The 61,098-nt window shown below is 44.7% G+C and overlaps 4 protein-coding genes across 11 annotated transcripts; 2 read left to right on the top strand and 2 right to left on the bottom strand.

Moving 5' to 3' along the window:
- Positions 1–641: 641 nt before the first annotated feature.
- Positions 642–18,556, bottom strand: cwc27 (CWC27 spliceosome associated cyclophilin). The gene is made up of 14 exons (XM_011604724.2): positions 18,329–18,556; positions 17,956–18,052; positions 17,546–17,658; positions 17,323–17,466; positions 17,071–17,169; positions 16,881–16,978; positions 16,605–16,674; positions 16,428–16,504; positions 16,316–16,349; positions 16,060–16,229; positions 8,680–8,783; positions 4,007–4,110; positions 3,819–3,925; positions 642–1,148 (listed from the first exon to the last, which is right to left on the bottom strand). Exons 1-14 carry the CDS (start codon positions 18,368–18,370, stop codon positions 986–988), a joined length of 1,422 nt encoding a protein of 473 aa, XP_011603026.1. The 5' UTR covers positions 18,371–18,556; the 3' UTR covers positions 642–985.
- Positions 18,557–19,107: 551 nt separating this feature from the next.
- Positions 19,108–22,653, top strand: ppwd1 (peptidylprolyl isomerase domain and WD repeat containing 1). Its single transcript, XM_029837342.1, has 11 exons — positions 19,108–19,277; positions 19,402–19,504; positions 19,645–19,748; positions 19,916–20,036; positions 20,119–20,566; positions 20,643–20,833; positions 21,133–21,322; positions 21,397–21,578; positions 21,664–21,745; positions 21,824–22,006; positions 22,216–22,653. The coding sequence occupies exons 1-11, from the start codon at positions 19,148–19,150 to the stop codon at positions 22,357–22,359; spliced, it is 1,878 nt and encodes a 625-aa protein (XP_029693202.1). The 5' UTR covers positions 19,108–19,147; the 3' UTR covers positions 22,360–22,653.
- Positions 22,425–26,611, bottom strand: trim23 (tripartite motif containing 23). Of its 3 annotated transcripts, none has more exons than XM_011604720.2 (11): positions 26,429–26,611; positions 25,737–25,899; positions 25,495–25,616; positions 25,135–25,413; positions 24,821–25,003; positions 24,521–24,736; positions 24,309–24,443; positions 24,104–24,233; positions 23,918–24,028; positions 23,680–23,804; positions 22,425–23,603 (listed from the first exon to the last, which is right to left on the bottom strand). In XM_011604720.2, the coding sequence occupies exons 1-11, from the start codon at positions 26,519–26,521 to the stop codon at positions 23,424–23,426; spliced, it is 1,737 nt and encodes a 578-aa protein (XP_011603022.1). In that variant the 5' UTR covers positions 26,522–26,611; the 3' UTR covers positions 22,425–23,423. The 3 variants fall into 3 exon arrangements, with proteins under 3 accessions (XP_011603022.1, XP_003965442.1, XP_029693203.1); XM_003965393.3 differs by having other exon boundaries at positions 26,423–26,608; XM_029837343.1 differs by lacking the exons at positions 25,495–25,616; positions 25,737–25,899; positions 26,429–26,611 and having other exon boundaries at positions 25,135–25,218; positions 25,290–25,397.
- On the top strand, positions 25,838–29,167 carry mzt2b (mitotic spindle organizing protein 2B). 6 transcript variants are annotated; one of them, XM_029837346.1, is made up of 5 exons: positions 25,838–25,948; positions 27,003–27,191; positions 27,312–27,475; positions 27,915–28,052; positions 28,496–29,167. In XM_029837346.1, exons 2-5 carry the CDS (start codon positions 27,019–27,021, stop codon positions 28,642–28,644), a joined length of 624 nt encoding a protein of 207 aa, XP_029693206.1. In that variant the 5' UTR covers positions 25,838–25,948; positions 27,003–27,018; the 3' UTR covers positions 28,645–29,167. The 6 variants fall into 6 exon arrangements, with proteins under 6 accessions (XP_029693206.1, XP_029693208.1, XP_029693205.1 ...); XM_029837348.1 differs by having other exon boundaries at positions 25,924–25,942; XM_029837345.1 differs by lacking the exon at positions 25,838–25,948 and adding an exon at positions 26,776–26,889.
- Positions 29,168–61,098: the final 31,931 nt, after the last annotated feature.

Here is a 61,098-nt window from a genome sequence, read left to right as displayed (position 1 = left end):
GACTGCTCCAGCAGTGACCTGGGCAACCCAGACGGCCAGATACCGCTCAGCACGGTTGGTCTGTCACTGCTTTCTGCCACATCATTAAGCAAATACTTCATCATTTAGGGAAATACATTTCTTCACTTTCTTGCCAAGAGCCAGAGCAGACTGACACCAGTATGATGAGAGGGTAACAAAATGGCGACAGAGGGTGTATCAGGGGCTCAAGAATGAGCAGAAAACTGTTTTACGTGGATGAAACCAACAGATGATTACCAACAGACCGATTAGCGAGCTTTAGAGTGACGGGTAGGGGAAGTTTCTTGTGTCCTGCTGTCTGCATTAATGCTGAGATAAGCTGAGCATCCCCTGGCACATTCAGCCTGCATTATCTAATAATATTTACGCTTCTGACGTCTCCTTTAATTTGGTGGAGAACGTGTTTGCGAGGAGCCTCCAGAAGGAAGAATCAGTGATTTAAGGATGAAGCAAACTATTCATTCACCTCCTGTTGTCTGTAATTATTCTAATACCACTTGTATGCTATCGTATTGGTGATGAATGTGTCTAGAAACTGAAGACGTTGTGTCTGAGGTCACTTCTCGTTATCTACCAGCTACAATTTCATCTACTCGTGTTCAGGATGAAGCCAAAAATCATTACTGTTGCTAAATGTGTTTATTTTGCTCAAACTGAAGCTCCAGACAAATGACAAAATAAGGAAAGGCAAAGAAAAGTTAGCAAGCCTCCATGACCGCGGTTGAACCGTGAATCACCTAATCGTGAGGACAAACGGATCACAGTCCGTTTGGAGATGTTTCAAACAGAGAGGCCTCTTCATCGCACATCGCAGGGATCGTACACTTGAGTCTTCGAACCAGATGTTCGAGCCGGGAGACCAATTAAAGGGCGTTTGGAAGCGATGGAAAAGCGGACAGGCAGAATGCTGTGTGACCAGTCTCTTTGGGTCAGATGGATGGGCCTGACCTTTGACCGCACGACCTCACCTCTTGGCCTTCTTCTCCTTCAAGATCTTCTTGCTCTCCTCTCGCCTCCGCTTGTTGACAGGGTTGCGCGGGTCATAGATCTCGAAGGTGTCCTCGTCATGCACGTTGGCGTCCTTGACTTTTCTGGATTGCTCGTCAAACTGCAGAACGTGGCCCATCCTAAATCAGACAAAGACAGGGGGCGAAGCGAGTTCAAAGGATGGCGGCGAGAGCAGCTATTAAATCACAGCTCTGTTTCGTTAGGGTTCAAGAACAAAATCAAAAAGGGACCAAACCTCCACCAGGATGACAAAGTTCTTTTCATACTTCTCACCTGTTACCAATGAACCTGTTTACCTGTGGAATGTTTCCAACTGGGATTTATGGAGCGTTCCATAAAGACCATGTGCAATTTTTCCATTCCTTTGCTGCCCCAATGAACTCATCTGTGTGGCAGTATTGATGGAAGCAACAGCCAGGTCTTCATGCATTTTAAAGCCTGCTATCAAACGATTACCTTCTACAGATTTTCTATTACTTCAGCTGCTGACAGGAGGTAATAATGGAGCTTTAGGGCAGCCCTAATTATTCCTCAGTATGGCATCAGGGGAAAAAATGAAAATCTACTGTAAACTGTCAGCAGCCGGATTTATGATCGGCAAAGACAACACAGACATTAGCTCAGCCGCTAGCACATTAATACGACTTAAACTCAAGTGATGAGCACTGGAAACATGGCCGCTGACGTCACGAACCATTTTGATTTACCTGTAGGGAATATCGACATAACGTGACAATAACGTTGGATTATTTTTCAGGAGCTTTTCCAAGGCTTTTAGGACACTTTTATGGTTATTAGACTGCAAAAAGAAACTACAGGAAATTAGAGGGAGGGGTGTGACCTGGAATGGTCGTCTCAGCATGAAATCAACCCGGGGACCTTGCGACTAGACCAGGACAGCCCGGTGTTGAACTCGAATGATGATCTTTTAATGCCATTGATGAGCAGCAGTGCACAGCAGCCTGCATTGTGTAGGTCTGGCTGTGCATTTTGTGTCCACACACACCGCCGAGTGTTTGAAATTCCTGCATCAGTGGTATAGTCTCTGGTGAACCTTGTTAAATAGTTTGCATTTGATGACTTGTCTGCTGCGTGTTGCACGTGGCGTGTGTCTGGCTGCGTCTGGGTGTGTTGCTGGTAACTGCGTTGAATTTGAAAGCTGCAGGAGTTATGACAGCGCTTCTAGAATGTCGTGGCTAGACACCGGGCAGGCTCCTGCAGCGTGAGCAGGGCTCCTCCGATAATTTGTCTAACAGCCTCGGTGTTGACAGACAACCTCAGAACTGCGCACCGCTATGGTGCATTTCAGGCTTATCAAGAACGCTGCGGGATTATAACATGCTGTCTTTAACTCATTTTCCTTTTGGATGGGGCGAAGGGATACCAGGCAGACTCTGCATTGAAAGTGTGGAGGTTCTGTGTGTTGGCTGAGACCGTGACGAGGGGGGGATAGGAGGGGGGAGGAAGAGGGGAGCAGAATTTTGTAGACGCAGACACAGATGGAATAGTTTACCTCCTCTGGCCCAGACTTGACTTTGAAAGTCTGACCTGTTGTAACCCGTGGTTCTGTTCGCAGCACTCCTAGAGTGGCACACGCTTCCCGCTGGCGTTCTCCTTTGGCTGCTTTGCTACTGTCCCTCTCCCCCCCTCCCCATCGCACACCACTGCGGGCGGCACTGAGACGTCTACAGTCAGGAGAGGCTCCAGGGGTAAGCCGAGGCCTCCCTAAAATTCATTAGGCCACCCCTCTGACACACAGACTGCACATCAAGAGGGCTCCTCAAGACTAATAGCAACTACAGATTTTGTTATTTTAAATCTCACACAGACACTTTGCTCATATTAAAACACATGGTATTCATTTCAATCCCCGGCTCTTAGTTAGGCTTCAAGATCTACGGTGAAAACACAGCGTCAGGGCTGATTTCCTGATGGCCGGTCCGGTGGCTACGCGTGCGTTGAGACACACACACGCGCGCACACACACACATTTACGACTTGAACTTTTGCACACATTTATCCGGACCTGAAGTCAGCTTTGGATCTGCTTAAACTTTGGTTTCATCGTTCAAACTACATTGAGTTTTATTTATCTGAATGGCTCGATTAGGCTGCTGCTTTATAATAAATAATTCAATTTGCGGTGATGACTGTGAGGGCATCAATAAGAATAACACTCCAGTAACGATCCAGCCGAGGCCAATGAAAAAAAAGCCCCGCTGTGCATTTTTTTCCCCTTGTTGGCCTGTCATGCTCGTCCGTAAAAAACACAACTGGGCCAAAGTGTTTTTTTAAACTCTGGGGAGCTCTCAGGACTGCAGTCTGCTCACATGCTGCTGCAAATATTCAAAAGAAAGTGGTGTCATTAGTCTAAAGTTTAGGACGAACGTTCCCATGGCAGCTACTACATTCAGTCTTGCGCTGTTTTCCTTTTCTTGCGCTGACAGCGCTGTGGTGGAAATGAAAAAGATGTCTGGCGTTTCTTCGTTTAATGCGAGATGAATGGAGCTGACACGGACTCCTGGTGGACGGGGGGGCTTTTAAAATTCATTTGTGGTGGCCTGTTATTGCAAAATTAGTTACCTGTGCTTGCTGAGACAAGACAAAGGAATGTTTACATCATAATGCACTCCTAAAGCACTGCGGGAAGTATGATGTCGCGTAAGGTAAGAAGCCTCTGAGCATTATGTCGTTGGCACTAAATGTGCAGTTTTCTGGTTTGTGTCGTTCTTCCGCAGCCGTGACGCAGATGAGGTTTTGTGCAGTAGAGCCTTGCCAGCCTTGCTCACCATCCTTTGTCATCGTCTTCTTCGTCGTCGTCCTCCACAGCTTCCTCCGGTGCGTCAGCGATGGCTGAAGTCAGTTTTGTCTTGAAACTGTTGAGGAGAGCCAGAGTCTGCCAAAGAGGACAGAAATGATTGACACGACGTAACAAAACCCCAACAGCCTCCTGACATGACGTGTTGCGTTATTTCACCTGCTGTTCTCTGTTTGACCCTTTCTGTTTTTGTTTTCGGAGACCGTCGTACTGCTTTCGGCCCTCCAGATACTCCGCCACGGCCTCGCTGGATGGCTTTTTCTCTAGAGGAGAATCACTGTATGTTATTTAAGTCTATGAAAGCGGGCAGGATGGATGAAGATGAGAGGAGATTGAGGTGATGAAGCTCCCGTGCGTGACCTGTCGCCATGAGGAGAGAGGGGAACCGATTGCCTTCAATCTGCTGTCAACCTTCTGAGAGATGTTCAGAGAATTCTGATTCTCACCTTCCTTGGTGAGAAAGTTAAAAAACAACAACCCAACTTTAAAATTGATGTCTGACAGGCAAGAAAAAGCTTCTCCTATCGGGAACAGAGAACATATATCTTCAGAAAATACTTTAATCTATTCCTGAAACACTTAGATTGCACAGCTTTACTGTATTATCTTTTGATTTACCACTTTCTCCAATTATAAATTCAATAACAAAGGGAATTAAGTGGTTTAGTATATAAAACTGTGCACTGCGGTAACTACAAATTAAGGCTTCTGTGAATTATGACAGGCTGAGAGAGTAAAGTTGCAGGACTGACGCCAGTGCTGGGAATAATTTTCCACCTCTGCAGCGTGTGTGATGTAGCCTCTCATCATGAATGAACGGGGAGACAATCAGTGTGCTGACACGGGTGTCTCAGGCAGTTAATGCTTGTGTAAATCTCCCAGCTCAGACTGTGCTCGGCCTGTGAAGTCACAGAATGGCAGACGGTGAGCACAGTCTGCTGGCTGCTGCGACGCTGCCTTTCCACAACAGACCGTGATGTCACGTACAAACATACGGCGAGCCACGCCGCAACATCGCGCCGCTGGGCCAGCCAGGCCCCCTCCTGACTGGACACTGTGTCCCACCTTCACCTGCACCAAATGTATGATGCAACTGAGAAAACTGTTTCATCTTTCTTTGAAACCTTTGTCTTAGCAACCCTGCTAAGTTGTGCCGCTTATTTCTTCAATGCTGGGCGTTACATATGTTAAACTCAGCTATTATACGTCCGCCACACAGGACAGGAAAGCAATGCAAATTCAAGCACTTGCTTCACAAATCCAAAAAGTCTGAAGGTTTTCCTGCTGTGCCTGACTGCACGACCCTGGGGTATATTCACAACGTGCAGTTACAGATGTCATCTGGGCTGGAAATGGCCTGGCATCCTCTGGAAGAAGCCAGGGCTCAACCTGCTGACATGACCCTGGAGTAGCTGCACAAATAGCCACAAAACGCAAAAATGCTCACAGGATTGTGTTTTAGGGGGATATATATTAATCTGAGGACATGAAGAGACACCGGAAACAAAATTTATTCTATTCTGCAGCAAAGCAGCTGTTTCAGTCTCTGTGATTGACAATGCTTAAACCCTTTAGTTTCTATTCTACTGTTTATTTTATAATCCTAAGAGGTCCCCCAACCGTGATCTAAATTAAGGACAAAGCAGAATGGCACAGAAAAAAGTTGGGGATGTCTTCTCTCCTGCCGAAGGGGAAAAAATCCCCCCCCCTTTTGATTTATGGGACCAACAAGTGATCACCTTCCACCCCTGGATCCCCCCTCCTGCTCTACCTCCCTTCTCCAACCTATGACATGCTGGATGCTGACTGATGATGCCCTGAGGTCCTACATGGAGATCACACAACACCTTCTCCAGCTGTTGTCACTAACTACTATCTTTGAGTTTGATGCCCTTTCTAACTACATTCCTCCTCTCTCCTGTCACCGGGGCTCAGGGGTCTACAAATCAAGCCGCTGATGTTGTAGCAACAGAAGGCTGTTGTGGACGACTAATGCCTCTAATACAGGAGAAAAAGCTCCTCCTTTTTTTGTTAATCAACTGCTTCTCAAAGGAAAGTCAAACAGCGAGCAGCTTCCTGGCTGCATGTCTGCACAACCTTTAGACTCAGTTATAGTAAAATAGAAAAACGAAGAAGATTCCTTTTAAAAATCAATACAATTTTTGTGACTTTCTGTGCAGAAATGATTAAAATGCCAATTAAATCACAAACTCAATGTCCAAACTGTCTTCAGCCACGGAGACCTTGGCAGTACCTCCAGCCGGCCTCCCAACCGCAGACAACATGTAGCCGCGCCAGCTCGCGACCTTTATATCCGCTTCTTCACCTGCATGAATGTCCGGGAGACTCGGCCCGGCCAGCTGATGTGGCATCGCAACCAAAGAATTTCTACACAAACTGTCAGAGGTTGTCTCAGGTACGCTGATCTGAGCCCTGGTCTTCCTCACGGAGGCCTTGAATTCACTGCAGGGTCAGCAAATGCTTATTTTTATAGAAATTTGACATTTCAGATGGATTTTATAGGTCCTTGTAATGAATGGGTCTGGTAGGCAAGGTACAAAAATAATTTTCTTAGACCAAAAATCATTCTAGACAGACATTTTTGGCACTTTCCCCTCAAATGTCACTTGTAAACATTTGATCTATAATGATAAATTGTCATTACTTTGCACCTCAGAGCAAATTATTTAGTCTCTGAGGAGGAAAGTCAGAATAAATCAAACAATCCGGGCGTTATTCTACCAGTATAGAATCACATTTACACATCCCTAATTGTGTCTACTGAATATCTGTGCTTAGTATTTTCAACTTCATTCATCCGAGTATCCTGTAATAAACATATCTTGCTTAAAAATCGCTCAATGTCAGAGCTTTCTAATCCTCATCGTCGTGGGTAATTGAGGTTTCAAATATCGAGCTGGACCAACTATATGCAAAAGGAGACGGCAAGAAAAACCGCAGAGGCTTAACCTGTATAATATCTAAATAGGATAAAGAGAGCTGCCACATCATTTAGGCTGGCGTTTGAATGGACAGTGGTTTCAGAACGGCTCTTATTTTTGGCTCTGGTACCAAACATTTGTGCCAAGACAGTAAAAGCCAGACTGCAGGACCACGCTGCGATTCGTGTGATGAAACCTCAAGTGATGCCTTTCTTCACTTCAAAAAAGGTAAAAGAGATATATATAATGAGCGACTGGTGCATGCTGAAGCAACGCTTTTGGTTTTTGAATCAAATTAAATGTAGGTTGTGCTTAGGGGGCGGTGGAGAGTCCAGTCGCATCTGCAGAATTAAGACAACCTAAGACGCCAATTCCATCTAAGACGCCTGCATTAATTAAGAGCAGCAGACAGCAGGCTGTTGCTATCATTCTGTATGGTATATGTCAATATACACAAACTTCACAGCCAAATTCTGACTCCTCCTGTGTGCTATTTAAAGAAACGGAAGCCGTGGAGCGTGTGCAAAGAATGGGATGGGATCCATAAAGAGTCAAACTTGGCTCCAGAAATCAGTCAGTGGATGTACCATTTATATACAGAGTACCAGGTGTGCTAACTTTAAAGCCTGCTAACGGTTTAAAGACCTGAGCCGACGTTTATAGATGCTGTTGGTGTGTCAGGAAACACCGGTTATCCTCATTCAACCAGGAGGATGATTTAGGTTTTAAGTGATGGTGAACTGACTCTGTGTGTGACTTCAGTGGGATAAGATAAAACAAATCCTCGCCACAGTCTTCCTCTGTGGCTAAGCTCCGCTTGAAGATTTACAGCGTTCGAGCAGACATCCGTCTCCCCTGCAGTGGCCGCTGGCCCATGACATCTAAGAATTCTATTTAATAGAATTAACTTGTGCTTCCAACATGGAAACGTAATGAGGAACTCTTAAAAGAAACTCCTGCCCCCGGGTAAGCTGCCAGAGACACACAAAACAAAGGTTCCTGGCAGAGTTTAAATAGCTGGGAAGATAATGGAGGAGCTTAGGCTAGATTCCACTCAGAGTAACAATGCCGGGCTGTTACTGACTCAACACTCCAGTTAATAACCGGGTCTTTAAAGAGAAGGCCTTTTTCTGCTTAGTATGTTTATAGAAACAGCAGATATCACTAAGAGCAGGACATTAAACCCGACTCACCGACAGAATGAGCTAATCTGACTATTAAAGCACAATGTAATGATTGTATTGAATGCGTTTTCAAGAAAAGTCTTGAACCAATCAGCAACAATGTCCAGAGAGAGCTCAGGGTCTGTGCTTAAGAACACAAACCTGTGTTTTTTTTTTTAGAGATTTAGAAAAGAGATTCTAATCAAAAAAAAAAAAAAAAAAAATCCCAGGATATTCTTGTATTCTTTGGCTGATTCCTTCATCCCACAAACTATTGTCCTTTGTTACAAACACCCAAACAAACACAAGCTTACCTCCGGACCAAAGTGGTTAGGGTCATTAAAAAACTGAAAGACATTGTGACACACGGAGAACCAACTTGACAAGCTCTGGGGGCAATTTGTCTTTCTACAGAAAGAGTGCAAACAAACACAACGGGACTGATGTGCAGCAATGGCAGCCGCTCAAGTATCTGCACTCCCACGACTCTCTGTGAGCTTCAATCGAAAAATGCAGAGCCTCGAGGGGCTAAAGAAACAGACTGCAACTTAATGTCACAGACACACACAGACACACACAGACACACACCACCTTTTGTTCTCACTGAAGTCTCCATAATCTCCCTCAAATGTCATTAAGATGCACCTCAGTGTGGTCACACACGGTGCAGAACCAGCAGCTCAGATACCAACAGCACACACTTCCATCGGTTTATCTGTGCACGTACCCTCTTTGACTGGGTCTTCAGCTGGTTTTGAACTTTCTTCCTTCCGTTGCTTTATCGCCTGGAGTTCTTTCTTCAGCTGTCGCACCTCTTTCCGCAATTCGTCGCTGTGAAATGAGAAATTAGGGTGAGCGATTTAAGCCCTGCATATGTAACCAAAAGGGAGTAAAGATGGAGGACAGAGCAACAGGTTTACAGGTAAATCTGAAGAAATAAGGACCAGAAAATAGCTTAAGCAGGCTCCAAACCTGCCATCAACTGTTTTAAGTTGTTACGCCACTCAAAATGTAATAGTCCTGGTTAATTATGTGGTTTATAAAACATAAAAAGCTGTGTGTCAGAGCGAAGAATGCACGTTAAAGGTTTGTAGCGCTCTAATAAATTTGATGGAGTCATAATAAAGTAATTGCCCTCATCTCCAGGCTCCTGGACAGCACCAGAATGAGCGTCGTGCTTCAGCGGAGTTAAGTCCGCTGAGAGAACAAAGTCTGAATCGACGCGGCATTACCTGTATTAGCGATATTTAGAAGAAATCGTGCATGAAAAATTATGATTTGGTAATTGCCCATAATAGAACAAAGTTTCGGGATGCTAGCCTTGTATTGAACTGGTTGGTTCAGAGTTGTTGGTTCAGTGCGGGAACTCAAACAAGCATGGCGTCCTCTGCTGGTTATCAAGTGAAATTGCAGATCAACGAGAAAGACGCCCCCCCCCCCATATCATTACAAAATTCTCTAAAACAAATTTGAAATAAGATGATAAAATTCTGATTTGCAAGTCATGACCAAAATTGATCAATGATGGTCAACAAGTATAAAGAGAATATGTCCCAAATTAAGCCGTCAGTCACCCTTGGTAGATCTGAGGTCAAGCGATATAGTAAAGCTGCCCAGTTGTTGCAAAAGAGGGTCACACATCTTTTTTGGATTTTGTCACAACACATCTGAGGTCATCAGATTAATTTCTGAGCAAGAATAAAGACCATGTGTTATTTCATGCTGTGTGCAATAAACTACTATATAAACATCCTGTGACACACGATACACCGCTGCAAAATGCTGGTGAAGTCATGAAAACAGTTATTCTTTCCACAAGGCATGATAATAAACATTGCAGGTACCACTCGTGTCCAGTGAGTGACTGCTAAAGGAGAAAATGGTGTCTGTAAATCAAGGTCTCATCCTCGGTCCTAAGTGGTCCAAGGCCTAACTCATGCTTGGTAATTGGTCATCTGTGCACTGGCCAACTTTGCTGGTCATTACTCCTTGACTGAGATTAAAGCCAGTTGTGAAAATATGATAAATTAGCAATTTTTTTTTTTTAAATGCCAGGCAGTTTTTAAAGACATGTACAGCAGGTAAAAACAACTGAAGCTCCTCCAGAACAAACAATGGCGGCCAAAAAAACAAGCCGTTTTTCCCATCCTATGGGGCATTCCACAAATGATGACACAATCTGCAACGTGCAGTGGTTGACATATTCATATTCTGAAGACATTTCAATGCCGGAAGAGGAGGACAGGACAACCAGCATGGTTAGAACTGCAAAATGCCCATGATTGATCATTTTTGGCTAAGCTGCTAACAGCAGCGACAGACACCATCCATTAGCATAAACTTCAGAAAGTAAGGCTCAACTCAGGATCCAAGCAGAAGAGCCAGAGGACACCACTGGGATAAGGGGAGGTCTGGTCCAATGCTTGAACCTTTGGCCAGGTTTAACGTACAGTATCCATCAGATATTTAAAAAAGAAAATCCTAATGAGTCCCCTTTAAGAGCTGTATTGATGTCACATTTCTCCCTTGTTAGTCTCCCTGCTGCTCCTGAGGACACACATGAGGAATCAGTCAGACACACAGTTGTTAGTACTTTTTCTTTAAAAAAATTTAAAAAAAAAAATGGTTTGGCTGAATCCAAACCAAGCAGCCAAGAGCGAAACTTGTTGGCAGCGTTGGACTTTGCTCGCAGAGGGAAGTCTGTTCAGCTCCGTCTAGGAGCAACGGCAACACAGCACTTTTTACAATACACACTCAGTGTTCCTAGTCAGTGTGTTGATGCAAAGCTGGGTAAAACTGACCTAATAATTTACTACTCGTGCCACAATTCTTAATCTTACATCAGGTAAAATGTTTGGTCACACAGAAATAAGGGGTTAAAATCAAAAAACACACAGATGGTGATTATTTAATTATGTCACTAACTGGCCCAAATGAAGAAAATTAGCCTTTACTTGTTAAATTCTGATTTCTTTTCTCATCCAGAGCTCATACAAGTCAAGGAAGTGAAGAGTTAACAGAAATTCCATGATGCTTGCAGAGGCAGCTACGCAACTGTTCCAGCTTTCTCAAAAGAGCTGAAGCCTTCAAGCTGTTCTCCAAGTTTCTCCAGCTGATAATATATTTTTACAGCATTTACGTCTCGGTCGGTTTGCATTTTAAATAGTCAAACAAACAGGTCATCTCTCTGGATTAGTTATGAAAATCAGCAGAATAAAACTGTAAAGTTCATGTGCAGGAAAGTGAAACCTCCCCGTGACTCTGGTCTCTCACTAAATGTGCTGTCAACATAAACTCCTGCATTTCCATGTGTAATATTGACAATAACCAGTTGGATGTGATAATATTTGGTGATGCTACCCATGCCTTGTTTGGCCACATTTTAATATCATATTTATATATTAAGTTAGCCAGTATGTTTGCAGCTTTATATTTCATGTATTTCATGACTGTGATAATAAATAGTAAACAGTGCAATAATGGGCATCAAGAGCCGGATTCATTTACGCAGCAGCTGGGTCAAATACACAGCGAACTGCACCATACATCCACTGATCAAAAGCAAGGAACATTTTGACCTGACTGATCATTTTCTTCCTGCCTCGACGTGCAAATGTGCTGGAAAACAAGACACGTATCCAAGGCGACAGCCAAACAATTGGCTCTGCCGCCACGGTGCCATAAAAAAAAGGGGGGCCGGAACGGACAGTGAAAGTCCCAATAACACCTGCTTAGACACAACGTGTGCCTCAAAAATACAACAATCCCACTATGATTAATAAGTACAAAAACTGCCAAGTAAGCTCCAATTCCCCACTGTGTACTTGCTCTGACTTGTGTTGTGTGGGACAGCTAGGTTTCCCACAATGCCTCTCACCTTAGCCAGTGACGGCAGCAGCAACGGCAGCCAGCTCCAAGTACGTACTTTAGGTCACACGTGCGTACTAAGAAATGAGAAACAGCCATACTTTTCTACTCTCATAGGCTGTCCGTTCCAGTGCGACCTGAGATTTCAGCTCACAGGCTGGTGATTACTCCAACGTTACGGTGTCTAGTATCTAATGAGCGCCTTCAACTTCTATCCATAATTTCTAGAAATTACACCTTTAAAAGGCAACATGCTGGGCACGACCAGCGGGAATGTGAGAATTCTTTTTATGAATCCCTCTCAGTCTTAGTGGCCTGAGTCCACTTGGGGGCTGCCAGCTACTGTCACTCTTGCAGAAAAATATAAAAAAGTGAAACCCAGAGGGCTGCAGATGATTAACTTTTCATAAAGAAAGCATATGACACGACTGGCAGGACACCAAGAACTCTCATGATTCAGAAGTTTTAATACTCTGGTGTCTAGCAAGAGTCTGAGGCTCACACAAGAATTTGACAACTTTAAAAATAGCCCAGTGACTGTATGGCCCTTATACATTTGATTGATTTCCAAACTGGCTTTTTACATATTTTTTTTAAAATATATTTTCTTTCTTAAATTTGATGTTAACACGTGCAACAGGGCCATAATTGGCCACGATATTTTTGTGAATTTAACAAAAACACTAACATTTAACATGTTCACTCTTCTTGAAGTGCAGCATTGGGATGGCAGCAGAAGGGTCTCCCTGCTGTGGGAGACTCAAACACGTCTAATGACTGAGCAAGTGATGTGGATGAATGTGCTAGAAAAACAAAATGGCTGGGCAATCTCCCCTTAGGGGGTGTTCCACGGTTTGGTCCAAAGCCAAGAAGAACTATGAGCTGGAGTGGAGGAGTCTACCCCCCACACAGGAATCTGCATGGCTCTGCAAGCTGCTCTTCATCTTGACCAAAACTCCCCTTAAGCAGCAACTTCTCTGCCTTCCCCCCCGACGGGGTCTTTTTTGTCTCTGGATGCGTCGCTTGTCCGGAGCCGTTTCCAGTCACCAGGTGCCCCATACGGAGCGGATGTGCTACGGAGGGCTGGTGATGTGCGAACCTGGCGGTTCCAAAACATACACAATCCCGCTGCCAAAAACGGGATTATCTCAAAGGGTCTTCTACAACAAAAGCGGGGCAGAATGCTTTTTTGATCCCTGCGACCTTTCCTTGTGACGGCGTCAGGTTATGACCGATGACAAGAGACAGGTGCAGCCAATTAATGCGGAGTGACGCGGCGTCCGGGGGACGCTAACTGGGTCAGGACGAGTGGACCATGTCCAATTTGGGTTAGATCTTCAACTGTCCACAGTGCTGAGAGGAACACTGTTTAAAGAGGAAAACATCCAACCAGGAGGTTTCAAACGAGCCAAATTTGTTGCTTTTCTTGTTTCTTTTTGGGAGAAAACCCAAACATTTAAAGGCATCAGCTGGAGGTCCCCAACGTTGTAATAAAAACAATGAGACTAGAAAACTATCAGCAGTATAACAGCTCAGCAGGACCACTAACCGAGACAAATCACACGCAAGATTTGCATTCCCTCCAGAGCCGATGTGTATGATGAGTGACAACACCTCAACAGAACCAGAACCAGTTATTCTGATGCCAGATACCACAGGACGCCCTCGGGGAGCTCGCGGCGCCCTGTCCTTTGACATCAGAGGTGGTATAATACCGTGTTGATTAAACATAAATATCTGTCAGCCACTGAAAACAGGAAACGCGACATTGCATGCGTCGGTCTGCGCCCAGTGATGGCAGAGCGGGCCGGGCCCTGCTGGCACCAGGAGCTCACTCTGTCCCACAGCCATATGGAAGCATTTTTCTTCCTTCAGTCATGCTCCTTCAGGTTTAACAAAAGCGGCGGCGACCACATACACTGCTTTTGGGACTTCATTCAGTGTGTTTTATAAAGCAGGACCCAGAATGTGGCCCACTTCAGACACAGGAGAGGCCCACTTGAAAAACATCCCAGCAGTTTTAAACAAACTACATAAGTAGCGTACATCTTCCCTATAGTCACTTTTGCTTTCTGGAGATGTTAGCAAGCAAATTCCTCGTAGGTCCAAAGATTTTGTAATCCTGGAATGTTGCAGTGGAAGATTGTCTAGCTGTTGGCGAGCAGAATGAGACAGTTTTGACCTGTAAAAACTCTTTCAGTTTAAGGAGAGTCCCAATATCACTGTTGTCTCAGGAGCATTGATTTTTCAGGAGGGGAAAGAGGCTCTTGGAAATAAAATTTCAACCAAATGAAGTGCAACAACATTGAAAACGACCTTCTATTCACACATATGAAACTCATAATGCTAAAAGCGCATGAAGGGATTGTGAAAACCATCTTTGCTTTTGTAATCTATTTTAGAACAACTATTTTACACGAAGTAATTTTATATTAGCACATACAAAATCAAATTTTCAAGTAAGAGTTCAATTCAAAGATCGCTTGAGGACATAACAGGTATCATCTCCCTCACCTTCAAGCACCTACTAGAGTAGAGCTGAGACATGAATCTGGGTTAATTACATTTGCAACGCAAATAATTTCTATAATGAGGATGAGATGAGACAACAGAAGCTCAGAGAGAGGCATGAGTGTGTCAACACTCTCAGTTGGATGGTGTTTTAGACAAGCAGGTCTTTGTGAACCTCAGAGCGACGAGGCCTGGAAATTTCCATTTTCTAGCAGGTTTACAAAAAGTTACATTTCTTGCTACGTGACTGTTTCGCACTCTCGGAACAGGCGGTTTGTGGAGCTGTGATGCAAGTGACATACATGCAGACAGAAGGATCCCGCTGAGCTGTAAAATACCACAAAAAGTCATTTTCCATCAACTCAAAAATGTTAATTTCTGACAAAGGACCCATAATTCCCTTGTACAAATCAACGCGCGCGAGTGTCAAAAGCATTTAAATGAGATAATTGTCTATTTCAAGAACGATCTTCGTGGATTTCTAACCTTAAAAACGACAGACCGACACCCTGTTCCTGAGTGACTAGACGCCAGCTGGTGTTCTTGCCTGTGCACACAGCAGCTGAAAGCTGAAAGCAGAGCGACAGTGGGAGAGAGAGCGGAGCTCACGCTGCAACAATGCCCCCTTTGTCCCGGGCTAACACTGTACCTACCAGCCTGCCCTTTGATTTCCTGCCAAGACAAACCACCATTGGGTTACAGTTCTTGTAGCAAAACAATCTGCGCTTGTGTTTAATATACTACAGTCTGCCTGCGCCGGGTTGGCTGTCAGTCAGAACTCTCTCACACACTAAACGGTCTGGGGGCCCGCTACTTATTGCATTAGTGTTAATGAGAGAAGGGTATGTTGATTATGAACGCTGAGGGCTACATGAGGATGTGGAGGAGATGCAACTGGCCCAGGCAGCTGCAAAGATAAACCACCCTCTCAATTCTGCTCAGGTTATTGTAACGCTAATGTTGTTGCACCTTTATTTCAGTCACAGGCAGGCATTTGCTTTCTACTTCATCTGGGTCGTGCGGACTCAGAGTGCCAACATTCCTGTTTCAAATAGCACAGGTCCACTGATGTTGGTCCAGTATGTTGCTACTGAGATATGCACGAGTTTGAGGTGTGTGCATGCAGAAACAGAGCTGGGCAATGCGTGGATGCAAATGAGGATCTATATTCACGTTATCGAGAGCTGTAAAGAGCTGCAATTATTCAGATCATTTTTGAGGGTTGGATAATCATAGGCCAACCTGGACATTTAGAAATACACGTTAATGCTTTTGTTGCAGATCTTATGCACAAAGTTTTTCTAAAATAAGATGCTTTCAGAAAAAAAAATCCAAGTTAAATGAGACATAAAAAACAACATTGATCTTTTCATCTGTCCCTCTTTTTTAAAAGCTTGACAGCTCGTAGTTGCCACCGACTTTTACTACAAACTAATCCTTTTCTGCTGTTGACTGTAATGGATGATGTGATGGGTGTCTTGCTACAACTGTCTAGACATCATGTCCATCATATGTTGTGGTCAGATTTGAACAAATCTTTTTGCATGCAAACGCGTGTGTGGTCTCTTCATATGTTCTGTGGATCAGCAGCTCCCCCATCAGGTTGTAATGCGATATTACAACTGGGAAAATACGACTTACGGATTCCAGCAGTTAAAACATGACAGCAAAATAACCCCATCCACCTGCGGGATGTCATTTACATTTCTAAGTAGAAAACCAATCGTACCTGCGGCTGATCTTCTTCTCTCGCTCCTCTTCACCGCGTTCTGTTGATTTCTCTGTTTTTTCTTTCTGTAATTTTTTGCTAATGAGGTCTCTCATCTTCTCCCTGCTCTCAGAGTCATACTCTTCATCTGCATCGCCCTCTTCAATGTCACCATCAGAGTCGTCATCTCCCTGGCGAGAACATGTTCAAATTTATGATCGCTGCCAAAGACGGAGCACAGATAAGGGAAATAATGTTTGGATTTTGCCCTCCATACCTCAGCTGTATCTCCTGATTTCTTCCCTTTCTTCCTGTTAAAGCAGAATTATGTTTTTTTTGTTACAACAAGACAAGAGCACTGCATGTAGGCCAAAGTGTTTAAAACGTACTTCACAGCTGGAACGGAGGACAGTCTGGGATCATCCTTCAGAAGGTCGTGACTACTTTTGCTTTTTCCCTTTAGTGTCTTAAGGCACACACAGATTACAGAGGGCAAGAATATAGAGGTAAGATTTTTAAGTGATTTTCCACTTAAAAAGAACAATAAACTGCATTTACTTTATTACCTCACTGACTTGATTCGTCATCTCCTCATCCTCTTCAGCTTCCTCTCCAAACGATAAAAGACTGAAGTTCCTACATAAATAATATGGTGTTCACACTAAAGCTCTGAAAACAATACTCAAACTTAACTTAGCTAATAGCGTTGCTGCAAAAAAGACTAAAACTATATGTTCAATTTGCTATAGAAATGAACACAAAAACATTAAACTAAACACCGGTCTGCACTGCAACTCTAAAAACCTTTCTTAGATTTCAGGTGAAAGATTCTAAACACTCACTTTGTGGCTTTTGACTGAGATTTCTTATCTTCTTCCTTATCCTTTTTGGGTTTCTTTAAATCCCGAGGGATTATGTCATCAAAAGGGGAATGAAGCACCTGGAGGCAAAAAAAAAAAAAAAAAAGATTTTCTTTTTTATATTTAAAGATGAAACATCTGCTAAACAAGTTTATAAAGACAAAGCAAATACCTCAGCGGTCCTTAGTTTGTGAGGTTTTAGGGGCCTTTCATCACCGTCACATTGGACTTCTGCTAATCTAAGTAGATTGTAAACTGTGTCACCTGTGACCTGAGAAGAAACAGGAAAAACAAAAAGAAAAGCACTGAAAAAGAAACCAAACTGCAGCTTCAGGATCATAAACAAGAACTTCACATTGTCAATGATGTTCGGTGTCCGATATTTGGTTTGCAGTTAGCTTGATTACACATTTGGAATACTGACCTTTCCAAATATGGTGTGTTTATTGTTGAGCTCATCTGCACGTCCCAGGGTGAAGAAAAACTGACTCCCATTGTCATGTGGACCAGCATTTGCCATGGCAACCAAACCCCTTCTAATGAAACGCAATCTGGTGTGAAATTCATCCTGGAAATTTGAACAAAACATCAGATTTATGTCAACGTTACATTTGTTAAACATAATGGCAAAAAATTACAACTCTGACCCTGAATGGCCGCCCATAGATGGACTCTCCTCCTGTTCCTGTTCCTGTTGGATCTCCTCCCTGAATGATGAAATCTTGCACCACTCGGTGAAATATTGTGCCATTATAGTAACCTAAAGAGAAATTCCATACATACAGAGTTTATAAGACAAAATAGAGCTCTGCATATGTGCAATTTCAAACAATTTGTGCAGTTTTCAACTACTTCTCTAAAACTTTTAGGAACTTACTACATTAAAATAAAAATAAATTAATATTCAACAGAAGGAAACCAACTATTCATTGATAGTAAATTCGGTGATCATAAAGCCTTGAATATCAATGTAGTTTAATAAAATACTGTGTTGCAATTGCCTCTGCCTGTAGCTTTAGAAGGAAAACTCATAAAACTGGAAAAGGCAGAGATTTACCTTCCATGCACAGTTGCACAAAATTCCTGCATGCTTTAGGAGCCTCCTTGGACCACAACTCAATATCAATATCACCTGCTGTTGTCTTTAAAAGGACCTAAGAAAACATTACACATCGGTACATGAATTAAACAATTTACACATTATATTTGACAATATGAGTAAAATGCTTTGCAAGTCTCATGTCTCAAATTAATACATGCATTTAAATGTAACGTCAGGGTGTTTGATTAATGGACGAAAAATCAGCGAACTTTTAATGATAAAAACAACACCGAACTTCTAAAGATAGTGCTATGTTATTAGCTGTGTAATAACTATAAACCCTCTTTTGATTTTAAGCGACAAATAGGCGAAAAAGAATCCCGCTCACCTTTCCATTTGTTGGCGGCTCTTGGATATATATATTGCTCATTTTGAAAACGAGAAAATATATTTATGTTATACAAAGGAAACTGAGTGTATTCCTTTGACTGTCTCTGTCGAAATTATGATTCAGTTTTTGTAGGGTAGCTTATTAAATGTTGCGAGTATTAAAAATACAACACTTTTCCCTGTACAGCCATCTTTGTTATACATGTGAGTGTACTGTTTACTTCCGAGTATGTGGGGGAGCACGACATTTTAAACATATGTTTTAAACAACGTTTGGAATATAAAATAATATGAACCACGAATTTAAAATGTACACGTATAATAAATTAAATTCTGGTGACTGACGAACTCCAAGTGCCGTAACAAGAAAACAGAAAATGTCAAGAGTTCTTTCTTAAACCCCGAATGTAAACTTTTGGTTTGGCTCGTGTTACATAATAACAATCCGTCCAAAACGACGACATAGGTTCCACCCAGTTTTAATGGCAAAAACTAGAATTCAGGTACGCGCAAATAAAACATAGATGAAGTTATTGACATGTTTAGACACAGAAGAAATTCTATTTGACATTTTGGGGTCCGTATGTGTTATCTTGCAAGTAAATGTCTCAAAGGGTATTTCTAGAATCGTATGAAATATATTTTAAAGAGACAATAAAGTGACATAATATTTTAAAAAATATATATTCTGCCTCTATTACGGTATAAAGAGTTTGTATACGCACGCTGCCCTACACAGACAGCGCTTAAAATAAATTTAGGAAAGTCAGGTGCCGTACGGAAGTACCATAATTCAGAACGGACTACGTTACAAGCAATGGCGGCAGCAGAAAGTGTGGAACTTAAGCGAAAAGCAGACAATAACGCCGATGGGGACGGGGATGCAGAAGAGGATGAATGGGTTGGTCCAATGCCGAGCGAAGCCACTAAGACCAAGAAAAGGAAAGGTTTGTTTGGGCATTTTAATACCACCGCCATATTTACTTAATCGGTAGCTTCAGCTACACAATGCTAATCATGCTAACGAAACTAAACTTGGACCTTCTGTGTTTTTGTTTTGTTTCTTTTTAGTGCTCGAATTTGAACGTGTGTATCTGGACAATCTCCCGTCAGCTGCAATGTATGAACGAAGCTACATGCACAGAGATGTTATTACGCACATAGTATGCACCAAGTAAGTTATAATGCCCCTGAAGGCTCTGCGATGAACAATGCAACATCTTGTCAATGACATGAATACGTTTCAACATATTGAGCTGTCTAACTCTTCTCAAGGTTCATTCTTCTTTTTTAAAAATGGAATTTCTTTTTCAGGACAGACTTTGTTATTACAGCCAGCCAAGATGGACATTTAAAGTTTTGGAAGAAAAACGAGCATGAAGGAATAGAGTTTGTGAAACATTTTCGAAGCCATTTGGGTATTAATTGACTTCTTCACTGTGGATAGAAACTTAGTACAATTGCACACAACAGTCCTTAATCGACCAATAGCATGAACATGATGATGACATCATGGTATACACAATGCAACGTGCAGTATTGTTTCAGTGTGTAATCACACTTTCTGGTCTTGTTTATTGTGCAGGTGTATTAGAAAGCATTGCAGTCAGCTCTGAAGGGGCCCTCTTCTGCTCTGTTGGTGATGACCAGGCTATGAAAGTATTTGATGTTGTCAACTTTGACATGATCAACATGTTGAAATTGGGGTAAGTGTAAATTACACATTAATCACATTGTAGCTTCAATGTGTAACCATGAAGTTGAAATGTTGAATGTTGGTCTCTACAGTTTTCATCCAGGCAAGTGTGAGTGGATCTCCAATCCTAGAGATGCCATTTCCACTGTGGCCTGTTCAGAAAAATCAACAGGGAAGATTTTTGTCTATGATGGAAGAGGAAACGGTCAGCCCCTGCACATCTTTGAGAAGATGCACGCCGCCCCATTATCCCAAATTCGCCTGAATCCTCAATTTCGAGTCATCGTCTCTGCTGACAAAGCAGGAATGCTGGAGTACTGGACCGGCCTGCCGAGCGAATTCAAGTTCCCCAAGAACGTCCATTGGGAATACAAAACGGACACAGACTTGTATGAATTCGCCAAACACAAAACCTATCCCACCAGTCTTGCATTTTCCCCTGACGGGAAGAAAATGGCCACCATTGCCTGTGACAGGAAAGTCCGAATCTTCCGCTTCCTTACAGGAAAACTCATGAGAGTTTTCGATGAATCCCTTACAGTAAGTGATCACGCATTATTGATCTACACCTTTAAGCATGTAAATAATGTATTGGCTTAATTGCTTTGCGTGTCAGATGTTTACAGAGCTGCAGCAGATGAGGCAGCAGCTGCCTGACATGGAGTTTGGAAGGAGAATGGCTGCAGAGAGAGAACTGGAGAAGGTGGATGGTATCCGGCTCGTCAATATCATCTTTGATGAAACTGGTCACTTTGTGCTTTATGGGACCATGCTGGGCATCAAGGTCATCAATGTGGAAACCAACAAGTATGTTCCTGTAAACTAGAGATAGGTTGGGGCTCCATAATATTCAGTGGTTATAGGAAATCAACAGTTTAACACTAACTAGTCCATATTAGAAATGCTATAATATACACTGATATATATACGCATCAGTATCCTGATCAACTCTATGCACATGAGATACGTTGGGCTGTGTGAGGCAAATTGTGGTCACACCAGATAATGACTGGTTTTCTGCGTCTAGGGTTAAGAAGTGGCGCAAAGCTGCTAACGGCTCCATAAAATAGACAGTCAAATATCAAAATTCGGATCTTTCTCTCCAGATGTGTGCGGATTCTTGGGAAACTGGAGAACATTCGTGTGGTCCAGTTGAGCCTGTTCCAGGGGGTCGCCAAGACCGTGCAAGTGGCGCCTACAGTAGAAATGAAGGCATCTGACAACCCTGCCTTGAAGAACGTGGAGCCTGACCCGACTATATTCTGCACCGCCTTTAAGAAGAATCGCTTCTACATGGTGAGAGAACAACGAGATTCACCTCCCTTCAGTGTTTGTTCTGCAGTTGTGAACTCTTTGTTTTGACTCCCAAGTTTACCAAAAGAGAACCCGAGGATACCAAGAGCGCCGATTCAGACAGAGACATCTTTAACGAGAAGCCCTCAAAGGAAGAGGTGATGGCGGCCACGCAGGCCGAGGGCCCTAAGAGGGTGTCAGACAGCGCCATCATCCACACCACCATGGGAGACATACACATCAAACTCTTCCCTGTAGAGTGAGTGTTAGAGCACATTCGTGCTGTCAGAAAGACTTCAGTTACACTTTCCAGGACTTTTAACTTGTCTCTCTTGTCCTCATAGATGTCCCAAAACTGTGGAGAACTTCTGTGTGCACAGCAGGAACGGCTACTACAATAACCACATATTCCACAGAGTCATCAAAGTACGGCTGATAAACCTGATCTGAGTAGATCCCTGCAGACATCCCCTCATTGATGCTTCTGTGTTCCGCTGCACGTAGGGCTTCATGATCCAGACGGGAGACCCCACAGGCACGGGCATGGGTGGGGAGAGCATCTGGGGAGGAGAGTTCGAGGATGAGTTCCAACCAACACTGAGGCACGACCGCCCCTACACGCTCAGTATGGCCAATGGAGGCCCCGCCTCCAACGGCTCGCAGTTTTTCATCACTGTTGTGCCCACTGTAAGCTATACATCTGACCATCATTCAGTCTGAAAAGTGTTGACATTCCCTCTCTTTTTGCTACATTATGCTAAGCTATTTCGTAACTCCTGGCTAGCAACTGGCAGTGACTTTACCGTTGCTTTGTTCGTCTGAGAGATGTCAGGTATGAGTCAGTATCTAGCAACCTTATATTTATTAACATTTATCCTCTGTGTCTCCTCTCACAGCCTTGGCTGGACAACAAGCACACCGTGTTTGGAAGATGCACGAAAGGAATGGAAACGGTCCAGAGGATCTCCAACTCCAAAGTCCACCCAAAGACTGACAAACCTTACGAAGACATCAACATCATCAGTATTACCATTAAGTGATACCTTTGTTTAGCGGAAGGGTTTATTAATGTGAGAATCTATTAGATGGAGGCGACCAAACCAGACAAGGTCGGTTAGTTTATTTTTTTACAGCGTCACAATCCAAGTCATTTACAAAAGCAACAACGTAAATCCACTGGTAACAAATGTTCAGATGCGCCTTGTGCTTTCAACAGATGGACATGTGTGCGTATATGTAAAGGCTTTTCACACGTGCATTTGTGTTTTTATACATAGTATAAACATTACATAGCAATGAATAAAGGATGAAATCAATCAGGAACGATAGAAACACCACAGCCGTCCACTTTGATGCTTTCACATTTGAGCCTAAAAGGCTGTTGATCGTGGGAGCAGCTTCACTCAGGACCTAAAGAACCCCGAAGGACTCCACCCCAGATGTTCTGTTTAACTGTTCATCTGCTTCCTGGTGAAAAGTAACGAGGCAGCAAATAAAGTGTTTTTTTTCTAAAAACAAAAAAAAAGCCAGTGGAAGTTGCACCTCGCACCAACATTAACGTCTATGTTCCTGCTCATAAATTCAGTAGACTGCTTGTTCTGTAACGGAAAACAATTTCACAGCAACATTCTTTCCCAAACTAGCACAGAGGCAGCAAATGATTAAAAACACAATTCATGACCCCTCGGAAGGGCATCTGTCGAGGCCCGGCCGGGAATATCGCAATATTTGTCCAGATGTTCAAAGCCACTGGATTTCACCGATAACAATCATTCCTGTCCCATCTCGCTAACCTGCACATACACTGGAATTAGCATATGGTTACATCTCAGGATTAGTTCTGACTGTACACACCAGGGGTTAATAAATTACAGGATCTGTACAGGAGTGGCTGGATGTCTCGAGGTGGCGAGGGAACGGGAAGAGTAACAGACTACGTCAACTTCTGAGGGGAAACACTTGTAGCAGAGTCAAAACGTAGTGGCGAGAAGTCAGCTGCCTTAAAATGGAGCAGAGAGCGTTCGTCTTTAGCCGGGTGTGACCTGGAGGTGAGGAGGGTCAACTTGAAGCCGCACTCTGAGGGGAGAGAAGCGGGAGGGTGGGATTAGGCCACATCCAGGACCCCTGCTGCCACCAGCTGCCTTGAGAGCCAGTCCAGCCCCTCGTGGAGTCCCATCCCGCTGCGGGCGTCGCAGCCCTGGATGTGCCAGCTCCTCCCGCAGCACAGCTTGTGCAGGCTCAGCAGCTCCGTCATCTCCTCCACCGACACGACGCCGGGGACATCCTGCAAACGTGCACACACAGGGACGACGCCAGTCAAAACAAGAGGCCAAACGAGTGTGTGCTTATCGCCACGGTACCTGTTTGTTGGCGAAGATGAGCAGCAGCGCGTCTCGCAGCTCCTTCTCCGTCAGTAGTTTGGCGAGCTCGCTGTGGGCCTCCATGAGTCTGTCCCGGTGACAGCTGTCGATCACAAACACCACCGCTGGACACACAACACGATGACGGTAAAAAACAGCCCGGGGAAGTGACCAGGTGACATCGCAGGCTTGGTCAAACCCAGAATTGAGCATAAAAGAACATTTTCCCAGATGATACCTTGAGTGTTCAGGTAGTAGTGTTTCCAGAGAGGCCTGAGCTTGTGTTTTCCACCCACGTCCCAGATGGTGAACTTTAAGTTCTTGTATTCCACCGTCTCCACATTAAAGCCTTCAGAGATGAAACGCAGGATCTAATCAGAGGTTTGCAGAGGAGACGCGGAGACCTGCCGATCGGCGCTCTTACCGATCGTCGGGATCGGCTGCATGAACTCGTCCTGTTTGAGCTTGAAGAGGATGGTGGTTTTTCCGGCTCCATCCAGACCCAGAGTCACAACGCGGATCTCCATCTTCGGACCTATGTGGACCCGGTTGTCCTGGAACAGAGAAGAGTCGACATTGATGGACTCTGAACCTGCAAGGCGAGGATGTGAGGGGGGGACGGCGCCCACCTTGGTGAAGGTGACGGGGATGCCGGCGTCCAGCTGAATGTGGTCGGCCAGCTCCGTGAACTGGTGCTGCTGCTTCTGGAGCGTCTCCAATAAGCAGCTGATCTCCTGCTTGGCCAGCACAACTCTGCAGTCGTCCTGCGACGGGAACCCGGCGTTACAGATACGAACGCTTCCGTCGAGGGAGCATTTCGAACGCGCATCGAGTTTCCTACCTGTTGAAGGGTTTTTTCACAGTGCAGGCAGGCGGTGGACACCTGAGACAGCAGGATGGTCATGTCCTCCTGCTGCTGCCTCAGCCAGATCAGCCTCTCCCTGACGTGGGCGTCCACCACGCTCAGCGCCATCTCCTCCTGCCGACACAGCGTCTCGTGGAGGTCTGCGAAGTAAGCCCGGACGCAGGAGCGCGCGCTCTCCGCTGTGCCGGGGACCTGCGGCGAGGCAAGGATCAACCGTTACTGTCAGGAGAAGAGCGAAGAAGGTGCACGTTTCCGATCCAAAAAAAAAGGTCTCACGTGTTCTGTGTGCGCCATGCCGACGCCGTCCTCCACTATCTGCTCCCCGCCCTCTATCTGCTGAACGATTCCCACCAACTTCCGAGAGTACTCCGACACCTCGTCTGTGAAGGTGCGGATGCAGTGTGCCATGTCCAGGATGGACGCGCGGATCTGGTTTGCTTCGGTTTCCAGAAGAGCATGCTGGAAATAAAAACACCGACGAGCACGTCAAGGCAGGAAATTCAGCGAAAAGCTCCAAATCGAGGGCATTTATCGAAACCATACTGACAGCGTAACGTTAGATAACTTGGAAGGAAGTGTGACGGCTCTACCTTATGCCCTTGATGTTTGCCGTACTCCTTACACACGCAGCACATGAGGGCCCCCGACTGACAGGCTTCCTCCAGGCACACAAACTCAATGGCGTGGACCTGGTGCTGCGGGCACAGGGTCTTCTCGTGAGGCTTGTCCGCCAGCGGCACCCGGCGGTGCTTGGCCAGCGTGCGGGTGGAGTGGGTGAGCTGGGAGCACTCGGCACACAGGTGAGTGGCACACACGGTGCAGTACATGGAGGCCGTGTGGCTCTCGTCCTCATCGCAGCGAATGATGCGCTGCACGGAGGGGAAAAGGTGAGTGGAAGCGACACCGGGAACGGGACCGGGTTGGTGCTGCGGAAATCGAGGGCGACTCACCTCTCCCATGCCTTTCAGGGTGTCGTCTGCCATTCCTGACTGATTGCTCGCTCCATTTTGGAGTCGCTCAAGAAGCTCTAAAAGCGCAAAGTTCTTCTTCAAACCCCAAACTCCAGAATCCCCTGGAGCGACGTGAAGAAACGGGAGTTTTAACACAAACATTGAGTCCCTCTTAATACGTAAAAGGGAAGGATTTACACGTGTTGCTGCAGTAACAGTAACATAAACACCATCTGACTTACCCAGCTCAGTGACCTGTCTGTCGAAGGGGCAGCGGACCGCTCGGCCATGGAGGGGCAGCCGGGTGAGACAGTCATGGCACACCGTGTGACCACACAGCAGAAGACGGGGGACCTTGTCCCCTTGCAGGGAGAAGACATCCTCGCAGACACCACACTCCAACACCTGGAAAAGAACACACGGCGTGATGGGGTAAAACTCGATCGAGGTGAACGTGAGTTTTACGCAAGTGGATAATCTGAACTCGAGAGGCGTCATTTAGCCCCTATCGAATGCTATGATGACAGACGCAGATGTACTCGAAAATACGAGCAATGCAGTGAGGGAAAAGGAGCTCACGATACTGGGCTACACCAGCACGAAGCCGCTGCAGTCTGCCGCGGCTTGTGCCAACTAGCTAAAGAAATCTCCTAGCATTTAGCACTGTAGAAGCAAACGGCCGTTGATTTGCACAGAACTATCGACATTAATCGCAATGTAAGTGCGCAATAAGCATTGCCTGGCACAACTTTCGCTAGCAGCTAATCCACATTCTAATCTCAGTGTCTGGCATCCAGTGGCACCAGCACCAACGCCAACGCAGCAGCCATCAACCCCAAAATGCGAAGACACTACAGCTCGAGGCACCCAGTAAAAACTAATCAAAATTACAGTCAATATTTGCGGTCCATTTTGGTAGTGCAATAACCTTAACCGTGTGGGCATTAGCTCCTCTCCCGTGTCGGATACAGGGCTCCATCACAGCTACAGCGACCTGCTTGTTTATTCCAGCTGCAGCAGCGGCCATTCTTGGACGACTGCGCAGAGGACTGAGTTAACGTTGATTTTATTCAAGATAACAATCCCTCAAGTATTTCCGGTTTCGGTCTGTCAGCGTTTTTATGGTAATAGTTATCTTTAGCGAAACGTTTTATTGTTTGTCCGTGTTTTTCCTCATTGCTCAAAATACATTTATTTATATAAGCCATGCATTGATTCAGATCAATACACGCAGCCGCATAAATCGAGAAATACAGAATAATATAATTTTAAGTTCGCAGCGCATGCGCGATGACACCGGGGGGGTCACATGATGACGCATATTTTGCGCGACTCGTCTGCCCCAAACAAGTGTTTACCGTTTTTACAGTAACAATCCCAACAAATAATTTAGCTGTGCGTACCTGTAGGTTTTATTCATTCGCTGCTTACATCGCCCATCTTTTGTAACATCCCATTTATTTTTGTCTTCGTTTCGATTGAGTTTTTAATTGTTTTCATTCCCGCAGACCGATTCTGTCAGCGATGTCTCAGCCAACACAACGCGCAGCCTCGGCCCCTGGATCTCCTGCGCTTGTGGTCACCAGTATCGTCCAGAAATACGCCATGAAAAAGAAGAAAATTCTCAGTGCAGAAGATGCCGAGCTGTTTGAATTGACACAGGCTGCGGGGATCAACATGGACCAGGAAGTGTTTAAGTTAGTACCATAACAGAGCCATACACTGAACAAAGCAGCATCTGTAATCTACAATCAGAGCTTGATTTCAGGACTGATATTCATTTCCCTTTCTCATTTGTCTCATCTCATCCCGACCAGGATCATTGTGGACCTGCTGAAGATGAATGTGGCTCCCCAGGCAGTCTTCCAGACCCTCAAGGCCATGTGTGCAGGCCAGAGGATTGTTGAAACTTTGGGCAGCACTGAGTCTTCAGCTGCCTCCCAGTCGACCAGTGTCGCCGCTGCACCCACAGAGCCAAAAGGTCAGTGAACGCAGCACGCTCATGTATGGTATATATCATATAGACCTAAGAGGTGAAGCAAAACCTGGATGACTGCGTTGGTTGATGGTTTATTTGTCACATATTAGCAAAGCTCAACCATGATTAGAAATTAGAATATAAATAAAACTGTAACAATAGATAAAACCACTAGAATGTACTTCAATTTCCTCCCCCATTTGTTGGTGATTTTCTCACTTCTTTCTCGTGCATGTACAGTATATATTAATTCCTTTCCTTAAGCACTACTGTCTGCAGATAATTGGCTCGTTTTTGCAGACACCCTTCACCACCCGCCTCTTAAGATTTTTTTTTTCTCGACACGTTGGAAGTACAGCAAATGTTTGGATCTGAGCTTCACGCTGTCATCAGTCTTCTGTTTCTTTTCTGTCCTCTTTTAAATTCTACTCTTCCACTTAAGAAGAGGAGCCTTTGGTCTCTGGAAAGAGCCCTAAGCTTCCCACAGCTCCCCCCACCTCATCTGGCCCCAGAGCCACAAGGGTCAACACTAAGATTGTGGTCTACGGCCCCCAAGACACTAACACTCCTCACTCTCAAGGTTCCCTTTGGTGCACTTTGTCCTACACCTGTCTCCATCTGCCCCCCTGCCTGCTTTATCCATTGCCTCATATTTTAAAGAATTGAAACTTGTGAGCGGCGACCTGCATGAATGCGTGCATGTTAAACAAATATCTCAACCATTTAAAAAAAAACCAACCTTGAATCATTAAATAATGCTGTGTTATCCCGCAAAAATTATTTCAATTCCTTCGAGGATGGTTATGGGATGTCTATTTCACACATTGCAATAATTTTCAAATTATTTTCTAATACTAAAGAGAAGATCGTAGACATCCTGTCGTTCCATCCTTTCCTCGCCACCACTTGGTTCCATGTTCGTAAGGTTTGCCATGTCTGCACCAGGCTTGTAAAGCACAGCTCTAGTAGCTCGAACCTTGCTTCGTGGACTGATTTCTTTTCCTTCTCTTGCCTGTGTGCCAGCGGTGCGCAGTAAAACAGGAGCGGCCCACGGTGAGAAGAGCAGGGAGACCTCCAGTCAGCGAGTGCAGCGGCAGCCCAGCGCCACCAGGGGGCAGAAGAATAAGAGCTCCGGGAGCAGCAGCTCCTCTTCCCAGATAAACTCCTCATAGAACTCCATTCAGTGTTTGCCATTTGTAAATATTTTCTCTTTATGCCTTTATTTTAAGTTTGGTTTAGTTTACAAACATGTAAAAAAAACAACTTTGGAATGACTTAAAGTTCCTCAAAATAACCACATGAAGACACTCCATAAAGTAATTAATAATTACAAATTCTATTCTAAATGGTAGCTCAGGATTTATAGACAATTACTGCTAGACTGTAATTTCTAAAATGACTTCTCTCAGTGACTTTAAACCCTGCTGTGAGCTCTAAAACACCCGTGAGGTGCACTGGGTCAAGTCAACACACAGAGGTTGTATAGAAAACTGTTGAACATCAGCCAGACAATAAATGCTAAAACCACGTGTGGGTACGTTTTCTGTTCCGATGTAACAGCAAAAAGTTTTGTGTTCTGTGTTTATATCGCAGACAAACACAAAAAAACTTGTTTTACTCCTGAAAAGTGAATTTAATGTGCAATCTTTTTATACAATTTGTCTTAAATAAATTACTGAATAAAACTATTGAATATTTTTCATTTGGGGAGGTTTTTTTCTCAGATTTCTGACTGGTTATTTTCTAAGAATATGCAGATCTCTGTGCAATATTTATAGAGGTTTTTTTTTTTTTTTTTTTTTGGTAAATCAACAGTATTGGATTTTCAGTCATTTTCACCACACAAAAAGAATATCGAGCTTCTACTTCCAGTCTCACGGTAACGGCTAAAGATGGTACAATGGCAGAAGAAAATTATTTTGTGCGGGTCTCACGATGGTGATGCTCGGGTCTGTCTTTGTGTGCTGCTGAAGTAGAACAGCTGTCCTGTGTGGTTCAATGCTGGGTAGATAATACGGGTAGAACCTTGAGGAATCCCTGGCCAGTGTGTTATGGAGAGGACTGTAAAGTGTCACTTTCGAAGATGCTCACTTGATCTGCCTGCAACGGTCTAATGAAGGACATTTCACCCGTCTTCACTGATTGCAGGGGACATTGTTGGGATTCGGAGGCGGAATTGTCGGAATTTGCCGGCGCTTCTGACCCGGCTGATGGTTCTCCTGCAGCATCACATGGGGGCAGTAGCAGCGCACGCTGTCGTTCAGCCACATTTCTGCCTTTCCTTAAAGGCAACGCTTCTTCGTCAATGAGTGAGGCCGAAATCGCACGCTGCATTCTTTTTTTGTGCATTCGGAACAAAGCCGCCTCTGGTTCACCACCAGCGTGGCACAGACGCAAACACGGGCGGAGTGTGGAGGCACACGTGTGTGTGTGTGTGTGTGTGTGTGTGTGTGTCTGAGGCAGTCTGCAGGGCTTTATGTAGCCGCGGGCTCTTTTATGTGGCCGTTTGTCCTGTTTATGTGCTCCTGCCTCTCCTCTGTGCTCTGCACTGATGGCAGTGTGCCTGTAATTGATGGCACCTTATTGCTGTGGTGTAGCAGGTTTAATGGGGCTTGACAGAGCAAGGGGAAGCAGCATGCAACCAGGGAGGGAACTTAACCCTTTCGCACACAGACCCACCCGCTCTCCATCCACATCCCCGTGGCTTTCTGCACCCTCCCCCTTTGCATGAAATACAAATGAGAATACAAACAGACCCTCTGTGATTAGCTTGTTTATGATTCCCACTGTTATCAGTGGTCATGGTAATGGCATTTTGCTTCATGATCAAGGAAGCCCAGACACCCCTCTGACTCCTCTGCTGAAAATAAACACTCACCAGCTGTTTGCACTCCCTCTCTCTTCTCTTGCTCTCTCTCTCTCGCTCTCTCTTCCCACTGCTTTGCTCGGAGGAACCTAAATGTGTTTGACAAAGGTAAACGACGGGGAAATTATTTCCACGCGCTTGGAAGCTGCGGTTCCACGGGCGACCTATAGGGGTCAGTGTGGGTCCAAGCTCCGGCTGGAGACCTTCCACCACCTTTGGTTTCCATAGGCATCCGCTCAAACATTTTAGGATGTGTTTATTTTGTCATGAGGGGATTTCAAAGCTAGTGCAGACTCCTCCATTAACTAGAGAACGTTATCCTTCACCCCCCCCCCCCCCCCCCCCCCCCCCCCACACACACACACACAGAGGCAGAGGAGGCCGTGCACGTGCGCACTGTATGCACCATTAATCAATGGAGACGATAAAATGATGCTATTGTGTGCAAGGAAAGGGGAATGGCACATTGAATAATGAGCTAGTCAAAGCTGTTGGCAAATCATTAATGCAAGGTGTTGGTCTAAACCTGGTTCTCACACTCTCTCTGTGCAAGCTGTTCCCAGGTGACAAAAAACAGGGAAGAGGCACTATTTTAAGAGCCAATATCATACCTTTCCTCCCCACCACCCACATTTCTTATTCCCTCCTGATTCTCTTAATCTGCAAGAGCCCTTGATGGAGGTGTGGCGGAATATCATCCTGTTTTCTTCCCTTTCTCCTGAGTATTATTCTGCACTCATGCCGTCTTCATTTCCCTCTGCATTCACAGGCCGGGTTCCCTCACTTGTTGTCTCTCTACATCCTCGATCCCCCCACAACAGCCCTTCCCACTCCATCATCACACCTCCCTTCTCCACTCCCTGCCATCAGCCTCCTAGCCAGGCCGGCTGCAGATTGGCTATTTCCTGCACGCGCTCAGTAGAGCCCTTATCAGGGGTAGAGTGCTGATTGTTGGTCTGTCTCTCAGGCTGACTGACAGTTCGGCCTGTGCAGCTGAAATGCCTGATTTGGTCAATGTTTGTCTGTGGTGCCTTATCTCCCCGGCTTATATTAACTGCCTTGACAGTATGTGCAGACAGTCTCTCTCCATCTTGTTGCGCTGCCTCCCTCCACCCTCTGTCTCTATATCTCCATCCGCTCTATATTCTGTGCTGTGTACGCTGTCGTCTTTCATGCTGATCCTCCTTTTCTGTCTGTCTCTACCTTGAACCGTTGCAGGGATCAGAAGGTCGCTGTGGGCAGCTGTGATTGTAACTTAGGCATTGAATTGGCTCTCTTTAGAATGCAATTAGGCTGCCATTTCCTCTACTTTTCCCTCCAAAAATTAGGAAGTTGCCAGGAAGATGTTCTCACGCAGAATAATTTCACACACAAATGGAGTGTTTGAGAGTTGCTTTTTTTGTAATGTAGACACCGAAGCAGTGAACAGGGCCCCTTTATCATTGTCTGTTTATTCACTTTATTAGCACAATGATGAACGCTCTGTCTGTTAATAGCAGCTGTGGGAACAAAACACAGTTAACACCTATTTGGACTCCTATTGTGTGATAGGTTGGCAGGTTACGCATAAACACTCATCAGGTGAGACGCGCTCGCCGCCTCTACGCGAGGCTCGTCTCACAATAATTATTTTCTGGAAAAAAAGACTGTGGTTTGCCGCTCTAAAGTGTGTTCACAAACGCCTCGCGCTGTATAACAAGTGTGAGTCTGCTGTTGTTGTGGACAAGTGTGTTTAGTTCTGTTTAATCAGACCTTGATGAGGTCCTTCCCGGAGAGTTTCTGGGCCACCCCAGTGCACAATGGGACCTCTTTATGTGCACGATATGCACAGTTTTGAAGGGGCAACAGCGGAGTTCCAGTACCTCTGATATAAAACAGCAAGCTTTGTTTGTGATGCTGCTGTCGTCCAACTACCACCCATTCAGCACCACAGTCCGTCTGTCAACACTAATAATTTAGAAGATTCTTCTTTGGCTTCTTGTGCGAGCTTGTTACCAGGCAAATGCACACCAGTGGTTATCGAGTTGTCTCACGATGGTTTTTGTTGCCGCGGGAAACACAACTTGCACCTTTGCGGTGGTACAAACACTATTAAATCTTGAGAATATCATTTCACTTCATGTTCATGTAGTAGTGGTACCCAAATTTGTTGGATGGGGTTGAGGGCTGAACTTGAAGTCCATCATTTTCAGTGTCCCAGGTCGTTCTGGTAAAAATATATATTTTTATATTAACCCTTGAAAAACAGGAGATCCGATCATGTTTGCAGTCCTTTGGAAGGGGAGAAGGTACTTGTCTAATTATACCAAACAGTCTATGGACTACAATACCCAAATAACCTAAAATCCATGTGTTTAGTATCCATGTGTTTAGTAGGATTCCCCCCCCCCCCCCCCATAATAAAGGGTTTAATGGGTTAATGGGCTTTTAATATTGTTTTAGTGTAAAAGGACCTGTTAGCAACGTTATGCAAAGAATTTATTGCTAAATAATAGCTTGTTTGTTAGAATTGCCACACAACACAGCCCTGGATCAGGACTCGAATATCCTGATCTGATGAATTCTGCTTGAAGCCTTTTGTTCTTTAAAGAAAGTCATAGAAAAGCTTCCATGGAGAACAAATGCAATGGTTTGGCTTGTGGGCTGCTAATTGTTGATGGAAAGAATGAAGCCCAGAAGAAAAGATGGTTTCATCATTTCCCAATTAAGAAATCTCCAAAGGTGGCGCGTGCACACGCACGTACCGCGGTGCTGGAAATTCTTTTTAATCATGGCAGAAACTGAGGTTACTCGATCTTTGCCTCGGTTGTAATTCATTCATTCATTTTCTCCTCTGTCTATTTCAACTGTGGGGAGTTTTAATTGCCTTTAATTATGCATGTTTAATTATTACACCTTTGCTTTACAGTTTGGGAACTTATTTCCTGACTTTTTCCTTTTGTCTTTACACGCTCTGGAAATCCAATACGGTTAAAAAAAACCCTGGCAAACACAAATTACCTGTAAGTGGTGAGAATAGATTTTCTCTTTCCATTCTTTTTGGTTTACGCCGTGATTGTTGTGTGAGAGGCATCTGGCTTTTGTTCGTTATGCGGCGTTTCTGCCACAAATACATGCAAAAAAGTGTGTGAACTGCACATAAACAAACCAGTGGCTGTCCCGTGAGCTCCCAGCACCAGAGAACCCTGGTATATGTGAGCGCTGTTGTGCCCTGACACGCTCCCACAATGCCTGCATGACAGTTTTGCATGTGTAAAGGAAGATGAGACGCACCTTTTTTAACCACATGCTTTGATTTGTCCGTGTGTGAAAGGGTGTGTGTGTGTGTGTGTTTGGTCCCACATGTGCGCGCATGTGTGTGTGTGACTGCTGTGATGCTTAACCATTGTGTTTGCTCCACACACACACACACACTGGAATAATGCCAACAGCTAGCCCCATTGTACACACTGGAAGGGGGGGGGGCTCTCTGTCAGACACACGGTGCACATTCACCTGTCTGTCAAAGCACACGACGAACACGACGACCCCAGAATGGTGTAAATACGCGTGTATGCTGCCGGTCCTCTTAAGGTTAATGCTGTTTCCATTCAGCTGGTTGTTCTGCTTCAGTCGTCTCTGGCGTACCGGAAATTCAAAGTTAGCGGCCCGAGTGTGTCTGAGAGTGACCGCAGGGCAGAGCTGCCTCATTGATTTGTTAAATGAAAGCCAAATGAGGAGTCAATTGTTTTGATAGCAGGAGGTTGACTGGAGACTCTAAATTACCAGAGCTGCTAGTGTGTGGGTGAATGGCGACCTGTCCAGGGTGTGTATTCCTGCTGGGACAGACTGCGGCAAACTGAGCAAGTGAGATTTGAGAAGAACCTTTAGTGGACAGTTATTGGTGATTCATGTTCGTTGCATTTGTCTGTCAGCTCCATGTGAGTTGAACCATGACTCGTATGTTAGTTTTGTAACATCTTCATCACATCTTCTCAACTTCTGCTTTGTTTTTGACTCTCCTTCCAAACCCACTTCTTTCCTGTCTCCTCCAGCCCGCTAGCACACTCATATTCTTCCCCTCTAGCCCCCCCTTTTCCTCCCACTCTCCCTCCACTCTCTCCCTCTCGCTTTTCCCCTGGCAGGCCAGTGATTGACACTTACAAATTACCCGGCGGCAGTGGCATTGTGTGTGACCCCTCTCTCTCATCTCCAGCCCGCCGCCGTTTTGTCATCTAATTACTGTGAATCCCCGGCCTGCTCCCCACTGCTGCATTTTTAATACGCCCTCCCGCCCCCTCCTCCCCCCCCCCCCACACACACATACACAGTAACTCTCTCCATTCACCTGCAGCCTACTTTACCTGCTCTTCTAACCAATACTTGGAGAGCAGTCGTCGTGTCTGTACCCTGCCGCGTGCCCCCAGAGTGTTCTCTCTCCTCCGCCTCCATTATCGCCTCCATCACCTCTCCGTGCATCCTCCTCTCTTTGGAGTGTCACTCCATCCCACACACCGACCAGTCCGCGCATCAAAGTCTCTGTTTGCTTTCCAGATTCCACCGGTGTCATTAAAGCATTTGGTAAACATGTTGTTGGAGTCCACGTGATCTCAGGACGCGAGCATTTTTAAGACATTGCATGGCATCCTACACCTATTCATTCATGTTCATCTTTATTTTGCTGTGGAACATTTTCACATTCCTCCACTGTTTTTTTCCCTTTGCAAGCAATTAAAAAAATGCTCCATTATAATTGATTTCAGATAAATAGATGTAGAGTTTCTGTTTGCGCTCAATTTGTGTCTATTCAAAATATTTATGACTATTTTCTTTCAGTGAAATAAATAATAAGCACTACTAAATGACAAAATGCACAGATGACTGAAGCCACTCTTTCAACTCAAGGTGATGAGTTTACAGACTTCGTATGATTGGGGAAAAAAAGCATTGAATGAGTTATAGAATAAAGAAGAGCACAAAACATTTTCCAAGTACACTCAGCATTGTTTGCATGTAAATATTTTATTTTTCCAATGTAGAAATACCCACACGTGACACGTTCACCAGCATTTTCTCCCTGTTGGCGCGTGTGTCGACTGTGCCTCGGCCGCCCGCAGTCAGACCGAGCTTCCCTGGTGATCCGCATCTTCCAGCTAGGAATCAGCAGAGCATGGCCAGCTGCTGCTGCAGCACAGTTCCAGAGGAAAGATGGGAGGGAGGGAGGGAAAGACAAACAGGGAAGAGGGGAGAGATGGAAGAGGGAAGACGCCCTTTCATCTCCTGCAATGATTAGTCGTGTGGGGAAAGTTGTATTGCTGTTATTTAGTGATACATAAAGTCTTCATTTTGATGGAATTTGGGCCCCAGATCTGACAGTGACACATTTATTGAGAGCCGATGTGCGACTATACCAAGTCTGTATCATTAAAGTGAGAAATACCTGAACAGCTGCTGCAGTCAGCCAGTCTCTGGGTCCGCCACCAATTATCACCCAAAGAACCGTCAAGCCCAGTTCAGCACAGTTTGATGGTGTCAAGCTGGCATCCTCTTTTAAAAAAAAAAAAGACAAAAAACAAAACCTGTTTGGACATTTGTTCCTTTAGTTCTGTGTCTTGATAATGTAAGTTTGTCATGTATTCAGTTAAAACTGACGTCCCCAGCACTGACTATTTGACCGACTGTGGCTTCCTATTGCAGCTGCATTAAGGGTTAAAGGTCTAAGTCCCATATATGTCAATGTTTTCACTCAGACCTGCTCTTCTGTATATACTTCTTAGATTTGTTTTTAATATGAAAGTCTTATAAACCCAAGAATGAAAAGAAACTAAATGTAATGTGCTTATCAATCAGATTTGATCCAAATATCTGACTCATGTAAACATGAAGTGCAGCTGAAACAGACGTAAAGTAAGCCGGGGCCAGCCAAGGGGCCAAACCGCTCCTCCACCTTCTGCCGTGGCTCCAGGGTGTGGCAGGATTTAGCATGGCCTCATTACCTTGTCAAGAGTTTGGAGATGTATGGGCCTCCTGAGAGAGAGGCTCAGGGACGTGGGCTGATGAAAAGAGAAAAGGAAGGGGCAGCTGACAGCAGTCGCACGGAGAACTCAAAAAAAGGTGGGTGTGTGTGTGTGGGGGGGGAGAAAACGAGGGGGGAAGCGAGAGAGGTAATTGAGAGAGAACAGGAGGAGAGATGCTGGCAGAGCTGGAGAAAATGGAGAGATGGCGTGGAGGGATGGACGACAGCGGCGAGTGGCGAAACTAATGGTCCTGCCTGGAGAGATAGTGCTCAATCAATCATCTTTAAACAAAAGCAGCCGGCCCAAGAGAATATTTAAGAAGTGCTTATTTAATTAAAAGTCCCTTTGCTCATATTTATGGGCCATCCTTCCCTCAAATATTAACCTTCCAGGTCCTGGGAGGCCTGGGATGTCTCGGGCACACAGAAACGGCTGGACAGGGTAGAAAGCTTGAGAGGAAATTCCAACGGAGCAGGTAGACCCTCATATTGCATATAATACTCTTGTATTATTAATCAAGCTCATGTAGAAATGCTGTTGTAACTGATCGGGCTGAAGCTAAATGTTAGCGCATTAGGATTTCAGTATTTTCTAAAAATAGAATCAGGCTCCAGAGGGAGCAAAAGCATGCATTTCTGATTTTTAGCCATATTTACACCAGGATAAGTGTAACATAGACTAAAATGCAAAGCATAAATAAGTCACATTCCTTTTTATTATGTGTTTTTTCCTCCATATATTTGCCACATGAATCATTACTCAGTACTGTAACTGACTTCTGTGTATGTATATTTACAGACTCCTGTGACACTCCAGCCCTGAAGACGATACATATTTCAAGTGGGTACGAAGGTGTGAATCTAATTTCCCCGAGCTCACAAACATTTAACAGGTCACGCTGCGTGTTCCGACGGACCCTCTCCCGTCTCGTTACTCTCTCCCTGCAAACGCCCGTCATCGTCCGTCCGCCTGCCTTCGGCCGGTGGTCAGAGCTGAGATCAAGATGAGCAGAGGCTTCTCCTCCAACAGAACACACACTTCACACTGTTCTCGGGGGTTCCCAGAAGGAGGAGATCACAGGTAGCGTTCACTTAAAAAACATTTCATCCTTCCTCAACTGGTGCTCAGTTTGTGGAAGCATCTGACTGTGATCAAGAACCCGCCCGAGGGAGGGCTTGTTCATTATGGTTAATGATACTTCAGACACACATTATTTTGGCTGAAACTGCAATTTATGGTATTTTTTGCCATCTCTACTCCACCTGTCCAAGATCATATTTTACCTTTTAGTCTGTGCATGCAAACACCTGCAATGCAGACACCCAGGTGGGGGTGCCTATTTCAATGGTACAAAGTTGACCCTGTTTTAAAGCGGTCACTGTTTTAGTATTAAGGGAACACAACATAGTGGCTCCTTCAAGGCTCTGTGGCAAGTGAGCCACCAAACAGGGATGGACGCACATTAAAGGCTGGCCGGTAAACACAGTGCAGCATTTAGCAGCTAAAGAACCAGATATTTCCCTCAGGAGCTGGTGGAAACACACAAGAAAACCACAAAAATTGGTCCTGGCATCTGCAAGATGGCCACAAGCATGAATCGAAATGAACAACAGTGTTGCCTGGTATCCGCCTGGATTTGTAAAAAGTGTGTTTGTTAGTGAGGTCTCTGTGGGATCTGATAAAAGTCTGAACAATCAGTAGATTGCTTCTCTGTGCAGCGTTATTGATGGATCTGGATCGTGACTAAATTAACGTCTTCAACGTACGTGTATGTGCGCTGTAATAAAATTCCACCTCAACGTCAACAATTTTTCAGAGGTTCGGAGTGAAAACGTTGCAACATTTGACCGCTTGAACAATAACAACTTTAGTTTAAACCATAAGAGCACAAAATTAAATCCTGATTGATGGCTTGTTTGACGACATTTAATTTAATTAAATTGATGTTTATTTTCTGATTTACAGCCTATATAGTCTTATGCTACAATACAGCACGTATTTGTGCAGTCTGTGTTGCTATTCTGATATATTCACAAACATTTTCTCCAAAATATTTTTATGGCCCCACAAGAACTGATACTGATAGCTGTATGTTTTATATTTTTTGTGTTTTTCTCTTTCTAAAAATGCGGCTATTGTTAATTGTTTACATGTTTACATGCATTGTCTTTTGTCAGTAGGCGGTTAGATTCTTACTTTGTGGTGTTGTTTGTGTTTGTGTGGATTTATGAGCGTGAAAGAGGAGGAAGTCAAGTGGATGGAGGAGCAAAGTGCAGGATAGAGTGACGGGGGGGGCAGAGAGGGAGGGAGGGGGGATTGTTGCTGGAAAGTGAAAGCGTGAAGACAATAATGCAAACTGACACTTTAGAAATGAGATGCTGGTCGCCTTGGCAACAGGCCCTTGGTTAGGGGCTACCATGACGAGGTGAGGAAGGGTGAGCGAGTGCAGCGAGGAAGGGTGAGGGCGAGCGCGTGCGGGTGAGTAGGGCTGCAAAAGGGGGCCGAGATAGTGAGTAAATTATGTTTGATTAGAAGAGCAGTCGTACGGAAAGAGCAGGGAAAGTGAGCGGTGATGGAGCGTTTGGTACCTGCGGGTGACAGGAGTGTCCAAACACACACAAACACACACACACACACAAACTTCGAGTCAAACGACTAATGATCATTTCAGAAGTGTGAAAATGAGCTCTTACCAAACACAATAATTCAAAATAGGAATTTATACACCATCAGTATAAACTGATGATCTAGTCACTGACATGAAGGTAAACACACATCTACACAGAACGCTTTAAACAAGAAGCAAAACAGTCAGACAGCACGACCCTCCACCAAGCAGGTTATTTCCCCACATATACACTCGTAGTATCTCTATCTATCTATCTATCTGTATATAGTATGTATGTAGTACAGTGTGTATATACAAACACAGGCTGTCCCATAAGGGTTCAGCCTTCAGTATTTGAGCCCGGGGGGCCGTGATGGAGGCTTTACTGTGGTCACCGTAGTCATAAAGCAGCTCCTTGCCCTTGTCAATGTTCCGAGAATGTGAGTATTTATAGCACTGTATGACTGTTTATCTGAAGTTGATTCACTGTAAAATCGATCATAATAAAGGAACATGACGTCCCATAGTGCAGCGCATTGATGAGTGTTCATTTGAGCCTTGAACAAATGAAGTGCTTGGAATTTAAGTGCATAAATATATAGGCTTCCTTTTCAAAATAGACCTTCCTTGGACAATCGTACAACAGTAAATTGATTGAGTATTGAGGAATCGCTGTAATTGTAATTGGAAAATTTCTCAGTGGGGCCACAGAGTTATTTCTATGTCAGCAGCCCATAATATATTCCAATCCGCACAATGTTCCATTTAAACAACAACCACACGTTGTCGAACACATGATGTGTGGCACGGCTGCGGAACATTTTAAACGTCGACGCTAATGTGCTGCTCTTCAAGCACAACAGTGAAGTCGCCTTCATCATTCTTCAGCTTGATGCAACACAAGTCAGATAAAATTGAACAACCACTCCATTTCATTACTCATCCTCTATCGAGGAGCAAAAAAAAAATTTTTCCCCATGATCTTGCCAGGTTAGTTACCCTGAATGCAAAATAATGCTGTCGATTTGATGACAAACTACACTGTAAAGACTTTTGTTCATCAGCAGTAGCTGCAGAGTCCTGTAGTCAGTCGACCTCTAAAATCTTTAAATGTGACAAATACGTGTTTGCTGGGCACTAGCGTTCAGACCTAAGTGAATCCTGCATGGCCAACGTACACCTGCATCTCTACTACTGGCCACACTGTTGCTTAGCGAGGTTGCCGCTACGCCTGATGCTGCGGCGCCACAAAAGGTTGTTAAATGGCAACATCTCAGGTTACCACTGGAACCTTGTTACCCTGGCGGCATCCTTGAATTGGGTAATCCGGAATGTACAGCTCGAGAATCGGCTCGACACAAATCGATGTGAGGACCCAGAGAGCAGGGTTACATGAGTAACTTCAGCTATTTCCATAGTAACAAATGGAGTTTTGTATAGAAAAACATACTAGACAGGCGATATAACCAACGAAGCTGCAGCACCATTGTGATCATAATGCCGTCTCTATTATAAGGCTTTTAGTGTGAAGCAGGGAGGAAGTGTTGGATGTAAAGTAATGATGGAGGGAGCAGTGGGTGAGGAGAAAGTGAGTTGAACAGCCCTCCATCTGCAGCCTCTTCACTCACCCTTCCTTTGTCAATGATTCCGCCTTTCCATTAACCTCATATTTGTTTCTCCCATCTTCATCATCCAGCTCTTTCAAACTCTCTACTCTCCACCTCCAGCTGTGTCCTTCAGCTTGTCTTCAAGATGTTGGACTCTCAGAGGTCTTGTGTGTTATGAGAGATACTTCGGATCTAACCGTTTGCTAGTTGTCCTGTAAATGTCCTCCTGCTTCTCTTCCAGCTGTAGTCTGTGTGTTGGCTTTAACCATCTCTGATCTAACTGGAGACGAACTCCAGTGCCCGTGGCCTTTGATATATGTTTCAGCTAATGGCGGTGAAGTACCAGCATTTGTACAACACATCCTGTAGAGCATCGGACACAGCTCATAGATGATGTTTGCATGAAAAATCTGATAACTGTCAAGTTTCAGTTTTTTTCCAGGACCCGAAAGCAGGAAAAACGCAGTGGGAAAAAGTCCAACAACCAAGTCTCTAGTAAAAGATCACAGAGAGCTCTAGTGCGGAGCCAACATGGGAGTCAGGTCCTGCGCGTTCTCCAGTCCAGCAGGGCGGCGTGGAGACCGCAAACAAGCAGGGAGAAGCATTTCAAACGAGTGGCAAACTAACCAATAACGAGGTAACGGCGTCAGCTTTACCATTCAGATACTCCTTCCTTAAATAGGTGGCCTGATGTAGATTGCTGACAGGTGCGACTGCCTGCAGCACCAGCTGTAGCAAATTATCAGCTCCTCCACGCCCCCTGCAGGAAGAAACAAGCAGGACCACAACAACACACGACCTGGAACCCTGGACCCCAACAATAACTCACATGACGACAAAAGTCCAGATTAACGTTGGCGTTACCATAAAAATATAAACATCGAACAATCTTCACACTGTAAATTAGGCTGCATCCATTCCACAGTGGGCTGCTCCCGCTAACGTCCAAAAATAAAACATGTAAAATTTAAAAACAGATGTTTCCACTTTTATTTATTCATCTACATCTTCCATAGGCTTGAAACTGGATAAAACACTATTGTAAAGGATTGCGGGGCCAGTCCAGACTGACACGCGTGTGGCACATTGTATTACACAAGGGAACACAAACACACACATGCACGCGTGCACTGCATGCACGTGCACAGCGGCAGCAGAATTGAATGCGATAGGGAAGTGAAAAATGATTAACCCCGGGTCAGCTCTCAGCCTCAATCTCGGCAGCGTTCAAAGAACATCCTTGCCTGATTTACACTCGTCATGTTCCACAGCACACATTTGCATATATTTATTAAATTCACCACGCGTTAGAGAATAAAATATAACGGGGTGGAGGAGGGGAAATGATGGGGGGGGGGGGGGTATTTAAAGGAGGCGTGTTTCTGATAGATTTGCCTTTCATTCATATTCATTTGCTCTCTCCCTCCCTCTCACTCTGTTTTGTTCATTAGCATGGAGGTCAGCGCAGGCATCAGATGTGACTGCTCAACGCTTTAGGGAAAACAGTGCTGTTGGTCAGCCTATTGAATTGACCTTGTTATCATTGTGACAGACTGTTAGTTAGATAAGGCAGCGTGTAGGGTGTTGATAGTCCACCACATGAAAATGAGTCTGGGCAGCAAAGCCACAGTGACAAAACATCGCCGCTGGCTGTTTTTACACGTGCTCACTAACCTCAGTTATCTTAAAATACAGAGTTGTTTTTTTTTTCATTCTCACAACCCCTGTTAAGATAGTTCACTGATGGGCCGTGTCTGTGCTACCGCCTTCATGAGATCACAAGAAATTAAATACAACTCATTAACAGAGGAGGAGAGAACGTAGCTCTTACTTCCTGTTGTGAACGCCACAAGCTTAAATTTCATGCACCCCAGCAACAAGTCTTCTACATTTCTTTACCCTGATGATGTGAAGGCTGGAAAACTAGTTTTGTAAGTGCATTTTTAAAAGACCACACACACACACACACACACACACACACACACACACACACACACACACACCTGCTGGTAATAGTAACGATTTCACACCACTGGTGCTGCAGCATGACGGTGTGACGCGGTGACACTTCTCAGTCTGCTCACTCTAATTGGTTCGGACTTGGAGGCCAGAACTCATCACAGAGTAGTAACAAACCTCTGACCCTACAATGTACCCAACTTCACCACCACCAGTGTGTGCTTGCATGTGTTACATTCAGCCTCTGCCTTGTAAGGTAAATCCGAACATTTCCTTTTAAGTATGAGAAGTGTGACAACCATATTTTTAGATGCCGTTTTCTCTAATGTGTATCGCTGCAATCTGACTATTTTCATGTTTAATTGCCCGATGTTGCCTTCTCGAAGATGCAGTGTTCTAACAACCCCTCTGATATTTAACATATAATAATCTGCCTGGTGTGGGAAAAAAAAGGAATAAGAGACTATAGGACAACAGTTATTTAAAGATTTCTCTTATGAATTAAGACAGTAGATGGAATCATCCAGTTAAAAAGCCTCATTCAGCTCATGTTTTGTTCTCTGATTGTTTAGAACAGGAGCCACGATGTTTTTAATTTAGTGAAAATGAGGTTTGCTCACTTAACTGGGTAGCACTCGCTCAGCCACTATAAATACTGTAATCACAGTCAGGTTTCTTTTACAGCTCTCGTTTACACTCTTCTGCTGGACAGTTGATGCAGGCAATTCACCCACTTAGAAAGAAATTAAAACCCGGCTCACCGCTGCCGCGCTTTTCGCCCCATCCTAATCCCCCTCGCCCCAGATGCTGCGAGCAGCTGTGGCAGGTGGGATCAATAGGGTTGAAACCTGTCCAGAGCTTTAATCCATCTGCGCTGAACCCAGAGATGAGACAGGGCGAAGAAGCCATCGCTGTCATGCAGACCTGGCCAGCTTCAGCCAGCTAAATGGACATCTGGAGAGAATCCTCTCTCTTTGTAGGCTTAATTGGTCATCTGGAGCATCTGGTTTTATTAGTCTATGAGGCGATTTTACAGATTTGTTAATGATCAATTATCCCAGATCATTACAATCAGATTTAAGTTTTAGCTGGCGTCGCCCGCCCGGCTCTGGCCTGCAGGTGAGGATGTGTTTCAGCAGCTGTGTCAACAGACAGCCTCATCGTGGGCTGCAGACTGCTTCAGTAACGGTGCCGGAGCGTCGCGGATGCTCTGGCTGACAGAAGAGGAAGGCAGACGTTTCACGCGGAAGGCGTGAAAAAGGAGGGGGGGAAAAGGAAAATTGGCTAAAAATATTCGCAACAGCTCCGCACTCAAGTTTTTGTGGATGCGGTTCTGCCAAGGTTCTGGAAATCGGAAGCGTGAATGTATTTGTTTCCCCACAGACTGCCTGTTTCCTCACAGGTGATGGCAGAAATATACAAAGCAATATGGTCCCGTGTGAAACTACCCGAAAGCAACAAGCAATAAGTTTGGTACAAAGTGCAGGATTGAAACGAAGCTGACTTGTTATCGGTTCCGGTGATCAGTTAAGACTCCTCTGTTCTGTCAGGACTGTCTGTTCTTGTCAGTTCCCCTTAAACAAAACCCAGATTAGAGTTTGCAATTCAAAAAAACCCATCAAACCCTGTTCGGGTTCTTTTGTGTTACAAAACAAGTTCAGGCAAGTTTTTAAAATCCAAATATGTTCTAAAGACATCTTAAGCTTCCAGGTTGGTTCAGAGATTGCTGTTATTACAGTGTTACTCTCTTTTAAGTGCAGATGATTCAATAGTGGATCTTTAATAGCGCGATGGAACTAAATTAACTTTAACATGTCATCAAAAGTGATTTGAAAATCAAAATGGAGCAGAGAGGGAACCACCATGTTTAATGTGAATGTCACAGATCCAGTATGCTGCCCACCAGTGCACTGATTTCCAGGATGCCCAAGTGTGCCACAGGTGCAACACGGGAGGTCTGGCCCCCAAATTTGAAAAGAAATGAAAAAAAAAAAAAAAAAAAAAAAATTGGCACAGTCTCAACACACTTGGCATGTGGAGTTAAACTGCAGTGGGTCAAATGCAAACCTATTTGGCAACCATCAGCCTGTCAGGCTTGCCTGATTCTAAAGATTGTACATCCACCATGCATTTAAAAAAAGAGTTTATCCAAGCATTTTGTTTAAATGATCATAAAACCCCAACATTAAATGAACTCTGGATGAAATAATCCAAAGCAGTCGTGCTGATTTCCCAGAGGTTCCCACTGTTCAACGTGTTCCATGGAGTGTTTGTATGTGACAGGTGGAAACAGGTTTATTTAACCAAAAATAGTCAGTGGCCTCTATCAATCAGCAGGTCAAAGGTCACGGTGCCGATCTGATACAACCCAGTCAACAATTGTAGAGTGATAAATCTGACGGGCATGTATACTTCTGACCCATTAAATTCATGAAAACCATTTTAGGCTCATTACAGAGCCGAGTATGGTTATTAAGGTACTGTGTGTTGAAATAAGGAAAATGAATAGAACATAATGGTATGATATAATATAGGGCTATGCTGAGTATTTATAAGCTACTTTGAGCTTCTTTGTTCAAAAATGTACATTAATGCTGGAAACATCTTGGCATGCAGATATGTATGTAAATAAGCAGAGCGAAGAATATCACACCGAAACAAACAAATAATAGTAATAAAAAAAACCATAAACAAAACATTGGAACTGCTCCACAGTCTGCTGGTGGGCTGCCAGCAGCCTGCCTTCCTGGATAGCTCCAGTCTGATATGTGGAGAAACAATTGGCAAGAGAGGACATGAATCTCTCTCTCCTCCTCTCTTGTTCTCTCTCTCTCTCTGTCTCTCTCTGCCCCACACACACACACACACATACACACATGCACACCCGGGGAGGTAGTAATGGCAGAGAACCAGCCCTTGATGCCAGTATGGGCGTAGTGGGACTACTGGACATGCTGGGACCAGCCTCAGGAGTCAAGACTTGCTGACTACAGCTGCAACAAATCCAGCCGTCACCAGAGGAAGACAGAGTGGCCGTGGGAGGCACACACACACACACACACACAAACACACACACGCACACACACAGGCATCTGTCTGGTCTCGTGATAAGTCTCGGCTGTGCCAGCATCACCACCCCCTCCCTTCATGCCTGGACCTCCCGCATATGCCACCCCTCTCCACCCTCTCCACCCTCCTCCTCCTCTGCTCCTCCCTGCCGGTAGCCTTTGTGGGCTAATTAGCGGTGAAATTGGTGAATTGCAGGCTCGGGCACACACACACACACATACAGTCAGTGTGTCGCAGACTCAGCAGTGCAGACACTTCAGCATAGCCAAGCGCCACTTCAGGCCCCTGAAAAGCCTCTGAAATGGGGCACACAAAACAAAGACTGGAGCGGAGGGGAGAAGAAAGGAAGCAGGGGAGGAGACGGACCTCAGAAAGACTGTAAAAGGAGACAGAGGAATATAGTTGCATCAGTTTTTGTTGCACCAAAAACCCCATACTAGGCCTCCCTTGTCCTAGGACCTGATTCCAGCTTCAGTGTTTATCTGAGGGGGGCCCAAACTCACCTGTGTGCCGACAGCTTATATGAGAATGACCCTGCGAGTGTCTTTGACAGAGTGACAGAGAGCCCACAATCTCTAATGATTTCTGTGATTGACGACAGTCATTCCATCATCCCTCCATCCCACCCACACCCCATAAATTACCTCCCATATTAACAGGCTGTATTAAAATCATGCAACGTGTAAGGGCTCTCATTTAAGATTAATAAGTGGTAATTAGGGAGGGACAGGGGGGATCTGAGAGGAAATAGGGAAGGCTGGAAAAGGAGTCCACCACCAGGACAAAGAGGAGGACAATGAATCGTGAAAGAGTTGAGGGATCGGTGAAAAATCACGAAAACAAATCCATTTTCAAATGTTACGCTCAGAAATCGACCTTACTGACTCGTCTTTGGTTTGCTGTTCAAATGGGAGCATTTTAAAAGCTAAATTGAAGCTTGTTTGGTATGTTGAACACAGCAATCAACAATAATCCTCAAATGAAGCGCACAGAAACAACGCTGTCTTCACTGTCATCCGGCCATCAGTCACCGTTATCAGCTGAATGGAACTCATCTCTCCTAAATAAGAAAAAAAGCCGCACACTCATCTGCCCCAACTGTCCGACTCATCCTTCTTTGGCCATCCCCGGCCCCGAGGGACGCATTAGTCTCATAATGCTTTGTCATCACTGCAGGTTAATGGACCTCACAGCAGTCTGTTAAAAACAGCCCTGATCAATACGTAACTCTGCAGAGATGAGGGTCCAAAAATAGATGGAGCAGATGTGATTAAATCCTCCAGGAAGTCTCAAAACATCTGCCGCACGATAAGGTCAGATTTAACCGTCATTTGAAAACACACCGACACAAGTAAGGTTATCTGAATATAAAGTGTGACTAAAATGAGGATTACAGTGAGGAATCAGATATTATCATCAGGGATCTAAATTCTTTCAAAATCACCGGTCCCTTCTGTAACCTGCTGGGGCATTTTACTGTGATATCCAACCAATACAGGGCAAACGAGGCATAATCACAGCGAAACGCACTCTGTCATGACCCATCAGAGGTCTAACATTTCCTCTTTTACCTCTTATTGTGTAAATGTGATACCACGGGATTTTTTCCAATATGGGTTTTCTGATTTTTTCTGATTAGACTTCTGAGATTCAGGAGTGGGATAAGTGGGAGTTTCAATAGGGGGTAAAAACAAATATTTGGTGCTTTGCTCAACTGCCCTTCAGCGACGAGCTGAAAATATACGGGCCAATTTTATGGTCCTAATACCAAAACCCCTCAGTCTCCAAGAAACATCCAGCCAGGAGTCAACCCTAGATTCTTCTGTAGTCAGGACGATTATCACCAGGACTCTGCAGTGCTGAGTGTGCTGTAGCATCAGGCTAGTTAGCAGTTCATCAAGCAAGGCAGGGTTGGGGGGTGCAATCAGCTGAGTCCAAACAGTAAGCAAACAAGCTGCACAAGAAGGGCACACACACACACACACACACAGACACACACACACAGACACACACACACACACACACACACACACACACATGCTGCCTCTTTCCTTACATCATTATTTCTTTCCTTTCTCACCATCATCCACCACCAGCAGAGTAAATCCCTGGTCGGGCTCTGAGCGTCTGGCACCTTTTGCTCCAATTCTGGCTCCAAGTGGGGGCCTGGGCCCGACGGGGGGAAGCGCTGCATGAGAAATAAAGGAATGGAGAAAGGAGGGATGGCAGAGAGGTGACATGTTAACACCCTTTTCAACAGCAGAGCCTCGACGCAGCGGCCAAGCAGAAGGAGCTGTCTAATTGTGTGTGTGTGTGTGTGTGTGTGTGTGTGTGTGTGTGTGTGTGTGTGTGCATGCTTCTTTCTGTAACGCTTTGTAAGCTGTTACTTTCAAGGCTAATTTAAACTTTGGGAAGTTTCTGTCTTTTTTCCATAACATTACAGTTAAAATAAAACTCTGTCACTTTTTTGCCCTCCTCATCCTTTAATTCATCACTATCGCTGGTCTCAGCTGCCCTCGTCTCCCTCTTCCACTATACTCTGACGTTCTCTTTATTTCTCATTAGTGTGTTTTGACAGCTAATGAGTGGACGCATGTGTGTGTTTGTTCATTTCTATAACTGAGTCTTGATCGAGAGACTCGCGGAGAAGCGAGGGAGGGAGATGAGGAGAGGAAAGAAGAGAAAGAGATAGCGGATGGGGGTGAAATTCATGTTGATAAATCATGTGGTCAGTAGCACAGGCCTGTGTTTATCTCCTGCTGTCAGAGGAGTGTGGGGACTGAGATACCTTTCTCCCTCTCTCTCCTTCACACACACACACACACACACACACACACACGCACACACACCAAGGAATAAGGCTACCGAAGGTTTCTTGCCTTCCCTTTTCCCTCCATCCTCTTCATCACCAGCAGGGGGGAGGCCAGAGACAGGACAACCCTTCCCATCCATTTTTCCCTCCTCCCTCTGTCTTAACCTTCTTTCCTTTTCGCTGCTGTTGGTGTTCCTCTTTGACTAATAGACTAACTAAGCTTGTCTCTCTTTTCTTCCCCAGATACACGTGCACAATTTCAACAGCATTTAAATGCACAATATTACATCACATTTCTTCCATTCTGCATTTTTATGCACGTTGCAGTAACAATACACACTGACAAATGTGTCAAACCTTGAAACGCTTTTTGAAACATGGTAGTCAAAAATTGAATATGGTAAATATTGACTGTTTAAAATTGTATATTTAAATCTAAGCGTAGCTGAAATATGGTTGTTTGCTCCAAGTTGTCAGTATTAATGAATTCTTGCTCAGCCTTTGCATGTAAAATGCCCATTAATGTTGAACACACATGTGTTTCTTCAACAGATCACGTGACAGCCGCTGCATTTGTGTGTGTGTGTGTGTGTGTGTGTGTGTGTGCGTGTGTGTGTGTGTGTGTGCGTGCGTGCATGTGTGTGATGACACATGCCTGTGAGTGTGTGCTCTCACACTTGTGTTTGACAGTTGGGAGTGTCTCCATGACATTGTAGCCCCAATGAAAAAGCAGGAGCCACAGTGTGTGTGCGTGCGTGTCTGTGTCTGTGTGCGTGTGTGTGTCTGCATGTGTGTGTTCTGCAACAGGCCAGTGGGAAGAGAGACAGATTGCATTTTAACAGCCATCGCTGTCATCTCCAACAGCTGTCCTCTTCCCATTCTCTATTCAGAGGGTCTGTGTTTGCATTGTCTCCCTCATGACCTCCCTTCAAAGACTTACTGAAGAGAGGGAGAGCGCGTGGGAGGAGGCGGGGGGGGGGAGAGAAATAAATTTAAAAAAAGGGAAATGGGAGATGGGAGATGGAATATTGGGCGGTGGAGAAAAAAAGGTGAAATATGCAAATGGGGCAAAAAACGAGGAGATGCGACGCAACGGAAGAGAATATTCGAAGCCCCACCACTGTCCCCATCCCTCTCAATTTCTTCTGCCTCTCCCCCCACCCTAAATGTAGCACCCCTTCCCGTCTTACAACTGCTCTGCCGCCACCTCTCCAGCCCCCCTCCCCCCACCCTCTACCCCTCCCTAACATCTAGCGCCTCCCACCCTCCCTTTCCCTCTCCATCAGCCTCTCCCCCTCACCGCCCCTGCCTCCAACCCTCTGCCTGTGTCCCCCCATGTTGTCTCTTATCAGGTGGAGACGAGATAAGGCAGCTATCTCGCCGTGCCAGGGATTTGACATGACGCTTTAATGCATAATAAGTTCACTCATCTTTTAATCAATGCAAGCGAATGATGAATTTCTGAGGGGTTAGCAGTCGCACATTGACAGGTTTCAGCTATAAACAGAGAGATAAAGTCTATCTTTAAATCAGACAGGAGAAAGGGAAAAAATGCAAATTGGAGGTACAGTACAGAAAAATATTGTCCAGTTATTACCAGACTTCTGAGACAGCATACAGGTAATTTTTCAAAATAAATATTAGTGACGTTAAATTTGTCACATCGAGATGTAGATCTGAACGTATGCATTGTCTCTGATCTAATTTTAATATAGTTTTGTCAAACTACATATCCCAGATCATACTTTAACTTCCTGACATATTTAATCATATATAGGATCACATCATGTACAATAATAAAAGGATCTATATATATATATATTTTCCAACGCTATATAAAGTTCCTTTAATGTGCTGTGGAAGTCTTCAGCCGCAGTGTTTAAAGCCTGTAGAATTCTGTCTGTCTGACCTGAATTCCACCCGCGCGTGCTCGTTTGCCTCTCCTGTCAGACTTCTCCTGCGATTTTGAAGGTTAAACATCACCGAACAAAACATTTTGCAGTGCAAATGAGAATAAATCTACACAAAGTCAAACACAACCAGCTAAAAAGAACGGTTTCTTTCGTAAATGTCAAATCTGGACTATATAGAGTAAAGTAGTGGTGAGGATGTGGCCTGGGATCATTAAATAATTAATAACTGAATGTTTAAACTGGAAAAAAACGAGATTATACCTAAAAAGTGGTAGTTCATGTTTGTGTCTGTCCTTTCTGGGCTGCTAAAGATGGCACTCATGGAGGGGGAATGCTGTATACCATCAATAAATGATTTCCAGACTTTATTCTAATACAATGTGTATTCCATCAATTTCTGTCTACAAATAAAAAAAAAACCCAACCGTCTAAACCCTTTAAATTGCAGAAGGTTTTGCAACACGACGAGCTCCAACACATCTGTCATATTTGTGGTCTAATATCAGGAAGAGACAAATATCAATGAATAACTATATCGATGGTGTAACAATCTTTAAAATCTGAAAATCAGAATCCTGCACAGAATCTCAGCGCAGCGCAGGAGGTCTCACTCCTCATTACTCCTGGAGTGCAGATTCCTGCTCACTGACTTATTCAAGTTAGATGCATTCTGGGAATACCCTCCTCCCCCCTCTGTTCTGCAGTCACCCATTCAACATCCTCCAAACCCCCTCCTCTTCTTCCCCTCTTGATGGTGAGTTCATGGGTCACCCGGGTGACAGGGCCTGAATCGGGAGATAAGAGCCGACCAAAATGGCATTACGACACCCTGACTGATGCCAGGGCGATGACTGCGTGGGGCGACGGGGCAGAGCATGCAGGGAGACTGAATAGGGAGGTGGGGGTTAATCTACGATCATTTGGAGGAATAATACAACAGCGATAGTCATCGCTACATGCGGAAACAGAGGAAGGACACACACATGCGTATGCAGCCGCTGCGCACAAAGACAGAGACAAACAGACAGGAACAACAAGCAGGAGAAGAGAAAGACCCCGATTCTTATTCTCTCCGTGTCTCTCACTGTAAATCACAGCTCGCTGTATTTCCACCCAGCCGCTGCCCCTCCCTCCAATCCTGCGTGGATATCAGGCCGGTGCAGAAGGGCTCAGCCCAGCTGATAGCGGGTCCTCTGAGGGTTGGGGGGGTGGAGTGGTGAGGGGGCAAGACATGGGTGGGTGGAGGTGGGGGCTGAGCGTGTGTTTGTGCGCGCGTGCGTGCGTGCGTGCGAGCAGCGGCTCAGAAACCAGGAGGCTGACACCGCTCCCTCAGATATGGAGGTCAGGGGTCAGGCAGAGCAGGATGACCAGAGCGGCACGACTGCAGCCCCCGTGCGCCCACGTCATCCGTGCCGGAATAACCACAAGTAAATAACCTGTTTTTAATACGCGCTCTGATTGATGCTGCAGGTAGCATGTGGCACCAGCATTAGGGGGCGCTCAGCGGAGCGAGCGCGCAGGTGAACGGCTGATAAAGAGAAAATATCCTCGTTTCTTTTTACGTGCACAAGTGATTGTGGAAATTTAATCAATTTCGGGGACACTTCATCTCGTAGCAAAATGGCAATTTGACCCCTGCAGAGAGCAGGTCTGATGCCACATGAGTGCCGTATTGTCACAGGTGCAGAAATGCTATTGAGCCACATGCCGGCATTAAGAAGAAAGAAAGCAATTTTCTTTGTTTTGTGTCCACTAGTGTGTTTTTCCCTTCCAACTCCGGATGAAGTTGGCACAGAATTAATGAAGATTGTGATTGCGACTGAGATAAAAACTTCACTGACACACCATTTGTACATGTTCATGTGTTACTTTCAAGGAAGCAAAAGTTTCAGTTATCAAATGAGGGTTTTAATGCAGTTTTATAACTAATGGTTCCTTTTTCCTCCTGGCAAACATTAGCTTAATTTGGCCCTGACAGCTGCTGTCTTCGTGCACTTTAGCACTTCAGTCGCTATGGGAACACCATCATACCTGTGGAACTCCTAAAAAGAAGCATGTCCCCATTGGACAGTTCTTCACACCAAACGATGAAGTGATGTGAGTCCGCCCGACAGCGGCATGATGGCGGCGACGGTGATAGGTGTCATCACAACTGCAGGAGGAAGCAACGGAGGACCAACTGTTTGACATGGTGCTTCCTAATTATAGGCTTGTGATGGTCTCTGTGTTAGTGTTTTTCCTTTTTTATGTATATATGTATATATATTTGCATATTGATAGCTTCTATCATAGCTATTTGATCACTCTTGTTACATAAGGGGCAAAATTAGTCCCCCAAAATGTTACCAGGTGCCTCCCAGGCAAAGATTTAGGGAGGATAGTTTAGGTTTAGGAAACTGAACATACGTAGAAGCACTAAAAATATTTCAGCCTGTTTTGATTTCATATTAGAATCTGACGAACACATCACATTGTCCACTGGCACGAGGGCACAGTCCAGTAAGCTGCTCGAGCTCAAAGTTTGAATAGCAGCTCTGGTAAATGCTGCAGTTCAAAGCATTTGTTCAGTTCTTGATGCTTTTTCTTGCTGATAGAAAAATAATAAAAAAAAATCCATATATATTTTTAAAATCCTTCTTTTTCCAGAGCTCTTTGTTTCTTTTTAATTTATTTGTGCATTTTTAAAAACTGTGTTCAAAGTCTCAATTTTTTCCCTCATTTATACCTTTATTATTCTCATTATATACATCCATTGTCTTCAATCTTGGTTCTATAGATTCTGTACCCTGTCCCTCCTCTCTCTCTCCCTCCCTCTCTCTTTCTCTCTCTCTGTCTTTCTCTTTCTCTCTATTTGAGCTCCAGCATTCTTATCTCTATGTTGCCGTCCTCAGTAATTATTATTATGTGCTGCAGAGATAATTCGAAAGCTGTGAGGAGAGAGAGGAGGGAAAAAAGGATGAAAGAAGCAGTAGCTGTGGCTTCCTGGGCTGTGCGTCTCTTATCTGACCTTGGGCAGAGCCACTTATTGTTAGGCAAATCTCATGTGCAGAAAAATGGAGTGAACGGCTGTGAGAGCGAGCGAGGTGGTGGTGTTTGGGGGAGTGTGGGGACGGGATAGAGCTAGAAAGGGAGGGAGAGAGTGAGGAGGAGATGGATGAAGGTGGAAGGAAAGATGTCAGGGAAGCCGTGGGTGGAAGAAGTGTTTTATGGGGTGATAGTAAAAGAGGCAAACAGCAAAAAAGAGAGACAGAAATAGAGGTGTAAAATGCACAGAGAGGTAAAAACAGGCATGTCATGAGGTATGAGAGGAGGCAAATAAAAAGAGCAAAATGTGAAAAATGGGGGGAGTGCATAAAAGGATGCAACAGAATCATAGAGTGAAAGGAAATGGGAGAAGTGGAGTTCAGTGCCGGGCAACACATTACTGTAATTTAACTTTCTGCAGCACTTGCAAATTAAACCATTTATATTTTCTCTCTCATCTCGTGGGCGTGGCCAAACAATGTTGAGTTTTCTCTTAAACGTACCTTTTATATGATCATCGTGGTGAGGGGCAGGTGTGTAAACTTCACCCACCCACTAGTCAATCTCACAGTGATGCTGCTATTAGTATTAGCTGCTGATGAAGCCTCAGTCGCCCTCAACAATTGATGGAGAAAAATAGATTCTGGGCACATTTTGAATTGTGTTCTGTCAAAATTGTTCTGCAGCTAAGTGACTAATCAATTAAATACGCACATGTGTACAGATAAATATGTATTTGAGCATTTCAAAGTGTGAAATGTTGCATCACTCATCTGCAGGTGGATCTGAACTCACCATGTCTAGTAGATGAACAGTGGGCATATACGCCTGCAAAGGAGGACCATAAATTTCCATCAGTGGCAACGGGGCCACGAGGGGCTGATATGTGGCCTTTTCCACTGTTGCTGCTCAGCTTCCTTTAATTACAACCCATTCTGCAGGAACAACAGGCTGTCCTTCTGCCAGATTTAAAACGGCATGCTTCGAGTAATTAATTGGCCTGTGTGTCCTTCAGAGAGTGCAAAGTATGTGTGTGTGCACGGACAAGGATGTCAATCTCTATTCAGAATGATGAAAATAAGAAATCAGCCCCTAAAAAATGAGGGGCGCTTTCTTTATGTGGTTGGAGAGAATTCCTGCAATATGTAATTTATTTTTTAAATCATTTTGGAATGTAAAGGCAAATGTGTGACATCTCCAGAGATGGCAGAAAACAGTTGCCTCGGTGAAACAAGCATCGCGACGGTATGAGAAACTGCATTCCTGTAAATAGATTTCATTTTGATGGAGTTAAATTTTACTGGAAATACAAATAAGTGAAGACAGAAGACTGATCTCGCCACCTGGGTCGACATTCCTTCTTGCTAACAAATATTTTTACCTCACAATCGCTGTAATTCTGTAGCAGCAAGGGCACCAAGAATATACTGAGTATATATATCAGTACAAGTGCACGATAATCATTGTGTTTATAAAAGGCTTATAAGATTCTTTAAAATTCTTTTTTAGGTTTATTTGTAATGATGGGTTTGTGTGTGTGTGTGTGTGTGTGTGTGTGTGTGTGTGTGTGTGTGTGTGTGTGTGTGTGTGTGTGTGTGTGTGTGTGTGTGTGTTTCTGGCAGTGTTACTTTATACGTCCTCTTCTTGAGGCCCCTTTAATGCAGAAATTGCACAACACTGACACAACTGACAACCCTCCATACTCAGGCTTTGTTTATTTGCTCAGGAAAAAAACACATCAACATGTTTTTTGATAGCAGCTAACTAGGTAGCAGCTTTTGAATCCACCTTTTGTCTGCTCTGCCTGCTGCTTTACTTCATTTATGCAGATGGCTGAGTGAGTGCTGCTGCAGTCTTTGGTGTCATCGTATGCTGTTACATAGGCATTCTGCATTCTCTCCCTACACAACGTCCAAATTGTTGTTCAGTGAAACTTAATTTCATGAATTTGCAGCCACTTGGTGGCCTTTGGCACGCTTTAGTGAAGAGCTATACAGATGCTAATGTTTTCAGGCATATTAGAGCAAACACTCACATAGGTGGACGTATAGGAGGACACATTTATAGCTGTTGGTGTCTGTGTGTACATATTTAGTGACAATGGTTTACTGTTCTGGGTCCTCAGAGAAAACATGTGCTGCAGCTTTTACGTTAGTGCATACATCCATTAAAACACCAGTTGCCTCTATAAGGTTACTCCGCTATCCGCACCCTCACCACTAGGTTATAAACCCTTAAAGGGCTCATGTTCCTCCACATATATTAATTAAATATATTAATTAATAATTATTAAATTTCGACATAGTTCCAGAGCAATGTTGTTGCCTCTCAAAGGTAGTGACGTCACCTTTGAACCCGAGGAGCGTTGCAGCGCAGGTCGCCAACTCGTGCATGTTTTTCCCAACAACTCATGTGCAACAGGTCTACATAATCCTCCGTGTTGTGGTAATTGAAATCATTTATGTTATCGGTGCCCCTTCATTATGACCCTTAACACCACAAGTCCACCCTCAACGGCTGCTCAATTCAGGTCCTTCGACTGAGGTGCAAACAAACAGAACACCCCGGGGTGAGAAGGCCACCTCTGGGAATGGGCAGTTTGAAAGAAGCCCCGCGTATTGATGTGAGAATGACCATTATTGAGGGGGAAAGAAAAGATCTGATGGAGTGGATTGAGCTGCTGATCGAGTGGGGGGGAGAAGGTGACAAGACAAAAACCCCGATCAGTGACTCGGGCAGTGAGATAAACACCTTCTGGGCCATTGTGCTGGGAATGGTGGTCTGGATTTAACGCTGCTTTTCCCACACTGTGAACAGGGCTGGGCAGTTTGGGGGCGTACGAGGGGGGCGAAGCATCTGCAGTGACCCGTGGGTGTGGAACTGTGGTTCCCCTCATTAGCTCATGTAATCACAGCAAACTTGCACAAAGGAGGTTCGATGGAGCAGCACCTGCCCAACGATTTCACCCTGATTCCACACATGCTGAAAATCCTCTGCATATTTCATGTCTGATTCCTTAAGCAGCTTTGATACTGAACTTATTTGTGGTTGGAGTGCAGATTGTTTTTATCTACGCGTTCTTTATGAAGAGCAGGTGGCACCGGAGAGTCACCCACAGCCAGAGATGAGTGGATTAGCTCCTAAATATAATCCACAGGAGTAATGAGCCACTTGTGATCGAGAATCGTGTCCCTTTAATCAAACACAACCCATCCAGGAATTGTTCAGTTTTTCTTGTGTCCTTTCTTCGGAAGTTAATTAACTTTCTGTGTTTTTTCTTTCCTCCTTTAAATATTCTTGCTACGTTCTTCAGCTCTGACCCCCCCTTTGATTGGAAATGTGAGGCCGTTGAGGTGATTTCAGAGAAACACAAATCTCCAGCGTTTCAGTTCACCTGTCGAGTGCCAGCAGTTGGAAACTTGCGCATTTCAAAAGATTAAACGAAAACAGCAGCACTGATTAACAAATGCTCCTATTATAAAATATGGAATGTGCGTACGTCTTTTGCCGCACGTGTTTTTGCGTGGAATGTGAGTCGTTTCAGAGAGGTCCCACGACAGGTGTCAAAGCAGAGGGCATGGACCCAAAATAGGCACTGAAAGTGCTAAAAAGAGATTAAAAACAGCTCATTCACAATAAAAGTCAGGTGTAGCACAACTGCGTGCTGTCTGAACATCTTCTAATCCAAACATTGCTGACACTTTAGGATTGTTGGTCTGTGCCGTTTGTGCCGGGTCTCTGCTTTAACGTGATTTCATTGTCCCTCAAACATACGAGATTGCACTTGCTGGCAGCTCAGCGACTCTAATCTCCCCCTCAAGGTGTTTGGGAACCTTTCACACCTGCACCATCAAGAAGATCATGTGCAGGAGCGTCACCCCCTGGACGGGAAACTGCACCAGAAAGGACTTCTTGGAGTGGACCATCAGAACCCCCCGACCTGCAGGACAGCTGTACCAAATATTGCAGGTTAAGGGGTGGAAACCTCTTAAACAGCCTTGTGTGCACTTTAAATACACTATCTATAATATTGTTGTTCATAAAGTCGACATTCTATGGCTTGTGCTCATGATGGGCACTAAACTGCGCTCACCTTCTCTACCTGTCAGCTTGGTATGAAATGGTGAAACACTTTTCAGGGAGCTCTTTATCCACAGAGAGTTGTGACATTTAAATACTGTTTTTGCTTAGATTTGTCACTTCCTGTTGCCTGGTTCACTTATTTGTCAAACCTCCTAAATCATGAAAATAATCCCTTCAAGCTATCAATTAAAAACCTCTCTGTCTGAATTATAAGTTTATACATAGTTCTACACACAGTTGACTCAAAGCAGGTTTGCTGGATAAATAACACAATGATGAGAAGAGATGCTCAACAATAACCTTGTTGTCACGGAACCATGATGGTCTAACACGTGAATCGCAGTTTTTATGTGGAAGTCCTTCATGGCTGAAACGTGCACTTTACAGTTGCTGTGTTGTGTAAAGACCTGAGCTGTAAAGATATGATCCAGGTAGTCCTCAAATCCCCCCTTGACCTTGCGGATGTTGGTGGCTTCTTCCTGTTTGTCACCAGGAACTGTTCTGTACATTCAGTCTTTAAAGGGATATGGACAAAACAGGAGAACTCTTGGTTAACTTTTCAATCTATATGCCCATTCATCCATTTCTTGTTTGTTATTTGTATTTAGAAGGTCACTTATTCCTTTTCACCAGGTGAGGACCTTGAAAGATGCACACTGCACCTGACCTGAGCTGGAATCAAACTAGGAACCTTCTAGCTATGAAGCAACTGTGCTAACTGCAACGCGACCTTCATCTGGAAGGTCATCTGGATAAGATTCTTTGCTCAAAATTACCAAATCCCTGTCTATATCCCCATTTTAATCATGACATTTTTAGGTAAAACTGATCACTTTTACTTTTCCTCTACCAACTTTTCCTATAAATCCTGCTATGTTAACTATGAAAGCAGCGATGTTTCAGCTGCTTCAACATTCAGATTTTGGGAAAAGAGAGAGAATCTGAAAAAGAATATTCTAAGCCTGTATTCATTTCCAGAGTGTCAATGAAGCAAATTTAGATATTTGCAAAGGATGAACAGTGCATGCTGTATGTCAATGCACATCCAAACTCTATGCGTACAGCTCAAGGGTCAAGCAATTCAAGACCGACTTGCCATGAAAGGATTTTCTTGCCTGAATAACTTTGTTGGGATTCATTCAGCCATGGAAGGCGTTTAGCCTTGGAGCAAAATTGAATTTGAACATATGCCCTGTTGCATCTGGACTATATGATGAAATGGCAGCATTCATTAAACCAACATCAGGCTGTGGTTTGTTGAGTGTTTGTGATGGTGAAGGCTGCGGCCACAGTGAAGGGCAGCTGCCAAAGCTGGAACCTGCATGACAGTTGTAAATGCCTGGCCCGATCGGCTCCTTGTAGTCATTATCTAAATGGGCTCATTCAAAACCTCTTCATTGTAGACTCAGTTAATTAATTAGCTGTTTCACTGACGGGATAATGGTGAAAGCATGCTAAATAGATTAGTCTGGAACTTGATTTATTATTGCCCCCCACCCCCACCCAACTCTGTTTATCACCACCTCTCACCCCCCCCCCCCCCCCATCCTCGCTCAGTGTTTTTCTCCTGTCTTTGTAGCATCTGTAGCAGCCACGCTTCTTCTCTCTGGAGCTGTATTTATTATGGATCTAAAGGCTACTGGGCTGATTAATCTAATACATTTAGAAACAGTTTTGAGGTGGAAACATGGGAGCAGGTAATTGGGAAACTGGTGCTTGGTGTGGCTAAACTACTGCATAAAAGGAAGTTTGTTCATTTGAAGGTCTGAACAAGGAGTAATAATACACACGCGTAATAACATGCAAGGTGGCTCCAAGACAACAGACAGTAAACGATCCAAATAAGCACAAAAGAGAAATGCATTAGATACATTTGAGTTATCCCCTTCCCCCGACACACTGAATATAAATATGACAATTCCATTAAAGAGCACTGTGGCTCCAGCTCCTTGACAACATTTAAAACCATCCATTTCAGCTCATCTTTTCAAATGATTCCCACTCACAGCTTCGCCCGCTCCAGAAATGTGTCTCTCAATAATATCACTGTTATTCACAGTGCAGTGCATTTAACACATCTCTATACATGTTCATTTAACACCGTGTGCATTTATCCTTGAAGCCGTCGCTCGTGTGGATCAAGCACAATGACCAGCCTCCCACTTGACAATAATGGCAATAATAATAACAATAATCACAATACAAATAGTTCACCCTAACTTCATGTGCTTGGCCTTCCCTGTGCAAATCGAAAATGAAGTAAATTAAAATGTTGAAATAGATGCTTTGTGCATCCTATTGCTGCATCAGAAATAATGGAACTGCCTCTCAAGTATTTCAAAGCAGAATACTTATGTGCAGCAGCAGACGTGGATTTGGAATGCTCGAACATCTCATTTCATGGACTTTGCCTGGTTCCTTCATTGGGGAACAAACTCTACTTTACCTGCTGGTCCCTCTTTGTTTTAATAATGTCCACGTTGATCCACCTCACAGGAAGGAAACGAAAGAATCAGATCATAAAATCTGTGGAACATTCAGCCAGGGGAAGACGTGGGACGTCAGGCGTGGGGAGAAGGGGGATTTGAGGGGGGGTTATTGAGACGGAGAAAGAGTGTGTTTAAAAAGAGAAGGTGTTATTGAGAGAGCTGAAATCACTTGATTAATCAAGAAAGAGAGACGGAGCTCTCTCCTGCCGGTGTACAATCAAAGCCGGAGCAGCTTTGGGTGCTGCGCGGCGGGCCAAATCCTCTTGTTGCTCCACCAGGAGCATGAAAGCCAGGAGGGGAGTCTCCTTTTGTCCACACAAAGGCAACCCTAACGCGCTTTCACTGTGACAAGAAAAGGGAGGGCTGTTTTGTGGGGCTGAAAAACAGCCAACAAGAGGTGCGAATAAGATGCCCATTCATCTTCCAAGCTTTACACTAATTCCCCGACCGTCTCCTTTTCTTTCCTTCGTCTGCTCCACCACAAAACAACAAACAGTGCGAGGGACTGAAAACACCAGGATCTAGGGGGCTTATAGCAGACGTGTAATCCCCGCCACTTCTGACCCTCCAACGGTGTGTAAGTCCCTGACCTCCCTATTGAAGGGCTGGGATGTGTGACTAAAGGATGGGTGACCCTCCCACACACATTTGCACTCATGCACACACCCCATCACCCCCTGACGTAGCCCCTTGCTCACACAGCCCACACTCCAGGCCTTTTAAAGAGCTGAGCTCAGGAATTTGGGCTTTGGAACACCTCTGCGGTGCTCAAAAGAGTGAGTCTGTGAGGAGTCTATAAGTAGGACCCGGCCTGATCGTGTTTCTTTTCTCCCACCATTTAATTCATCTTTAGAGGCCATCTCGTTAACACGATCTTCCCTTTGCTTTCTTCTTACCCCCTTCCCCTCACAGAGAGACCCCTCCCTTCCCCGTCTTGCCCGACTTCAAAGGTCCTCGCCAGCGGAGGAAAGAAAGTCACCTCTTTCTTCCATTCAGCCTCTCCCGTCTCTTTTCGCTCCTCTTTTCTCGCACTGTCTTTCTTTCTCTCCGCTCCCCTCGCCTTCCTCCCCGAGGCGGCCGCAGAGAAATCATCTCACTTTCTGCTGCTGCTTTACATTTGAAAAAGGGAGTAATTAGCCAGAGGCTTTGAGGAGGGGGGAGACGGGGCTGGGAGAAGAAGGCATCTAAGGGAAAAAGGAG

The sequence above is a fragment of the Takifugu rubripes genome, chromosome 6, assembly GCF_901000725.2.
Source record: "Takifugu rubripes chromosome 6, fTakRub1.2, whole genome shotgun sequence".
Classification (NCBI taxonomy): Eukaryota; Metazoa; Chordata; class Actinopteri; order Tetraodontiformes; family Tetraodontidae; genus Takifugu; species Takifugu rubripes.
Note: the sequence above shows the minus strand (reverse complement) of the source record. Positions and strands in the feature narration are given on the sequence as shown.

Excerpts from the sequence above, each read along its gene's own strand:
- trim23 (XM_003965393.3), bottom strand. The coding sequence starts at position 26,521 with ATGGCCGCTGCTGCAGCTGGAATAAACAAGCAGGTCGCTGTAGCTGTG. Across the intron at positions 25,617-25,736 it reads CAGACAGGTCACTGAGCTGG|GGGATTCTGGAGTTTGGGGT; the intron begins GTAAGTCAGATG and ends ACGTCGCTCCAG. Across the intron at positions 24,234-24,308 it reads TCCCCGTCACCTTCACCAAG|GACAACCGGGTCCACATAGG; the intron begins GTGGGCGCCGTC and ends TCTCTGTTCCAG.
- ppwd1 (XM_029837342.1), top strand. The coding sequence starts at position 19,148 with ATGGCGGCAGCAGAAAGTGTGGAACTTAAGCGAAAAGCAGACAATAAC. Across the intron at positions 21,323-21,396 it reads AGAAGAATCGCTTCTACATG|TTTACCAAAAGAGAACCCGA; the intron begins GTGAGAGAACAA and ends TTGACTCCCAAG. Across the intron at positions 21,746-21,823 it reads TATTCCACAGAGTCATCAAA|GGCTTCATGATCCAGACGGG; the intron begins GTACGGCTGATA and ends CGCTGCACGTAG.
- mzt2b (XM_029837346.1), top strand. The coding sequence starts at position 27,019 with ATGTCTCAGCCAACACAACGCGCAGCCTCGGCCCCTGGATCTCCTGCG. Across the intron at positions 27,192-27,311 it reads ATGGACCAGGAAGTGTTTAA|GATCATTGTGGACCTGCTGA; the intron begins GTTAGTACCATA and ends CATCCCGACCAG. Across the intron at positions 27,476-27,914 it reads TGCACCCACAGAGCCAAAAG|AAGAGGAGCCTTTGGTCTCT; the intron begins GTCAGTGAACGC and ends CTTCCACTTAAG.
- cwc27 (XM_011604724.2), bottom strand. The coding sequence starts at position 18,370 with ATGAGCAATATATATATCCAAGAGCCGCCAACAAATGGAAAG. Across the intron at positions 17,659-17,955 it reads TGTGCAACTGTGCATGGAAG|GTTACTATAATGGCACAATA; the intron begins GTAAATCTCTGC and ends ATTTCTCTTTAG. Across the intron at positions 17,467-17,545 it reads TCTATGGGCGGCCATTCAGG|GATGAATTTCACACCAGATT; the intron begins GTCAGAGTTGTA and ends TCAAATTTCCAG.